Source organism: Arachis ipaensis, chromosome B2 (genome assembly GCF_059453495.1).
Source record: "Arachis ipaensis isolate K30076 ecotype BB chromosome B2, ASM5945349v1, whole genome shotgun sequence".
Lineage (NCBI taxonomy): Eukaryota > Viridiplantae > Streptophyta > Magnoliopsida > Fabales > Fabaceae > Arachis > Arachis ipaensis.
The window spans coordinates 75,463,980-75,536,068 of NC_142437.1; the positions used below are offsets into that span (position 1 = coordinate 75,463,980).

General features: G+C 35.9%; 1 protein-coding gene across 1 annotated transcript; it reads right to left on the reverse strand.

Moving 5' to 3' along the window:
• Positions 1–31,950: 31,950 nt before the first annotated feature.
• LOC148574428 (uncharacterized) lies at positions 31,951–32,508 on the reverse strand. Its single transcript, XM_088505897.1, has one exon. It carries the CDS (start codon positions 32,506–32,508, stop codon positions 31,951–31,953), a length of 558 nt encoding a protein of 185 aa, XP_088362023.1.
• Positions 32,509–72,089: the final 39,581 nt, after the last annotated feature.

The window sequence follows — 72,089 nt, forward strand, 5'->3', positions numbered from 1 at the left end:
AATGTTGACAAGAGATTAAGTTGAAACTAGTGAAAATTTAAAGTTTTATATGTTTATAATACTCAGTTTAAATTTCAGACTTATGCCATGTTTATAAAAATAGTTATACATGTGAGAAGGTGATTAGCTCACTGCCCTTTTCAACTAGCTTCCACTAAAACAGGGCCATATTTCAAGCTATATAACTTTTTGATGTGATATGGTATTGAATAGGGGTGTGCAAAAAAACTGGTTTCACTGAACTGAATTGAAACTGAACTGAAACTGTTTTAAATAAACCAGTTTTTTTAAATAAAAAACTAAATTGAAACCATAGTTTTTATGAAAAACCAGTTTATTAAAAACCAGTTTTTATGGTTCAGTTTAGTTTTAAACCAAATTAAAATTGGTTTTATTTAAACTCCAAAATTAATTTTACATACTCTTTCTTTCTCTTTCTCCCTTCTCTCTCTCTCTCCCCCTTCTCTCTCTCTCTCTCTATCTCTCTCTCTCTCTCTCTCCATCTCCCTTCCCATCTCTCACTCTCTCCTCTCCCTCTCTCTCTCTCTCACCCCCTTCCTTTTTCTCCCTCTCCCTCTTTTTCCTCTCTCTCTCCCCCCTCCACCTCTCCTTCCCCCTTCCTTCTTCTCTCTCCTCCCCTCTCTCTCTCTCCCCTTTTTTTCTCTCTCTCCTCTCCCTCCTCTCTCTCTGTCCCTCCCCTCTTTCTTCCTCTCTCTCTTCTTCTCCTCTTTCTCCCCCTCCTCTCTCCCTTCTCTTTCTCTCTCTCTGTCCCTTTCTTCCCTCTCTCCCTTCTCTATCTCTCTCTCTCTTTCTCTCTCTCCCCCTCCTCTTTGTCTCCCTCTTTTTCTCTCTCCTCCTCTCCTTCTCTCTCTCTCCCCCCTCTCTCTTTTTTCTCTCTCTCCCTTCTCTCTCTCTCTCTTTCTCTCTCTCTCCTTTTTCCCCTCTCCCTCTCCCTTCCTTCCCCTCTCTCTTCCTCTCTCTCTTCTCTCCCTCCTCTCTCTCCCCTCCCCTCTTTCTTCTCTCTCTCTCTCTTTCCCCCTCCTCTTTCTCCCTCTCCCACCATTCCCCCTCTCCCTCCCCCTTCCTTCTTCTCTCTCTCTCTCTCTGCCTTTTTTTCTCTCTCTCCTTTCCCTCCTCTCTCTCTCTCTCTCCTCCTCCCCTCTTTCTTCCTCTCTCTCTCTCTCATTCTCCTCTTTCTCTCCCTCCTCTCTCTCTCTCTCTCTCTCTCTCTCTCTCTCCTTTTTCTCTCGCTCTCTCCCTCTCTTTCCTTTTCTCCCCTCTCCCCCTCCCATCCCCCTTCTCTCTCTCTCTCTCTCTCTCTCTCTCTCTCTCTCTCTCCCTTCCCCTTCTCTCTCTCTTTCTCTTTTCCCTCTTTCCCTTTTGTTTCTCTCCTCTCCGCCCTCTCTCCACCTCCCCTCTTTCTTCCTCTTTCTCTCTCTCTCTCTCTCTCTCATTTTTTCTCTTTTTTCTTTCTCTCTCTCCTTCCCTTATTTCTCTCTCCTTCCCTTCTTTCTCTCTCATTTTCTTTCTCTTTTTTCTCCTTCATCTCTCTCTTTATTCTCTTTCTCTCCTTCCTTTTTCTCTTTTCTATTTTTCTCTCATCCTTTTTTCACTCTATATCCCTCTTCTCTTTCTCTCCCTCTTTTCTCCAAAATAAGAGAGAGAAGGAGGAGAGAGAGAGAGAAGAGGAGAGAGAAGAGGAGGAGGAGGAGAGAGAGGAAGAGAGGGAAGAGAGGGAAAAAAAGAGTGCAAGAAAAGAGAGAAGGAGGAAGAGAGAGAGGGAGAAAAATTGAGAGAGACAGAGAGAAAGAGAGAGGGAGAAAGAGAGAGAGAGAAAAATGGGAGAGAGAGGGAGTGAGAGACAGAGAGGGATAGGGGAGAGAGAGAAATGAGAGAAAGGGATAGAGAGGGAGAAAAGGAGAGATAAAGAAAGGGAAGGGAAAGAAAGAGGGGTAGAAGAGAGAGAGAGAGAGAGAGAGAGGAGGGAGAGGGAGAGAGAGATGGAGATAGGGAGAGAGGGGAAGAGAGAGAAAAGAAAAGGTGGAGAGAGAGAAGGAGAGAGAGAGAGAGAAGGAGAGAGAGAGAGAGAGGATGGAGAGAAGGAGAGAGGGAGAAAAGAGAGAGAAAGAGAGAGAGAGAGAGGAGGGAGAGAAGGAGAGAGGGAGAAAAGGGAGAGAGAAAGAGAGAGGGAGAGAGAAGAGGGAGAGATGGAGAGAGAGAGAGAGGAAGACAAAGAGAGGGGAGGGGAGAAAGAGGGGAAGGAGGAGAGAGAGGGAAAAGGAAAATAGAGAGGAGGGAGAGAGAGAAAGGAGGGGAGAGAGGGAGAGAAGAAGAGAGAGAAAAAAAGAGAGAAAGGAGAGAGAGGGAGAGAAGAAGAGAGAAAAAAAAGAGAGAAAGGAGAGAGAGGGAGAGAAGGAGAGAGGGAGGGAAGAAGAGAGAGAGAGCGGAAGAGGGAAAGGAGAGAGAGAGAAAGAGAGAGGAAGAGAGAGAGAGAGAGAGGGAGAGAGAGGGGGGGAAGGAGGGAGAGAGAGGGAGAGAGAGAGAGAGAGAGGAAGGAGGGAGGGAGAGAGAGGGAGAGGAGAGAGAGTGAGAGGGGAGAGAGAGAGAGTGGGGAGAGAGAGGGGAGAGAGAGAGAAAGAAAGATGGAGAGTGTGAAAACTAGTTTTAGCCTATAAACCAGTTTAAACTGGTTTTTTTAATTAAAACCAGTTTTATTTTTATGAACTGGTTTAAACTGGTGCACTGTATTATAAACTGGTTTAGAACCAGTTTCATATGTGACAAAGCAGTTTGGTTCAGTTTCTAAACCATTTAAAATGGTTTAGTGCAGTTTCAGTTCAGTTTATAGAAAAACTGAACCATGCACACCCCTAGTATTGAACTGAAATTTGCTTTGTTTGAAAGCTAGGTGAATCTTATTTAAGGTTACCAAATTTTAAGGACATTTGGATAGAATTAGTTTTTTCATGAATTTACTAAAACTACGGCTCTGCTATTTATTTATTTATTTTTTTTGCTCTCAAAGTGATGGCAGAACTTCAAAATTTTTTATAAAATTCAATTTTAATTGAATTGCCTCAAAATTAGTTTTATATTAAAGCTTGCCTACAAAATTATCTTGTATAATTAAAGATTCCGTGCTTGAGCTTTTTACAATATATATGAATATTTTATAAGGTACAAAGAGTTGGGGGCGAAAATCTCCAAGAGAGTAATGCAGAGAATAAGAAAAGCCCCAAGATATTAACCAAAGATTGCTAAAGTGGGGACTTCTGCCTAACTGACAGCCCGTTTCTCATTGTGATGCACACTAGAGATGCTAGAAAAATTATTATGATTATGATTCGGCCTAACTAACATGGATAAACCCGTGATGCCGAGGTATCCTGACTGACATGGGTTCGTCCATGATGATACCAATGTGCCTGACTGAAACATTGGAGAAATCATATCTGAGCGTAGTCCTGGGTAACGTCGGATTGCGGGTAGATAACTGACGCATGAGCTTACGGCTTGCACTAGGGATAGGCATGCACCATAAATTGCTTGTGCATTTGATTGTGATGGTTTACGATTCATTCTTTCTGCTATGTGCTATCTGTTTCTCACTAAATTTTTATTCTCTGATTCTTGTTTGTATTTTTTAAATTATATGATTTAAATTTCTTCAAAGCTTAGAATAAGATAGTAAAGTTAGAAATAATAGTCGTAGAAAATAGTGTAGGAATGACATGAATCCCAAAGGAAGATACCAAAGAAGAGTTATGTCAAACCCCACAAGTATGGAAAGGAGAAAAGAAGTTTAGTATAGTATTTAGGACAAAGTAAACTGAAAATAAATATTATGATAAAACCAAAATTCTAGGTTTCACAAGAGAGATGTGTTTTTGTGATGTCGCCTTACTGGGAACCATATAGGTTCTTACCCCTTCTTTTCCCTTATACCACATATGGAAGATCCAAATTTGGTTGCCGCTACTGAAATTCTATTCGTAGAGGTACCAGAGGAGCATGTGTTTCAGGACCCTACAGGAGATGTTGTGAGAGGTGCTCGAGACTAGTCTTGAGATGATGTCAGCAGACTTGTGCCTCGACAGTGGAGAATTGTAAGATAGATGGACTTCATTCCTTAGACTATGTTTTTCCTTACTTTTGTAGCATTTTGAGGGATAGGACTTATATATATATCAAGTTTGTATGAACTAACTTGTGATATATATAGGTGTGAAAGTTTTTCTGTAATCTCGTTGCTATTTGATTTTGCTGTTAGTTGGTATTTATTTTATATTGTATATCTCTGATGATAGTTTTGGTTATTGCTAACGGGTTTATTAAGAAAAAAGATATGATACAAATAAGATAACATACGCAATTCCATTAATATGAAAGGCTCATATGTAGTAAATATTATTGAGTCTAGAGTTTATAAGGTTACTGAGAAGTGACACCTGATGACTAACAGTGACCCTGACCTGCTAAAAATTGGGTCGTTACATTTATCAACACCTTGCAGGAAGACTGCCCTGTACACCTCGCAGGGAGAGTGTCCTGTACACCTCGCAATTAGAAAGAGGACGTGGGGGAATAAAATCTCATATATATATGTCTCGTATGGAGAGTGTTCTGTCACCTTTCCGACATTCCATAACACAAATCACAATCATATTCACAATTAAACATATCCATAATCATACTCAAGCTTTGAGTGGGATAAAATCACTATCCTCACTGTGGGCGCAACAAAACCATCATTATTCTCATTAAATTCACCATTAATTATAATGACTGTGCTTTTAGTACGATCATGAGGTGCTAAAAGTTAGGTTGTTACATTATGGTATCAGAGCAGTTCGTTCCTGTTAGAGCCTTGGGAATGGACTGACTATACTTTACTGCATACTCTGAGAGTCTGTCATATGATAGGACTTATCTTAATGACAAGAGTTTGAGTTTTAGATGCATGACTATCTATTGATTAATGCTGTTAGTCAACCGTTGTATTTCTCAGGACATTAGGTCTGGTCAACTTAATACTAATGACTTTTGTATATGGAAACTGTAACAACTCTAATTTTTTCGAATTTTTATTAAAATAATATTTTAAAGCGATTATTTTTATTTTGACAAATCAATTTCGAACCCGAAATAAAATAAATGGTAATATAATTTAATTATTATATTATTTATTTATTTTACTTGCTCTAATTATAATAGAACTTAGATAATAATATTAATATTATTATCAAGTCCGACTGCCAATAAAATTAATTATTGGTATTTTTTGATGAGTTTAGAATTACTAAAACTCCATCAAACATCTTTATATTTCTAAGTTATTAATGTCATTTATATTAATAATTTATATTCATTTAATCTTATATATATTATTATTATAATTATATTAACATTGTTATCATTATCATCATCACTATTATTATTATTATTATTATTATTATTATTATTATTATTATTATCAAGTTCCTTAGTTACATTCATATATATATATATATATATATATATATACACACACGAGGCTATTATTATTAGTTGGCGAAAAGCCATTAAAGAAATGGTAAATAAAGAAAACAAAAAACAAATGAGGCTTATGTATGCATTGACACATAATCATTTTCATCTCATTAGTCATCATCATCTAGTTTTAGCTATGTTCATTTGCATGCACGGTGAGCAATAGAGAAGAAAAAGTGACCGAGAGAGAAAGAGAGAGAACCGTAACCACCAAAATTTTTGGTTTCGATTTCTTGAGTTCTGTAACTCCAATAAAAAATCTAATTCGATAAAAGTGTTCATATTTTCTTCTTTTATGTGTTGGCATCATTGATGCGTGAGCATCTTTTTTATATTTTCCTAGTAAATTTGCATCTAAATTGTTGAATTTAATTAAGAATTAATTATATTTTAGCCACTATAGATGCTATTTTGAGTTTTGTGCAATTTTATTTATTTTAGGTAGCATTCGGATGGATTTGATGAAGTTTCTGCAGAGAAAGAGAAGAAGCCAAGGAGATAACCAGCGAATACCGACGCGGACGCATGGCTCACGCGACCGCGCGGAATAGAGGAAATCGCAATGACGCGATCGTGTGCCTGACGCGAACGCGTGGACTAGAATCTGCACAAATGACGCGAACGCGTGGACGACGCGGACGCGTCACATGAGCGATCTGCAGAATTGACAGAAAACGCTGGCGGCGATTTCTGGGCTATTTTGACCCAGTTTCCAGCCCAGAAAACACAGATTAAAAGTTGCAGCATGGAAAATTCAAGTGGTCCCCATCCATCCATTGAAGATTTGATTATTTAAATTAATTCAAATTTAAATTCAAATTTTAATTCTAGGAAAAGATATTATTTTAATTTTTAGTTTTAGATATTAGATTTTAAATTAATTAGGATTAGTTATAAAAAGGGGAGACTTCTCTCCTAATAGAACATACCATTAGGGGGATTCCATTAGGGAATTCTATACAAGTTTACATTCTACATTCCATGAGCAACTAATCCTCCATTGTTAAGGTTAGGAGCTTTGTCTATTGTATGGATTGGTAATATTATTTTTCTATTTTAATTCATGTTTTGATTTATATTTCAATAATTGTTTTCGTTCTTTATTTTATGAATTTGGATGGAACGGAAGTATAACCCATGTTCTATTTGAGTTCTTGTAAAACTTGGAAAAGCTCTTTACTTGAACAATATCTTGAAAACATATTATCGTGAATTTTTAATTGTTTGTATTTAACGGAATACGTGACATATAATCCCTTTATTTTTGGACAATTAGGATTCTTGTGGCATTTAAACTGGAATTTGATCATCACACTCTAATTGAAATCAATTGACCAAGGAATTGGCAGTTGATGAATTTTAGAGGAGATTAGGAAGGTTTAAGTAATTAGGGTCTAGTCACAAATAGTTTTCCATGAATTAAATGTTGCATGATTAAATTAGTTAATAAGAAAAGTCAATCAGGAAAATAGATAACTCTGAACCCTTAACTGCTTTCTCAATATTTTATTCCCAAATTAATCATTTCCCTGTCTTCTATTTAATGCTCTTTGAATATTCAACACTCTTTTCTGTTTGTCTAACTAATCCTATCAAACACTATTGTTGCTTAATCCATCAATCCTCGTGGGATCGACCCTTACTCACGTAAGGTATTACTTGGTACGATCCGGTACACTTGCCGGTTAGTAAGTGTGGTTGTAAATTACCGCACCAAGTTTTTGACACCATTAACGAAAATTGACTGTGATTAACAACTATTAGTTGTTTAATTGTTTAGATTAGACGTTTTAATTTTAATTTTATTAAAAAAAACTGTTTTATTATTTTTCGAAAAAAAAAATTCCCTTTGTTTCGCGTTAGCAATCCCCCTGTTTCGTTCTCTTTAATTTTTTTCTTTTATTATTAAAAAAATAAATAAATAAAAAATAAATAAATTTAATTTTCCTTGTTTTTTTTTCCGTTTGTTCATTTACTGTTTCGTTCTATTTTTATTTTTTATTTTTTTTGTTTTGTTTTTTTTGTTCTGTTTTTAATTTTATTTTTATCTTATCCTTTTTTTATTTTATTTTCATTTTATTTTTATTTTCGTTTTTTTTTCTTCCATTAATTTTTTTATTAGTTTTGTTTTATTTTTATCTTTAATTTTCAATAAAAAAAATTTATTTAATAATAATTTAATACTAGTAATTTTTTTTAATTTCTGAAATTAAGTTTGGTGTCTCCTAGTTAATTTTATTTTGATTCTTCTTATTTTAATTTTTAGAATTTTGTTCTTTTTTTCTTTGCTTTCCTGTTTACCACATGGTGCGTTTAATTCTTTTTGGTGTGTTATGCTAAGGAAAAATAATGGAGAGAGATCATATGGGTTACTACTCACACCCGAGTAGTGATTCATATCCTTATAAATGGAGAAACTACCCAAATTTTGGTTGGCAAGGTCAAAACCAAAGAAATCTCAGTGCTCCATGTTCCAACTATCAAGAGTCACCACCTCCATATTCATATCAAGAACCACCACCTCTCTATCCGTATCATGAACCATCATCTTTCTACCCATATCAAGAGCCACTATCTCCCTATCCATACCAAGAACCATCATCTTTTTACACTTATCAAGAACCATCACCTCCTTCTTATTCATCTCAAATACCATCAGATCTTGAGCTTCTCATGAAAGAATGCTTACATGATATAAAGACAAGTATCAAAAATATAGAGAAGCATATGCAGTCGATTATCAAGTACTAGGAAGAGGAACAAGCAAATTCCTTCCCAAAAGATACAATGCAAGATCCTATGGAAGAAAGTGAGGAAACCAATCAAAGGATTTTATACTCTAGTGCATTAGAGAACTTTCCATCCTCACACATGGAAGAAGAGGAAGATGCAAAAACAAAGGAGGAAGATGCACCCACAAAGGAGGAAGATACACAACCTCCCATGCCCTTGGTAAGCAATGAAGAAGAGATTGAATTAAAAGAAAGCTACCAAAAAGAAGAGGTTGAAATTGAGGAAACTTGCAAGGAGGTGGTAGAATTCAAAGTAGAACACAAGGGAGTAGAGCTTGCAAGACCTCTTCCAAAGTCATCACCATCCAATACAACATTCAATTGGGTAAAATTCCTATCCTTAATCCTTACTTTCCCACTTGAATATGGGCTACTGGAGACGGATGGTCAACTTAGAGCTCTTTGTGGCATTAAGAGTAAGAGGAAGATGGTTAGTGGTAAGAGTTGTCAAGCAAGGTTCAATATGGTTGCATGCTCCGAATTGAAGTGCAAGAATTGGTGTAGAGCTAATCTGAATGGGTCTAGAAGGTTGTTTGGATGTCTCTATGAGAATTCAGATCGCTTGCCACCCGGTGGGAACAATGGTGATCCACAAGAAGACGGGTGTAAAAGCAAGGTTTGGGACCCTGAAATTCATTCCCACAATCAACACTCTTGGAGCCTTGTCACTTACTTCAACTTGCTCAAAGGCTTTATGCGCCTAGTTTGGGATCCCAGTAGCCATTGAAATTACAAACATTGGTAGAGATTCCTGGATCAGTACAAGCACAAGCCACCATGACAAGGAAGCTCACAACATGTCCAACTTAAGGACTTTAACTAAAAGTGCTTGGTGGGAGACAACCCACCATGGTATGATCGTTCTTTTTCATTCTTAGTTGTTTTTCCTAATAGTAGTTTTCTTACTTAGTTGATTTTTATTAAGTTCTTACTAATTTTCTGATCATGCAGCTATTTTATCACAGGAACCGAACACCTCAAGCTATATATATATATATATATATATATATATATATATATATATAAACACCCGACGCGAAAGCGTCGCTGATGCGTACGCATCATCTAGGGTTGCAAGAAAAATAAAAAGTTACAGAGAGTTGCGTGGGAGTGGCGCCAGAATGAAGTTTTTCGCACAAACAAGCCCACGCGTTCGCGTCGTTTGTGATTTTCGTCATTCACGTGGTCGCGTCACCGACGCAATCGCGTGACCTGCAAATTCGACGTAACAGAGCATTTTGGGCAAAGAGTTGTGCCAGCTTGGGGGCAAGAAGTGTGCTAAACGCATAAATTTGGTCACGCGGACGCGTGATTGACGCGTTCGTGTCAGTTACACATATGGCCATCCACGCGATCGCGTGCCTAACACTAACGCGTCATTATGAAGAATGCGCAACGCACACGATCGCGTCATTGACGTGAACGCGTCACTTGCGCCGTCCAGTTTTCTTCTTTCTCTCTCCCAATCCTAATTCTCTCTTATTCTCTTATCCTTTTATTTTTTCTTTCATTTTAACATTTGTCTCTTCTATTTTCAGTTCTTATTTGCTTGACGACAAGCAAACCTTTAAATTTGGTGTTGACGCTTCGCTTAAGGGTTTTTTGTTTATTCCTATGGCACCAAAAGGGAGGCGAATCATCTTCACTGAGGAGCACAACCTGAAGAATAAACGATTGCTAGGATAACTAAGGTGGTTGAGTTCCTTTCATTTTTTTTATTCCTTCCCTCTTTGTCTATGTTATGTTCCGGTTTCCTGCTACTTTGTCTTGTTTATTGCATGATCCTTTATTAGTTAGAATCCTAGGACTAGTTTAGTTTTTTCTTAATTGCTTAATTCTGAAAAGATGTCTCATGTATTTCCCACTAAGCTTGAAATCAAAAAGAAAGAAGAACAGATGTAGTGCATGAGAATTTGAGTTTAATTTTTAGAATAGTCTTATTTACTTAAATGTGGTGGTATTTTCTGTGATTCTGAATGCATGACATGAACAGTGCATATTTTTTATAGTGAAGTTTATGAATGTTAAAATTGCTGGCTCTTGAAAGGATGATGAAAAAGAGAAATGTTATTGATAATCTGAAAAATCATAAAATTGATTCTTGAAGCAAGAAAAAATAGTGAAAAACACAAAGTTTACAAATAAAATAAAATAAAATAAAATATAAAAAAAAGAAAGAAAAAGCAAGCAGAAAAAGCCAATAACCCTTTAAACTAAAAGGCAAGGGTAAAAAAAAAAGATCCAAGGCTTTGGGCATTAATGGATAGGAGGGCCCAAAGGAATAAAATCCTGGCCTAAGCGGCTAAATCAAGCTGTCCCTAACCGTGTGCTTGTGGCGTGAAGGTGTCAAGTGAAAAGCTTGAGACTGAGCTGTTAAAGTCGTGATCCAAAGCAAAAAGAGTGTGCTTAAGAACTCTGGGCACCTCTAACTGGGGACTCTAGCAAAGCTGAGTCACAATCTAAAAAGGTTCACCCAATTATGTGTCTGTGGCATTTATGTATCCGGTGGTAATATTGGAAAACAAAATGCTTAGGGTCACAGCCAAGACTCATAAAGTAGCTGTGTTCAAGAATCAACATACTGAACTAGGGGAATCAATAACACTATCTGAATTCTGAGTTCCTAAGGATGCCAATTATTCTGAACTTCAAAAGATAAAGTGAGATGCCAAAACTATTCAGGATTGCAGTTGTAAACCCCACCATAAAAAGAGACATGGGCTTAATCGAACTCTCATTCTCATGCAAATTCACATCCTAAGCTTATATTAGCTTTGGTTGTTTGAGGACAAGCAACAGTTTAAGTTTGGTGTTGTGATGCGTGAGCATCTTTTCTATATTTTCCTAGTGAATTTGTACCTAAATTGTTGAATTTAATTAAGAATTAATTATATTTTAGCCACTATGGATGCTATTTTGAGTTTTGTGCAATTTTATTTATTTTAGGTAGCATTCGGATGGATTTGATGAAGTTTCTGCAGAGAAAGAGAAGAAGCCAAGGAGATGACCAGCGAATACCGACGCGGACGCATGGCTCACGCGATCGCTCGAAATAGAGGAAATCGCAATGACGCGATCGCATGCCTGACGCGAACGCGTGGACTAGAATCTGCACAAATAACGCGAACGCGTGGACGACGCGGACGCGTTACATGAGCGATCTGCAGAATTGACAGAAAATGCTGGGGGCGATTTCTGGGCTATTTTAACCCAGTTTCCAACCCAGAAAACACATATTAGAAGCTGCAGCATGGACAATTCAAGTGGTCCCCATCCATCCATTGAAGATTTGATTATTTAAATTAATTCAAATTTAAATTCAAATTTTAATTCTAGGAAAAGATATTATTTTAATTTTTAGTTTTACATATTAGATTTCAAATTAATTAGGATTAGTTATAAAAAGGGGAGACTTCTCTCCTAGTAGAACATACCATTAGGGGGATTCCATTAGGAAATTCTATACAAGTTTACATTCTACATTCCATGAGCAACTAATCCTCCATTGTTAAGGTTAGGAGCTCTGTCTATTGTATGGATTGGTAATATTATTTTTCTATTTTAATTCATGTTTTGATTTATATTTCAATAATTATTTTCGTTCTTTATTTTATGAATTTGGGTGGAACGGAAGTATGACCCATGTTCTATTTGAGTTCTTGTAAAACTTGGAAAAGCTCTTTACTTGAACAATAGCTTGAAAACATATTATCCTGAATTTCTAATTGTTTGTATTTAACGGGATACGTGACATATAATCCCTTTATTTTTGGACAATTAGGATTCTTGTGGCATATAAACTGGAATTTGATCATCACCCTCTAATTGGAATCCATTGACCAAGGAATTGGCAGTTGATGAATTTTAGAGGAGACTAGGAAGGTCTAAGGAATTAGGGTCTAGTCACAAATAGTTTGCCATGAATTAAATCTTGCATGATTAAATTAGTTAATAAGAAAAGTCAATCAGGAAAATAGATAACTCTGAATCCTTAACTGCTTTCTCAATATTTTATTCTCAAATTAATCATTTTCCTGTCTTTTATTTAATGCTCTTTGAATATTCAACACTCTTTTCTGTTTGTCTAACTAATCCTATCAAACGCTATTATTGCTTAATCCATCAATCCTCGTGGGATCGACCCTTACTCACATAAGGTATTACTTGGTACGACCCGGTGCACTTGCCGGTTAGTAAGTGTGGTTGTAAATTACTGCACCAGTCACTTTGATTGGTGAAAGTTGTCGGTGACGTAATTCTCCTACTCCTTGAGTTCAGTCAACTGGAGTTCTAGGAGGCACAGTCAATTCTGGACGTTTTCTTCTTTGGCAGCTCAGTCAGAAAGCTTCCCCGGAACTTCGAATATTTTAATTTCGCACGGAGTTAAGGTTTCGATAAATTCTCACTGATTAAATTTGAGTTGGATAAGTTAATGATTGTTGTGATTAATTATTGATGGAGTTTGGTTGACTTTATATTAAATTTTGTGGATATATTGTTATATGTGATTAAGCTTTTGATTTGGTTATGTCTGTGCTGCCCAAACCGTGATAATGAGATTGATTTGGGGCTGTCATTGTGTTAGTTTTGAATAAAATGAGTGAGGTTTAATGGGCGAGGAATTAAATTAAAAGCTATGAACAATTCGTAACCGAAAAAGAATTTAAAATCAAGAATATATTTTGAAAGATCACAAGAGGAGGTTGTATTTTTGAAAAGAATAGTTGTCACCAACACAAATATTATTTTTGAATATGAAAATGTAATTTGATAAAAGATCGGGATTAAATTTATAATTATATAAGTTTTCAGGTATTTTGGGTAATAAGTAAAAGTTTTAAAAAATAAGGTTTTATAGATTGAGTTTTAAAAAGAAGATTATAAATATTGTTTCAAATACTTCTTTAAAATTACTCATTTATACTAAAATAAGTTGTTCTTGTGTACGTAACCTGGACGTATCTCAGTTTCTGAAGGTCGACATCAAGTTGTTCCCTTCAACGCCAAGCTATAGACTTGAAAGATCTGAGCTTTTTTCCAGAGAGATATCACATCTTCGGAGAGTATGAACAAAGGGAGAGTGTACCTGCAAAGGCACTTCGATGCTTAAGTTAGTATTGTGAATTCAGTGTGTCTTTTGAGGATAAGATATCATACCTTTATAGGTGTGGTAGAATAGTTCAGTTATGCTTCTGTTAATCATCTGAATTAAATAGCAGTTATTAGATTTTAGTAGGTGATAATGTCTGGTCGGACGTGTTTATTCCAGGATGTAGTCCGTTGAGTTTGGTTGTAACGCATGATGTCGAGTTATGATGCATAATGCCGAGTTATGGCTTCGGATTTGTAACAGCCATATCATAGCTCCCATGCTTGGCCTGAGAATGTATTTTAATGAAGCAGGTTAAGCTTTCGATGAGGCATAACTCGACCATTGAGTTAGCCTTGGAACCCCAGTTCAAGATGCTTTATTAAAACAAGGAATTAAATCTTGTGAATTTCAGACGGTATTTGAAGTTAATGTGTATTGGAAAGTGTAGTAGTATTTGTCTTTGATTGTGCCTTTGATTTTTTAATGTAATTTTGAACTGTTGATTTAATAGATGCAACGGTTAGGATTTTTTATGGAACTGAATAGTTAATTTGAATAGTTGTTAAGATGATTTTGATAAAAGTGAATTGCTTGGGCAAGAATATTGCGTTAGTTCACCTTTGTTTGGTGATTTGATTGAAGATTGAGTTTGATTGCGCATGTGTAAATGATGCGACTTTGAATTAAAGAATTATCGCGAATGGATAAGTGTTTGTGCTTGTATGATATGTGATTGAATTTGTTGACTGTTGATAGTCATAGTTCGGAAGATAGTTGATACAGATCTGATGATAGTTGATATAGATTTGACAATGACTGATAATGATTGATATAGCTCAGATAATGATTGATATAAATTATGAAAACAAAGATAATAATATAGATTTGAAAATAGAAAAACAGATATAGATCAGCAAATAGAGATAACAGATATAGATCGAAAAATAGAGATAACAGATATAAATCAGATAATAGAGATAAAAAATATAGATCGACAAATAGAAATAACAAATATAGATTGACAAATAGAGATAACAGATATAGATCCAAAGAGAGATAAGAGATATAGATCGAAAAATAGATATAATAGATATAGATTGAAAAATAGAGATAACAGATACAAAGCGGAAAAAAGAGATAACAGATATAGATCGACAAATAGAGATAACAGATATAAATTAGCAAATAGAGATAATAGATATAGATCGGCAAATAGAGATGATAGATATGGATCGAAAAATAGAGATAACAGATATAGATAGAAAAATAGAGATAACAGATATAAATAAAAAAAATAGATATAACAGATATAGATTGAAAAATAGAGATAATAGATATAAATCGAAAAATAGAGCTAACAGATATAGATCGACAAATAGGGATAACAGATATAAATCAGAAAATAGACATGACAAATATAGATCCGAAAATAGAGATATTAGATATAGATCGAAGAATAGAGATAACAGATATAAATTGGCAAATAAAGATGATAGATATGGATCGCGAAATAGATATAACAGATATAGATCAGAGAATAGAGATAACAGATATAAATCAAAAAATAGAGATGACAAATATAGATCAGAAAAATAGAGATAACAAATATAGATCGACAAATAGATATAACATATATAAATTGACAAATAGAGATAACAGATATAGATCAGCAAATAGAGGTAACAGATATAAATTAGAAAATGAGGTGACAGATATAGATAAAAAAATAGAGATATCAGATATAGATCGGAGAATAGAGATAACAGATATAAATAGAAAAATAGAGATAACAGATATAGATCAGCAAATAGGGATAACAGATATAGATCGACAAATAGAGATGACAGATATAGATCAGAAAAATAGAGATAACAGATATAGATAGGCAAATAGAGATAACATGTATAAATCGAAAAATAGAGATAACAGATATAGATTGGAAAATAGATATAACAGATATAAATCGAAAAATAGAGATAATTGATATAGATTGGCAAATAGATATAACAGATATAAATTGGCAAATAGAGATAACAGATATAGATCGGCAAATAGAGGTAACAGATATAAATCGGAAAATAGAGATGACAAATATAGATCAGAAAATAGAGATATCAGATATAGATCGGAGAATAGAGATAACAAATATAAATAAAAAAATAGAGTTGACAGATATAGATCAGAAAAATAGAGATAACAGATATAGATCGGCAAATAGATATAACAGATATAAATTGGCAAATAGAGATATCAGATATAGATCGGAGAATAGAGATAACAGATATAAATTGGCAAATAGATATGATAGATATGGATCGCAAAATAGATATAATAGATATAGATCAGAGAATAGAGATAACAGATATAAATCGAAAAATAGAGATAACAGATATAGATCAGCAAATAGGGATAACAGATATAAATCGGAAAATAGAGATGAGAGATATAGATAAAAAAATAGAGATAACAGATATAGATCGCAAATAGAGATAACAGATATAAATTGGAAAATAGAGATAACAGATATAAATAAAAAAATAGATATAACAGATATAAATTGAAAAATAGAGATAACAGATATCAATCGGAAAATAGAGATAACAGATATAGATTAGAAAATAGAGATATCAGATATAGATTGGAGAATAGAAATAACAGATATAAATCGGCAAATAGGGATAACAGATATAGATCGGAAAATAGAGATGACGGATATAGATCAGAAAAATAGAGATAACAGATATAGATCGGCAAATAGAGATGACAGATATAGATCAGAAAAATAGAGACAACAGATATAGATCGGCAAATAGATATAATAGATATAAATTGGCAAATAGAGATTACAGATATAGATTGGCAAATATAGGTAACAGATGTAAATCGAAAAATAGAGATAACAGATATAGATCACAAAATAGATATAAAAGATATAGATCGGAGAATAGAGATAACAGATATAAATTGAAAAATAGAGATAATAGATATAGATAGACAAATAGGGATAACATATATAAATCGGAAAATAGAGATGACAGATATAGATCAGAAAAATAGAGATAACAGATATAGATCGGCAAATAGAGATAACAGATATAAATTGAAAAATAGAGATAACAGATATAAATAAAAAAATAGAGATGATAGATATGGATCGAAAAATAGATATAACAGATATAAATCGGAAAATAGAGATAATAGATATAGATCGGCCTTTTTCGGGCCTTAATGATTTATTATATGACCTTTGTTTATAAAGGTGCAGGTAAGTTTGAAGCCACTAGAAGAAAATGGGGTCTATAGAAAGAAGGGTGTTTATTTCGAGGCCCACGGTGGGTGCCAATTGTTCTTGTTTACGTAACCTGGACGTAACTCGGTTTCTGAAGGTCGACGCCGAGCTATAGACTTGAAAGATCCGAGCTTTTGTCCAGAGAGATATCACGTCTTGGGAGAGTATGAACAAAGGGGGAGTGTACCTGCAAAAGGCACTCCGATGCTTAAGTTAGTATTGTGAATTCAGTGTGTCTTTTGAGGATAAGGTATCATACCTTTATAGGCGAGGTAGAATAGGTCGGTTATGCTTCTGTTAATCATCTGAATTAAATAGCAGTTATTAGATTTTAGTAGGTGATAATGTATGGTTGGACGTTTTTATTCCAGGATGTAGTTCGTTGAGTCTGGTTATAACGCATGATGCCGAGTTATGATGCATAATGCCAAGTTATGGCTTCGGATTCGTAACAGCCATATCATAAATTATTATTATAATTAGTATTTATCAAAGATATTACCTCGTAAGAATATCATAAAAGCTTGAGTTAGGACTCCCAAATCCTCTTTTAGCAAAGTTAATCCTAGTATCTCTATTGGATGAGGAGTGATAAAGCACAATTTTATGGTTTATCTTGTGTTGAATTGAGTGAATTTTATCAACTTTTCTTACATTTATTCATTAAAATAGTATGGTTTTGTGAATTCTTTCTAAATTGTACTTAAGAGTAAAAATATACTAAATTTTATTTACTTTAATTCCATTCGATGTCTTGGTATGTTTATTGAGTGATTTCAGGCTTACAAGGCAAGTATGGATTGAAGAAGTGGGGAAAAAGGCATACAAAAATGGAGAATTTATGAAGAAATGGAGTTTGAAGTGTTTCAGGATCATGCGTACGCATAATCAGGTGTGCGTACGCACGACTGCAATCACGTGAGTTCATGTAATGCAACACGTGGGTCGTGATTTCAAGGCTTTCCAAGCCCAATCCAACTCATTTTTGAAGCTATTTCAAGCCAAATTCAAGAAGGATGAAGGAAGGAGCAATTAGGATAGTTTAGGAACATGTTTTAGGTTAGATTTTTAGAGAGAAAAGTTCTCTCTTCTCTCTATAATTTAGGATTTTAGATTTAATTTTATCCATAGATTTAGGTTTTGAACTTGCCTTGATTTAGTTTTAATTACAATTTCTTGGTTTAGCATCTTAATTCTCTTATTGTTACTATTTTATTTCTCTAGTTTCTTACTTTTATGTTCATGAACTCTTGTTAATTTTTTATTGGTTTAATTACTCTGCAAGTCCCTATAGTTTCACCGAATTTTCAATTAGGTCCCTATACTTTTTTTTCTTTTCAATTGGATCCCTAGACATTAAAATTTTTTTTAATTAAGTCTCAACCGTGACAAAATCATTTGAGATAATAGAATATTCTGTTAAAAAATCAAATATTCTCATAATTGGATTAAAATAGCAAACTGAACCCACCTTAAAATTTTCAAAATTATAAAACTACCCTTGACATTTTGTAGAACCCTAGCCAGCGCTTGTTCTCTGAAGTCATCGGCATTTCTCCTCTATTCGTTAGTGTCGTCGTCCATCTACGTCATCGTCGTCCTTGGCGGCGTAAGCGTCCGTCGCTGTCGTCTGTCGTCTTTGGTCTGTGCTCTGCACTGTTAGTTGCAACTCCATAACACAGACGTCACTATCAAAGTCTTGGTTACCTCCACAGCTTTGGAGGAAGCTCTTCAATTTCTCTTAAACTGAATTCTTTGAGCTGAAGAATTCAAGAAAGAAAGAAAAACGAAATCAAAAATGGGTAATCAGAAGCAGAAACGTAAGAACATTCTCAAAGATCCCCAATTCGTACCCTTTCTCACTTCACGTTCCAACATCGAGCTCAAGTTGAAAAATTTCCCTAATTAGCCTTTTTAATTTTGCGTCTTATCTCAATTTAGGGTTTTAAATTTCACTGCAATGTGCCTAATTTCCCTTTGTGTATTCCATTTTCTAGATAAATGGTGAAATTTAAGTGTGAGAAAATTGAATCAATAGTTTAGGGTTTTTAATTTTTGTTCTTTTGTGGTAATTCAGGATAAGTGGAAAAATTTGAGCATTAGCAGCGCCACTCAAGGATCCAAAGAAAAATCTAAGGTCCCTAAAATTAAGGCTGCAACCCTCTGCTGCTACCCTGTTGCTGCTGGTAATGCCATTGTTGTTTCTGGAGAAGATGCTACCCCTATCACCATTGTGATTTATCAACCTGATCCTTCTGTTGCTGTGGGTGGGTGATTCCTCTCAAATGACAAAGATGCTAAGAATTCTCTGTGGTATGCGAATTGATGTCACTAATTCTATATAGATTATTGCAGTTAAATGATGTGGATTAAGACTGTAGTTTTGGTTAAAACTGTTGTATGCCTCAACAAAATAAGAAAAGTATTTTGTTACTTTTGAATTGTTCTGAGAATTGGTTGCTTTTGTTTATCTTCTCCCAGATAAAATGCAATGATTTTAGAAGCGCTGTCAGATTACGAACTTATAGCAAGTGAAGGTAGCAGTGAAGGAAGTGATGCTAATTCTCAAAATGTAAGTTAGTTTACTTTTTAGCTTACCACTGTACTTCCAAGACTGTGAATTTTTTTCATCAATTATAAACTTGAAGGACTATAAGATATGTAAAAAAATTTTCTTTTATTAAAAGTTTGTTATAAAATAGCATAACATATCATGAGAAATTTTTTTTATATGTCTTGTCTTTTGTTGATACTTGAGAAAATATGTATTGCTTGTTCTAGCCTGAACATAGAAAAAATTCATACCTTCAATATACTTGCTTTTGAATTTTTGTCAGTCAAATTGGTTCTTTTGTTTGAAGAACTATATAAAAATCATTTTTTAAAACAATTCTAGTTATTACTATATCAATGGTTCATTAGTTCTTGTTACATATGCCATATGCAAGTTTTTTCATTATGTTGATATGATCATATATGGTTGCATATATTTGTTTTTATATACAATAAATTACCCTTGCAATTGTGTGATGATTAATCATTTTTTTTGTTTTTGGTAGTGATTGTTTTAACAATAGAGGTGTATATGGAGGCGACCGAGAACCCCAAAGAGATGAATAGACCTCACAAAGATGATCCTACTCCGACTTTTTTTGTTCCAAAAGTAGGCTATCATGCTTTGATTGAAGCTTTTGGTGGAAATGGCTATCTTATTGGGACATCTGATGAACTCAAGTCTAATCTTTCTCAGCTCGGAAACCAGCCGTTATCAATGTTATTATTGATCCCTATGCTGGTTCAGAGAGTGGGAGGCTACAATATAAGAACTGATTTCCAGATTATCTGTATTATACTGAAACTACGTTTTCTAAAGTTTTCATTTTTTGATTTTAAATTTCAATAACAGAAATTACATAGCCTCGTGATTTTCTATGGTGTACCATGATATGATAAAGACACAAACTATATTTCATGAATCCACACAAATGTAAAATATTACATGATCATAATGAATACTTGAATAATAAAAATTGAATTTTATATATACTTATTACTACTATTTCTGTTTCATTTTGTCAATGTTATAGGAATATCTTTTATTGAATATTTATAGTTTCACTGAATTTTCAATTAGGTCCTTATACTTTTTTTCTTTTCAATTGGGTCGCTATTTTATTTTTTCTTTTCAGGGGTATACAAGTAATTTCACAATTCATTAACATTTTTTGACATTTAACGTTAACAGGGACTAAATTGAAAAAAAATCATGTATAAAGGACCCAATTGAAAAGGAAAAAAGTATAGGGACTTAATTGAAAATTTGGTGAAACTATAGGGATCTACAGAGTAATTAAACCTTTTTTTATTTTATTTAATGCAATTTGAGGTTTTTATTTTCATTGTTGCTTAATTGAGTTGTTACTATTGTTTCCTTACAATTGGAAGTTGTAGATTTTATTAATTCTTGCTATTTTACCATACTTTCATTTTATGCCTTCCAAGTGTTTGATAAAATGTTTCTCTTGGTTTTAGAGTAGATTTTGCATTCTTGGCTTGGGATTGAGAACTTAACTGACCTTGAGTCATTGATGTCCAATATTGATTGGTGATTAGGATTATTAGTTAGTTTGATTTCTACTAACGCTAGTCTTTCACTAAGTTAATTATGGAGTTGGTTAGGACTTGTGGATTGAAATCAATTATGCCTATTTGACTTATCCTTGATATTAGGGTTGACTAAGTGGGATTAACTCTTCATAATTGCTATCTTTGTGGTCAATGACTTGGATAGGAATCCTTGACTCTCAACCTTTGCTAAGAGTGCCATTTTAGCATTTAAATTTCCTTTACTTGATTAGTTATTGTCATTTACTTTCTTGCCATTTAATTGTGCCAATTGCTATCTCACCGATGTTTCTCATAACCGATAATACGCATACCTCACTGCAAAAATTCTTTGAGAGACAACCCGAGATCTAATACTCTTAGTTTTTATTGGTTTGCATTCATGACAAACAAAATTAAACTTTGATTGCGGGTCAATTGTTGGTTTGGAACTATACTTGCAACGAAGTGATTCTTTTTATTGAGAGAAAATTCTGAATCGATGTTTGGCCCGTCGTCAAGGAGGTTCTTCATCTTCAGGTGGATGAATCTCTGATTGAATCCGCCTCGGTTGAGGATTTTCCGATGTTCCCACTCCATGGGAAACACGAGTTCTCTCTTGACGCGGAGGTAGTCCTAGCGTGAGGTCATTGTGATAAGGCTATGATTTTGACTCAAATTCCGTGAGACCGTCTTCATATTGATTTTCCGTCATTATCAAAGGTTGATTTCAGGTTCTCCGACAATGGCACCAATGTTCCGATGGTTACCTAAAACGGTGATTTCGGCCTGGACATGAGGTCCAGTCTCCTTCTGAGGCAGCGTCCAACTTGTTCTAGTGACGAGGTGACACCATCCAAGTTCCTCGTGAGGAGGTAGGGATGGTACCCACAAGAGAATCCGATGCTTAACTTAGTAAGGACTTTAGGCCGGTTTTTAGTAGATTGAGACTTGAATATACCTGAGGGGTGTCAGTGTATTTATAGTAGGACGAATAACCACATCCTGCAGTAGTTCCACCTTTGTTGGCGGATAATCGTTCCCTTTATCTTTGGAGTTTGTTAGAATCTCTCTTTTAGTAGAGATAGAGATAGTAGGAGATATTTTTGGAGGCAGTTACTTATTCAGGTAAGCAGGATTGAACCTGTTTGTCGTGTCTGACCCCTTAAAGAGGTCGGGTAATCAGGGAGAAGCATCCTTTTTGGATGGGTCTTTTATCCTTATTGGACTTGACTTTATTTTTGGGTTAGGATATGAACAAAAATCTTTACCAACAATTTTTATAATTACGGCTAGAAGTTTATAGAAATAAAATGAGAATATACCCATTTTGGTTCGCAAAGAATTTCAAACTGGACACTTTAGTCTCTAACTAAAATTAATTACTTGATTGGTCCCTAACAATTAATTCCGTCAGTCACTTAGGTCCTTTACTCCGTTAACTCTAACGGAGGACAAAATAGTCCATGACAACTCTAACAGGGGACAAAATGGTCCCTGACAACTCTAACAAGGAACAAAATGATTCCTGACCCCTTTATTCGAAAACGACACTGTTCTTCCCCAATTTTTATCATATCTCGCATAACCCTAACATTCATACTCTCCTTCTTCACCTTCACAATCTTCTTTTCCATCTTTTCCTTCCTCCTCTTTAGCTCCAAGATTAAGCTATGGTGTAATTGTCACACGTATCGCACCTACCTCAACATGTCATGGACCACACACTTCCTAAATCTTTGTGACTGGTACATCCACCTCCTCTGCACTTTACCCACCAAAAGCATCCACTTTCACGTCTTCGATAACATCACCTCCAACCCCGACACGTCCATGATATCCTCAAGACCAAATTCCACAACTACTCCAAGGGCACGCCTTTCTCCACTCTCCAGCAAGCAATATAGATTGTTGGACATTAGGACATCATGAGAAGATTCTCCTTTGACATCATATGCAAATTGAAATAGACACCGAGTGCTTCATTCCTTCTTTTCCAAAGTCCAAGTTGGCAGATTGCTTCGACCTCGCATCCAAGCTATCAGTACAACGAGCAATGTCGCCGTTGCCGCTCATATGGAAACTGAAGCGATTATTGAACATTGGTTCGGAGAAGAAGCTGAAGAAAGCGATCAGAGTGGTGGACAATGTGGTCATGGAGATGATAGGACAGAGGAAGAGTGAGATGGAAACGACGATGACAGGTCTTAACAAATCAGACTTGCTGTTTAGATTCATGGGATCCATCGAAGATGATAACTAGTTGAGAGATATAGGCATTAGTTTCCTGAGTATGAATTGGTTGAGAACAAGTTGAGGATTTTTTTTCTTGTGAACATTAAATTTATAGAGTATGCATTGTGTAGTTTGAAGTTACAGTGTTAGACTGCTAGTGTTATGCGAGATATGATGGAAATTGGGAGAGAATAGTGTCGTTTCCGAACAGAAGAGATCAGGGACCATTTTGTCCCCTGTTAGAGTTGTCAGGGACTATTTTGTTCTCCGTTAGAGTTAACGGAATAAAGGACTTAAGTGACTGACGGAATTAATTGTTAGGGACCAACTGAGTAATTAATTTTAGTTAGGAACTAAAGTGTCCAATTTGAAATTCTTTGAGGACCAAAATATAATTGCGACTAAATTTTTTTTTTTCTTATAGTGTAAAAAATTAATAAGAATATAATCGGTAAAATAAATTCAAATTATTTTTTAGGATGGAGATATTTATAATATTTTTTGAATTTATGTATCAGTTTAAAATTATATGATTGTTATAAAATGGTGGTGGTATTAAATTTCAAATGACGTCAATAAATCAATAAAATCTATGTATTTAGGTAAAATAGACCTCTCAAAGTCTCTTAAAGAAAAAGTCATCTAATTATATTAACTTTTAATTTTTATTCTAAATAATTAACGAGGTAAACTAAAATATATGTTTCACAAAAATATCAAATTAATAAAATAATTAATATTTAACATAATGAAATGAATTTCTATTGAGATTATTTATTCGCACATTTAGACACAATGGTATTCCGTGTTGGGAAGTATCTTATGTGTGGTGGAATCAAGCCAAACCCCCACGAAGCATACGAAAATATATTGGATTGCAGATTCATCCTATTCAACCCTCTATAGAAGTTATCTATCTATCTATTTTATTATATAAAAATTAGATGTCTGTATTTAATAATGAAATTAACGTAGCATATTTTGAAGAGTGTTTTTCAATTTAATTATTTTAACTTATTCAATATAATTTATTGCACTGACTTAATTATATTAACTAATTAATTTAGTTAAATATTTAAATATTTCTTTTTTTAATATAATTTATTATAATTATTTATATTACTTAATTAATTATACTACATTAATTATAATTCGTTATATTAGTGAATTAGTCTTTTCATTTATAAAGTCTAAAATAAAATAAATAAATTGTTATTTATTCTAATTAAATTTGTTTATATACTATATATGAATTAAAGTCTATTCTATTATATAAAAATCGGATTTCTACACTTAACGATAGAGCTGACGTGACATGCTTTTGAGAGTGTTTCTCGATTTATTTCTTTTAACTCATTAAATATAATTTATTATGAGATTAATTATATCAACTAATTGATTTGATTAGATATTTAAATATTATATAATTATTATAATTTATATCAATTTGTTTTAATAGTATTTCCTAATTTATTTCTTTTAATATTCTGGTAGTATTTTTTAATTAATTAAATCAAATTAAATTATATGTATTGAGTCAAATTCAAATCATGTGAATTAAATACTAAACTAAAATATGATCATTTCTTGCTTATTCAAATTAAATGCAATAAATACAAATTAATTTTGTTAGATAATCATGATTTTCTGGTCTTCTATATATAGACGGCCAAACAAGATGATAAGAATAATCATTTTTATCGCTCTTGCTATTTCAACTCTTTTTTTTCTTCTTTTTTTTTTCTTTATGTAAAATTTCTTTTATAGATAAATAAAAAGGTATGAATAAATAATGTTTCGTTGATTGTTTGTTTATAACTCGATAATGTCTCAATTTAAGTATTACTGTTGCTCAATGGAGCTGCCGACTACCGCTGAATTCATTGTATAGCTGGAGCAAATTATGATATAGCGAAAAAACGTCTATGAATACATGCTATTCTTATTTATATATGTATCCCTCTATTTTTACAATTCACATCTTTATATATTAGATTTTTTTTGACATTATTTAAATTTGATATTTTATTTTCTATCTTTACGCTTCTAATCATTTTTTGTCTTAATATTTTGTTCTCATCAATTTCTATATTTTATTTTAGGTTAACTTTGTAGTTTAAATATAATCATTTATGTCATTATTAAATGTTATGAAATTGACTAGATATTAACAATAAATAATTCAAAAAAGGTATTTTTTGGAACAATTCACCTAAATTTAAATTATTACGTTAAACAGGTGATAATAAATATTTTTGTATTGAATCTCTTATAAAAGAAACTTATAGAAATGTTATGTTATATGATATAATTTAATTATATATCTTTTTTATCTCCAATCTAAATTATTTGGATTGGCATACTATTTATTTTTAAATTTAATTAAATATCTAAATATCTTACAATTTAATATAATTTAATTTATATAAATACATGATTTTTAACATTTGTGTAATAAATGTAAAAATATTTTTGCGAGTTATAATTTTTTATCTGTATATTTAACTTTTAATAATATTTTTTATTTATTAATATATTATTTCTATTATTTGAGTATCAATAATGCGTTAGGAATTTTTCATTGTATAAGTTACTTCGAGAAAAAAATGATAAAATTTGATTTATAAAAATTTAAAATTGAGTGTTTATTATGATTAAGTTCAAATTTTAATTTATTTTTTATATTATATAAATATTAAATTCTTTGATTAAACACTTATTTGTTTATGATAGGATATTATATATAATTTTTATATTGGCAATTAAATCTCAATTGCTACACAAAAATAATATATTTTAGGTAATTGTATATTTTTTGTTATTTTAAAAATTATGATATATTTTTAAAATTATTTAATTATGTTTATTCTTTTAAAAGGATTGCTATTATTAGAAAATAACTAATATTTATAATATTCTAAAATTAAAAAAATAAAAAATAAAAAATATTAATATTCTAAATTTTTGAAGTATAAATCTTAAAATAAATATATATATGATTATGATTAATGGTTATAATTGGAGTTTTTATTTTATTCTAATTTTTTTCAGAACATATTTACCTTATTTAAGTTTTATTCTTTTATTGATTGCTTTTTTTTGGTATACTTAACTATCATTAGTTTATATCAATTAAAATTTATACCTTGAATAAAATAATTGTGTCTAAAAAAATGAACAAAAAGATATTTTTATTTTTAGTAAAAATTTATGTCACTTTAGTTTTTTTTCTACATCACATCTTATATTTTTACTATATTTATAAGAGAGTTTTTATTCAAATTCAGAAAATTTTTTAGTTATTTTTCTTTCTTTTAGTTTTAAATATTATTTACTAATATAATAAAAAAATAAAAATAACAATAATTACTCATATAATTAAAATAGATATCCTAATATATACATGATCATATGTATACCAAGAATTATTATATATAATAAATAATTATTTATTTTTTATAATTACTATTTATAAAATTTATTACATAATTTTCTCCTCTTAATATCAATATTTAATGAATATAAGATACAAAATATCATTTATATTATTTAACATACAAAACAAATATTTTAAATTATCATGTAGAACAAGAAGTATAATAGTGCAAATACTTACTTACTTATTTATTCTATTTATCTATTCTATTATATAAAAATTGGATTTCTACACTTAATGATGGAGTTGGCGCAGCATGCTCCAGAGAGTGTTTTTCGATTTAATTATTTTAACTCATTCAATACAATTTATTACAATGACTTAATTATATCAACTAATTAATTTGATTGGATATTTAAATATTAATATAATTTATTATAATTTATATTACTTAATTAATTAGACTACGTTCATTATAATTCATTGTATCAGTGAATTAATTTTTTCATTTATAAAGTCTGAAATAAAATAAATAATTTATTGTTTATTCTAATTAAATTCATTAAATTGGATGACGCATAGCAACGCACACCGCGGCGGAGCAGACACGACAACGATAATGACTGGGCAGGTGAAATAACGGCGACGAGATGGAAGTTACATGTTCTTCTCTATTGCATTCAAAAGCAAGTCAATCAATATTCTATTCTTCTGGATTTTTAGGAGTGAGGTCACATAATTGAGGGTAAGAAAAGTTAGGTGGGTTGTTCAAGGCTTTTTTTTTCTAGATTTCTAAATACCTAAAATAGATTAGGAATATAAAATAGATTAGGAATTGTCTATGAGAAAGTTAAATTAAGTTAGACAAATATATTATTATTATTATTATTATTATTATTATTATTATTATTATTATTATTATTATTATTATTATTGAATAAATTAAAAAAATTAATTAAAAAACATCGTTATCCTTGAATTTAACTCAATCTATTATACAAAATCTCTATTTATATGATTTATTTCTTCTTATTATATCTAGATTACATCTCATTAATAATTATAGATAAAAAATTTTTATTTATTGCATTTTAAGTTTTCAATTATATTTGAGAACTAATTTTTTTTTATCTAAAGTTAATGTAAAAAATAAAAAGAAATTCACATCAAGTTATTTAGACTCTAGAGTCATTAATAAATTTTTTGACCAATAAGATGTCATTAATAATCTTCTCTAAAAGTTTAAGTTGCATAAATATAATTAGATAATTTTAATAAGAATAATATTACGCATTTAAATTTATCTATTCTATTATATAAAAATCAGATTTTTGTACTTAATGATGAATCTGACATAGCATGCTTTTGAGAATGTTTTTTGATTTATTTCTTTTAACTCATTAACTATAAGTTATTATGATAAATTAACTATATCAACTAATTAATTTGATTAAATATTTAAATATTATATAATATATTGTAATTTATATTAATTTGATTTGGTAGTATTTTTTAATTTATTTATTTTAATATTCTGTTAGTATTTTTAATTTATTTTTTAATTTATTAATTCAAATTTATTGTGTGTACTAATTAATTAATTTGATTAATTTATTAGTCATTAAAATAATAAATCTATGAATAAAATAGGCAACTGAGATATTTTTAACTAATAATTAAATCAAATCAAATCAAATCATATATATTGAGCTAAATTCAAATCATGTGAATTATGGGGGCAAAAAACCATAATGAGCCAAAGCAAGAATCGTGTAACCAAAATGCGCCAAATCCAATTTCGTTTCAGCAATGAGCCAAAGTGTATTTTAATATAATTCGAACCAAGCTGGTTCGAATTTCTCTCCTTCATAATTCGAACCATCCTGGTTCGATTTAGTGTTGTAGGTATTTGAATAATTCGAACCAGTAAGGTTCGAACTCCTCCCATACATAATTCGAACCACCCTGGTTCGAACTTCTCTCATACATAATTCGAACCAGGTAGGTTCGAATTATGCTTTGAAATCGATTCCATGTAATTCGAACCGGGCCGGTTCGAATTACTCCTAATGCACTCCTTCATAATTCGAACCAGGCTGGTTCGAATTAGGTGTGATTCGAGTATATAAGGAGTTCGAATCACCCTCATTCGAACCATTATCCCTTCACCCCTACCCCACAAAATCTCAGAGAAAACGACCCAGATTCTCTCCGAGGAAGACCTGAACGGACTACTCTGCTGATGGGGGACGATCCGGCACAGTTATATCGGTTGGACGGAGTCGCTCATATAGCCGGGGTCATCAACGACGAGGTTAGTACGGAAATATTTTTGATTCAAGCGTTAGTTGTGCTTTAGTGGTTTTGTATCCTGGTTAGACGGTACTTTATGTTAGTGGTTTATGTAGGTGGTTTAGGTGAGGGGATTATATAGGTGGTTTATGATAGTGGTTTAAGCTAGTGGTATTAGTTAGTGGTTTATGTTAGTGGTTTAGGGTAGTGGTTTTTGTTAGTGGTTTAAGTCAGTGGTTTTTGGTAGTGGTTTATGTTGGTGGTTTATGTTAGCGGTTTTTGTTAGCGGTTTTTGCAAGCGGTTTTTATATGTGGTTTAGGGTAGTTGTTTAATGCTAGGTGGTTTAAGTAAGCCGGTTTATTGAATTTCTTTCTTGTTAATGGCTCTCGTTAATTGTGGTATATGCTAGCGGTTTAGTTGTGTGGTTTAGGGTTTGTTTTCCAGTTAGTTATCTTTCATGTGATGTTATGCTGTTTAATTTAGCGAAATGGTTAATGTAAACCGGATTATGGAAACCGTTTTATGTAAACCCGTTTATGTAAACCGGTTTACTTTAAACCGGTTTATGTGAACCGGTTAACTGTAAACCGGTTTATGTGAACCGGTTTACTGTAAAACCTGTGTAGTTATATATCTCAGTATGCGTTTCTTTTCATGCGCAGCCCGAGCGATGCATTAGGAGCATGAGGTGGCAGCAGGGCATGCGTCTTGATGATAGATACGTTCCATACTTGCAGATGGCAGGGCTATACCATCTTGCAAGGCTGAACGACCGGTGGTTCCGGCTAGACGAGGCGCTCGTCAGTGCATTCGTGGAGAGATGGCGTCCCGAGACGCACACATTTCATATGCCGTTCGGAGAGTGCACGATCACACTCCAGGACGTGGCATACCAGCTGGGTTTGCCTGTCGATGGCCGTTACGTGAGCGGGTGCCTGTCAGAGTTTCATATATACATCGATGGCGGCCGTCCACCCTGGGTCTGGTTCCAGGAGTTGCTAGGAGTTATACCTCCTCCCAGTCAGGTTCAGAAGTATGCAGTGAACTGCACCTGGTTTCAGGAGACCTTTGGTGAGTGCCCTGAGGATGCAGATGATGAGACTGTTCGCCGATATGTCCGGGCGTACATCATGATGTTGCTGGGCACGCAGCTGTTTGCGGACAAGTCTGGCAACCGGATTCACATTAGATGGCTTCCATATGTAGCGAGGCTGGAGGAGCTGGGTACGTACAGCTGGGGTTCGGCAGCACTGGCCTGGTTGTACCGGTGCATGTGCAGGGTGGCAAACAGACATGTTGTGAAGTTAGCGGGCCCGCTCCAGCTACTGCAGTCTTGGATCTTTTGGCGGTTTCCTCAGTTTAGGCCTACAGGATATGAGGCCTTCAGCTGGCCTTTGGCGTCGAGGTACTATACTGGGCCTATTCTTTTTCAATATGACTTACAGAATTGCGTGTATGTTAATACTCTGTTGCATAATGTAAACACATATATCAGTATATGTAACTCATATGTATGGTGCAGATGGGCAGGTTACAACCCTTCCGGTAGCGAGAAGGGTCCGAGAGTGCGGGCATGGAGGCTTAGGATAGACCGGTTACAGTCCAGGGAGGTTAGTATGCTAATTAATAACTGATGCTCTTTTAGTTAAATATTTTACACTTGGCTCGTACAGTTGCCCTGATAATTGTGGGTTTGTTCTGCAGTTTATATGGATGCCGTACAGTAGCCCCGACGTACTTCAGGTGTTGCACCCGGAGGTTTTGGAGCCTCGGCACATGGCGGTGTGGCGCTCTGTGACCGCGCTGATCTACTTTGCTGTCATAGAGTGGCATCAGATAGATCGTGTTCTTCCTCAGTTTGGAGGGGTACAGGCCCCTCCGCGTCCCGCCTTGAACATCGACTTTCTGATGTCCAAGGACGGGAGAGGCGGCGATCGATGGTTCCCCTCTTCCATGCCGAAGTGGCATGCATACTGGGACGCTCGTCAGGACAGTGTATTGAGGTTCGATGTTGTTGCCGACCCTGGACCGTCTCATCAGTTCCTTCAGTGGTGGAGTCAGCATGGGAAGAGGTTCCTGGCACCGAACACTCAGCTGGGGGATCCGAGATCAGTTCCTATACCAGTTGAGGCCTCACAGCGGGGTCCGGGGCGTGTGCCTGACATGGATCGGCCGGATGACGTGCCTGACAGGCGCAGGGTTGAGAGGAGGATGGGTGTAGGGACACGGAGGAGCCAGCGTCAGTGGAGGTGGCCGGATCAGACGGCGAGGAGTGGTTCTGACCATGGGGACGACGATGACGACCAGCCTGGCCACGTTGGAGGATGCACACACGATGGAGGTACTAGTACACACGATGGCGGTCATGGAGGTGAGTGGTATGGCACAGGGCTAGGTGACGGGGCTGACACTGGTGACGCTGGACCTGGACCTGGAGCGGGCCCGCTTGGAGATTACTTCGTTGGTGTGCCAGCGGATGATCAGGCTGAGCAGGGTGGTACACCTTGGCGCATATCAGGATCACAGTGGGCAGACTTTGTTGGGTCAGACTCGTTTGTTGGAGACTTCGGGAGTCCACGCTTCCTAGATGAGATCACCGCCATCATGCAGGGTGAGGTGACCCCCCGCAGAGCTGGCCAGACCTCAGGGATCCAGGCCCCCTTAGATGTTGATCTGAACGAGCCTCCATCCTCATCCGCTGGTCAGCAGTTTCGTCTTGGAGGTACCCCTACATCCGCCTTCACCGCTGCATCAGATTCTATCGCAGCATCGTCTGCAGCACCGTTGCGTGTTGCGCCACCAGTACAGCCTACTCCGCAGGAGGAGGATGACGAGATAGAGGATGAGGAGCCGCTTGTCCGTCGAGGTCAGAGGGTACGGATAGCACGTCGCTGTGGTACTGGTTCGCACCTGTTTAGATGAGTCACATTTCATGTATTTGTTTTCCTCTATTCCAGTCATGTATGATAGTTAGGTGTAGTTCTCTTGTTATGTAGTGCTCTGTTTATGTCTGTTTATGTATTAAATGAAACATGATAAGGTATAATGATTTCGTTTAGTTATTAAAATGAGGATCAACGAGTCCTGTAGCATAAGTTGTAATGGAATACAACATATTCATTACTACTCACAAATACCAAAGTTCAATGCATTAATCTCAAAAAGTTACATACGTGGTCAAGCAATGCATCTAACAAGACAACTTAAATGTAAATAACACTAACAATAACATCATGGAAACTAATTTCGCCCTGTCTGAGACGATCCTACTACCTGTGGGCATCTACGTCTAGTGTGTCCGGGTTGGCGACAAAGGCCACACCGTTTTGGCCTGTTTGGATCTGACTCATCCATATTCGTCCGTATCCTTGTGGATCTAGGCCTCCCCTCTCTCGCACGCCTTCTGTTTGGGTCCGGAATCACCGTGGGCCCATCGTAGGGTGGCCAGTAGCCCTCCGGGATTGGTGGTGTGAATCCCATCCGATAGACATTGAACACCGAGCTAATCTGATAGACGCTGTGAACATAGGAGCTCCAACTCACACGTGCGTAGGCACAACATGCAAGTGCGTGCTGACACGGGAAATGAAGCGCCTGAAAGTACCCACAGTCACATGTCCGGGAGGCAAGCGATACTCGGTAAGTACCCAAGGAGAAAGTACCAGTCGGAGTGGTCTCCGCTACGGTGAACTCGGAGTTATCACGGTCATACAACGTCACAGTGAAGCACCTGGCCGTCTTCAAGTTGGCCTCGATACACTTCACCAAATGCTGACTGAACTGCTGTCCGGTGCCCATCTGGGCCTCAGCCTCTCGCCCCTTGCGAACAAAGAGTTCGGCCAGCCTGCCATATGTTGCCTTCACCAGGGATGCTACAGGAAGATTTCTTACACCCTTGAGGATTGAGTTCACACACTCGGAGATATTCGTCGTCATGTGACCGAATCTCCTCCCTTCATCGCGATGCTGCGTCCACAAGGAGTAATCAATACGGTTCGCCCAATCACACATCGCCGGGTCTTCAGACCGCAGTATATCAAACCAGTAATCAAACTCAACCTCAGTCTTCGCGTACGCTGCATTCACGAGAAGCCTCCTAGCGTCTTTGCCCTTGAAGGTAAGGGCGAAATTAGCAGCTACGTGTCGTATGCAGAATGCACGGTACGCAGATGGTGGTAACCAACCTCCGTCCGGGGCCTCAAGCGCAGATTTGATGCCGTTGTGCCTATCCGATATAACCAGCAGACCGGGCTGCGGGGTCACGTGCTGCCGAAGGTGCGAGAGAAAGAAGGTCCACGACTCCGCATTCTCACCCTCTACTAGTGCGAATGCGACAGGTAGAATGTTGGAGTTCCCGTCCTGTGCAATCGCAATGAGCAACGTTCCCCCATACTTACCATATAGATGTGTGCCGTCAATGCTGACTAGCGGCTTGCAATGCCGGAATGCCTCGATGCACGGAGGGAAAGTCCAGAAAAGTCTGTGGAAATAAGCTTGAGAGTCGTCCACCTGTCCTCCAACTATAACCGGGCTCGTCCTGAGGACCGCAACAGTACCAGGCATCGTCAGCTGGACACCCAACACCCACCTAGGTATCTCGCTGTATGACTCATCCCAGTCACCGTAGATGAGGCCAACGGCCTTCTGCTTCGCCATCCAAACCCTCCTGTAAGTCGGCCTAAAACCAAAATGCGCTGCCGTGGCGTTCAGGAGCACCTTGATGCTAACCGATGCGTCAGCCCTAACCATTGGCATAATGAACGCCGAAATCACAGAATGATCCAAACTTCTGTGATCACTTGATATGGATGTGGCTAGGCAAGTGTGAGGGCCATTGTACCGTTTGACCTCCCAAAGGCCCTTGCGCTTCCGGAGACTTAGCCGAATCAACCATGTGCAACCATTCCCGAACTCGGAACACTTACCCACATACCGGCGGTGATCGGACTCCACCACCTTGTACTGTACCCCTCGCCGGATGCTGTAAGTCTTCACACTTAACAGGGCCTCATCTTTATCCTGGAATTGCTGACCAACTTGGAACTCTGTGAGACCAGCATTCCCTTCCGCATCTCTAGCTCCGAATCCAACAGGGTGCCCTAGCGCACCCTCATGCGTCATGGCGTCCAGGTCCAGCGAAGAAAAATATGGTGGATACTGCTGTGTGCCAGAGCTAGAACCACCGCCAGCCAATGCAGGCCCAGCCGCTACAAGCTCGTCCCCGCTATCTTCCTCAATCGTTTCGGGCTCAACGTCGTCCTCATCAGGATCACCCAATTCTCCGTCTCCGACGCCAACCGGTGGAACGCCGTGTAAAGCGTTTGGCAGAACATCAAAGGATCCTACCTCGTCGCGGACGCCGTCATTCAAATCAACAGCAAATGACGGAGAGGCGACAAGTTGGGCCGCTGGCTCGTAAACTGGGACGGAGGAAGAAGCCACAGCAGCCATCGAACTGGAGCCAGCTGCATTGGCTACATTGGCGGTATTCCGGTTCGAACCGCCTGAGCTGGATACCACATCAACCAGCTTTGCCAGCAACTCTGGTGTGCGGACCTCCGGAAACTGCCTCCGACAAAGAAACATGACTTGGAGGTCCTCATCACTACCAATCGTGAGACAATCATACTTCACCGTATCGTGCAGGATCGTGACTGGAATGCGATAGAAAAACTTCTTAATCCGCTTCGCACCTTCCAGGCCAAGTTTCATCAGCACAGCTCTAACCAGGTCATCATAGCTTGTCGTTCGATTCACCACAATATAGAGAGGATTCTTATCTGTGAACTTCACTCCGGACCGAGTTTTCCTCTTGATGGACCCTCTGTGGTGTACCAAAACAGCAAAACTCTCCTCTTCGCTAGCCATCTTAAGTCCTCTAATGAGAGCAAATCACGTTTACAGCGTTTATATAGAGCTCTGACTCCTACTAATTCGAACTAACCTGGTTCGAACCATGATACATGTAATTCGAACCAGGCTGGTTCGAATTATAACAATCAGCCACTCTTTGGTTCGAACCAGGTACATGTAATTCGAACCAGCTTGGTTCGAATTACTTCAGTCGACCTCTCTTCCCATAATTCGAACCAGCCTGGTTCGATTTATTACACTTGACTAATCTCCACATAATTCGAACTCAACCGGTTCGAATTACATGCTCTCCTGGTTCGAACCTGACCGGTTCGAATTATTCACATTTTTTTAGTGGTAGTTCGAACCAATGTGGTTCGAATTACTTGCTAATAGAGTTCGAACCTTGTTGGTTCGATTTATATAAAAATGCCTCCTGGCTTATTGCTGAAACAAATTTCTGTTTGGCGTATTTTGGTTAAACTTTTCTGCATGTGGCTTAATATGGTTTTTTGCCCGAATTATGGACCAAATTAAAATAAAATAATTTCTTACTTATTAAATACACTTTTTGTATTTATAAATAAATTATTGTCTACTTCAATATTAGAAATTTTTATGAATTTTTTATTGCGCAATTAACTTTAACACAAATAAATTAATTTATAAAAATTTAAACTTGAATGCTTGCTATGATTAAACTCAAACTTTAATTTATTTTCTCATATTACTATATAAATATTAAATTCTTTGATTGAACACTTATTTGATTACGAAATGATATTATACATTACTTTATATTGACAATTAAATTTCAATTACTACACAAATATTATATTTTAGGTAATTGTATATTTTTTTTTTGTTATGTTAAAAATTGTTATATAATTTTAAGATCATTTAGTTATGTTTATTTTTTTAAAAGTATTGTCATTATTGGAGAGTAACTAATGTTTGTAATAGTATAAAATTAAAAAAAAATAAAATATTAATATACTGTATTTTCGAAATATAAATCTTGAAGTAAATATATGTAATTATAATTAATGATCATAATTAAAAGTCTTTATTTTATTTCAATTTGTTTAGGACATGTTTATCTTAAATTTTATTTCTTTATTAATTAGTATTTTTTGTACATTTAATTATCATTAATTTATATAAATCAAAATGTATAACTTAAAAAGATAGATACATGTCTAAAAAATAAAAAATAAAATAATTTTTTTTGTTAATAAAAAATTTATGTCGCTTTAGTTTTTTTTTTTTTTTTTGGCATCATATCTTACATTTTTACCATAAGTTAGAGGTAAATTATTAAATATAAATTAGATTTACTACTTATTACCCTGATTCGGATTCATTAAATTCGATTTATATGAAAATATAAATGGAGACAATTAGGTAACATTATTGGGTTTAGGGGATTCAGGTAATTTTAGGGTGACTTTGGTTTATCAACGTAAATTAGCCTAATATGTGATATTAGTTATTGTTATATATAATAGAATAGATGACATATTTATGCATTGTTTAGGTTAGAAGAATTTGTAGAGAAATAACATGCTGGAGAAGAAAATGGATGGAAAAATCAAATTTTCATTATTTAGTTCAACAAAGAAATTGAATGAAAAACATAAAAATGTATATTGAACTCACGTAAATTTTTTCTCTTCAAAGTTGCGAAGAAAACTGATTCAAAAGTGCAAATATGGATAAAAGTATAGAGTTATCATTTGAATTATAATTTATATATAATATATAAAAACATTAATATAATTCTTCTCTATTATGATTTTTTTCTCTTTTTACTTTTCTTTCCATTCAAGCAAAAGAAATTTTTTCCTCTATTTTTTTCATTTATTTTTTTTTATTTAAACAGCACACAAAAAAAATATACTTTTCTTTCCATTTTCTTTCCTCTATTTTTAATCTTATATCCAAACAATAGTTTAGTGTTTATCCATTTATCTTTTATTAATATTGTTATAATAGGAATACATGTAACTTTATAAAAATGATATAACCTAAACTTTGATTATCTGAGAATTTATTGAGTGGCTAGAATAGCTCCACATCACGAACCAATGAATGCTAGCAATAAGGATGATTACAACAACAGCCGAAATGGGTATTTACAGGGATTATTCGCATTTTGGAGCTAGATGGGGACTCCTGAAATCCTCATGACCTGCCATGCGAAAATGGATGGAGACTAGGAGTGACAAACGGGTCGAAACCTGTCGAGCCGGTCGCATAACCCGCCAAAAAATGCGGGATGGGCTGAAAATTTATGACCACCAAACTTAAAAATCCCGCCTACCCTCGATTAGGCGGGCTTCGGCGGGGCGGGACAGGCTTTTCCGCTGGACCAAGCTTTTATTTTGGTAGAGCCATTTTTTTACAAATTTCTATGATGTTATTGATCTACAAGAGGATGAAGATGATAATTGAAGAAGTTTTAAGTTATATTTTGGATTATGTTTTATGTTTGATTGATTATAAACTTGAAGATGTTTAATTATATATTTTGGATAATATTTTCTTTGCTTTGGACAATGCTGGTTTTATTATTTTGTTTCAAAAAAATTGATTTATAATTATATTTATTACATATTTATAATTATAAAGACGTTAATGTGCGTGAATTTAAAAATTATAATTTTTTTATGTTTTTAGAAATTATCAATTTATTGAAATTGTTGTGAAATTATATATATTGTTTAATATTTAATGGTTTATAAAAAAAAGGAGATTCCGTCAGCCTACCATTAGGCGGGCGGGGAAAAAATTCAGGACCGTCTTACTAGGCGGGGTGGGCTTTTGGCAAGACAGGGCAGACTTTCCCGTTTGCCACTCCTAATAGGGGCACGGACATAAGTACCCGCCCTATGAAACTTATTAAATATACGTGAATATAAAATTATTATTTATCCTAATTTATATATACGTAAATCTATTTCTTGAATTTAGTAATCCTAATTTCGACCTCCAATTCGAATTTTTCCTTTTTCTTCCGGGCTCATTCTTAGCCTTGATCATCCTCTCTCTCTAACTTACTTTCTCTACCTCTCATCAAGTCCGTCACTACATCACTCAGTATCGTCCTAAAAAATTATGTTATGTTATTATGTTGGATTATTTTTTTTATGTTTTTTCCTTTTAAAATGTTATTTTTCATAACGAATATGTTATAAATTGTGTTGAATTATATTGAGTTGATTATTTTATGATTTATTATATTATGTCTTTTTGTGTTAATTTTTTAAAAAATTTTCAAAGAATATTCGTAGATACCCGAAGAGATCTACGTTCTCTGAAGGGTAATTAAATAGGAACTTGCAATGACGGAGAAAGAATGGGGACATTTTTTTTAAATAGGAATGAGGGATGGAAAGTAGGTTTTTCACGCTCTTCTGAGTCCTCATTATCATATCTAACTAGTAACGGAGATCCAATCTGAGCCGATTTAAGAGGGGACGCGTGGACTTCATCTACATTGGGCCTTTAAGGTAATGAACCTAAGTCAGATTTGGGACCCTAACAATAGATTTTAGTTGAGGGTCTTACTAGACCCAAATATATCTTAAATTAATATTTTGAGTCATTGTTATAGCAAATACTATACTATTTAATATTATAACACTTAGTATATGTAAAAGTTAGATATATTTGCAAGACATTTTTTAATTCAAATTAAAAAAATTAATTATCTCTTTTTTAGTTTTAAATATTATTTTCTAATGTAACGAAAAAGTGAAAATAATAATAATCACTCACATAATTAAAATAGAGAATCTTAATATATACATGACACTATATATATCAAGGATTATTATATATGATATATAATTTTTTTTCTTTTCTGTAATGACTATTTATATAATATATTGAACAATTTTAATTTTTCATCTTAACATACATTTAATAAATTTAACATACAAAATAAATAACTTAAGTTATCATCTAGAACAATAAGTATAATAGTGCAAATATTTATTTATTTATTAGTAATGAAAAAATATGTAAATAGTATACATCGACATTTTTAGTATAAAAACAATAATAAAGATTATTAATTAAGTTAATTACATAATTAAAAAATTATGAAGAATTTCTTAAATAATAATAAAAAATAAGATTACTATTTTTACATATTATAAAGTTTATAAAAAAAAATTTGGATAATAAATCAATTCTCAATAGATTTTACATTAATTCTGTCAAAAAAAAAAAAAATAATCAATACATTGGATATTATTATTTACGTACTATATATATATATATATATATTAAGTTTATAATTAATTTTTAGTCCAATTTTTGGTAATTAAAATTTAAATGATTGAAATTATTAAATGATGAATATTTTGTATTTAACCAATTTATGTTTTATTGAAATTAAAAAAATGATGAGTAGTTAATCAATTCTAAATTTAAATTTAAATTTGAGTAAGATAATAAGAAAAATATTTTAAATTTTATCTCACTAACCAAAATTAATTTTAAGATAAGAAATTACTTTGTACATCATATATATTGTAAGATAGTATGGTCATTTGCTATTTTTAATGGTAAATGTTGTCAAATAAAATGGTGTAAAAAATTAGAAGAAAATATATTTACAAGTTTAGAAAATATTAATTTATTTTTCAATAGAATAAATTATATATTGAATAACAAAAGTTGTTATCGGTTTCTTTTCACACTAACTAATACTCAACGATGGTGTTTCGATACACCATATTACCAAAATATATTAATCGATCTAATAACTTTTGTAATGACGTAAGTTTATGAATTTGAAAATTTAAAAATTATTTCATAAAAGGTGAAATTTTAACAAGTAACAATGTTGATCATATTGTTTTGATTTCAAGAATGTATACGATAGTAATAAATAAAATTGTTCCAAGTAAATTTCAATAAAGACAAAAATTCATAAGTATTTCTATTAATAAAAAATTAATCTATTTAAAGACAAATACAATTTTTTTATGGATTTTTTAACTTGGCAAGTCGAAAATTAATACACCACATATTAATACTCTATTTATTAAAGGTCTGTCGCTAACTAATGAATTGTGATACACACAAGACGTGATTCGAATTCCAAATACTTGTTTAAGTAGACAAATAAGATGACCATTCAATAAATTTAAATGGATTAAAATAAATATTAATTATTTTTAATATTTTTAAATTATAAAATATTTATAATAATAATTACTATGTATATTTTTTATTTAAATTTTAATAAAAAATTTTATATAATTTTATGTATTATACTTATTAGAAAGTGATGGCCTCGCATGTGTTCCAATTGCTTGAGGGAGTAACCTTAGGTCAATCTTTCCAAGATCGCATGATGGACAGTGAGAAGGACATTAAACCCACAAATGAGGGACCCGCTGATTGGATAGATAGAAAGCTTAATTTCTGCTAGGGTATGGTAGACTGGCAAATTGGATCCCGATAGAAATAAATTGAGTACAGAAACAGTTTAATTATGAGAACAGAAGCAACGAGCAAAAGAGAATAAAAGCGGCGAGCACACATTAACAGGGGCGACTAATAGAGTTTGAAGAAGTGAATCCACATGGAAACTAGAATAACGAAGTGGAAATCAGCATAGATCCAAGAAAAATAAAGGCAACGGTGGCAGGTCTTGGAGAGGACAAACTGGCGAAGCAGCGGCGAGCAGAGACAGAAGCAAATTAGAGGTGAACCACCAGCGATGGCAGCAGCAACGACTGAATTAGGAGTCATGGTCACGGCAAATCGCAACGGCCAATAACACAGTGTATTGTAGTTGATCGTAGATGGCCAATGGGGATGTGTTTGTGGAACTATAGTCCATGGAGGTGGAGGTGGAACAGCATGAAGGTGGAGGTGGAATAGCAGTGGCACAATGCTTCACTTCTTATTGGACTGTGGGAACTGAAAAGGGGCAAAGGGCATTTAGGGTTGGGGGCTAGGAGCAGGGTGAGTCAGTGACTGAGAATATTTTGAGCTGGTTGCCTGGGATTGATTCCACAGGATTTTTTTTTTTAAAAAGAGGTATTAGGTTTATGGCTAAAATATCTAAAGAGGTGGACATCTGTTTGTCCGTCTTGCTCTGCCCAACCAAAGTTTGCGAATTAAGCAATGCAGTTTGGTGTATATTTTTATCGGCGGGCTCAATTTTCAAATTCGGCTTGCCTTTCCTGATGGATTAAACGGGTCGCTCAAATGAGTTTTGGTACGTTTACCACTCCAAACCACAAATACATAAACTAATTTCATTATTTATCTTTTTAAAGATGTCTCTTTTGCAGTCATTTATTTAATCGAGGTTCTACAACAATTTTCTTCTTTTATGGTGACTTAAAAAACTAAACAAAGCAAAGGAAACAAAAAAACAAAAAAGAAACCAATTCTTAAGAACTAATTAAACAAAAGTGCTATCTCTCTTAAAATAACATTCAAACTCTCTCAAAGAAAACGGAAGTTCTACATGGTGATGGTTTAATGATGTCTGTCAAAAAATTTGTATCTCTCATGATCAAACGAAGCTCAATAGATTAATTCCAAACCATGACATCATTGACCTTTAGCACCAAAGAATTAACAAACTCGCAACCATCCGGACGATTATTAATAAGATTGAAAGCCTCCACACAATCCATCTTGCTAATAATATCTCTCTGACCTAAATTCTAAGTTACAAAAAATTCTCTCCAAATAGCAAACAACTCCTCTTTCTAGAATACTATTACTATCTAATATTTCTAAACATCTCCTTTGTCAACTTTCATTCCAATATCTAATAATGTATGAGAAACCAATGCTATTACCAAGATCAAAATAACTAGTATCAAAATTTAACCTAAATGTTCTAATAAAATGAGGACTCCAAGAACATCATATTGAAGTAGGAATAGATGTAAGACCCAAAAAAATATTAATTAGATAATTAATTAATTAATTAAGAGTGACTTAAGAGGGTTTTAAACTGTCAGGACTGAGTTAAAAATTTAAAATTTATAATTTAGAAATTTATCAGTGAAAATTTAACTTAGAAAATCAATTGGAGCACAAAAATATAATTATTTGTGGAAAAACGTGTACTTATGTTATAATTAATTGTACAGGCTTAAGTTTGTCTAGTACTACGTATGAGAAAAATAAAACTATAAAAATAACTAGAAAAATATTTAGAATAAAAAACAGAACACTTATCTTTAAAATTTTTGCCCTAGGTGAGCCAATGGACAAAAGGACGAAAATACCCCTCGCCCACTTAACCCAAAACATGACACACCCCTCCCAAATTTCATTGATTTTCACATAGAGAGGGGAGAGATCTCGAGAAAGAGAAGAGAAAGGGAGAAACCCTAACACTATTCACATACACACTCAAATCCACTTTTCTCTCAAATCAAAGCTCTAATCGACAACTCGTTTGCGGTCACGCGTTCATCTCATCATCCTCTACATTTCTATATAGCTTTTGTGGTGATTACTTGCGAAAACATTGCCCTATTTTCCGTTGTTCCACTGAAATTACGTTTTGGTTAGAGTGGTTGTTGAAGATTGTGATTATGATGCTTTAGGAAAGTTCAATCTCAATTTTTAGCGGGATTTGATCCAAGATCATGTAGAATAAGGTAAGAAAACTCTTTCGCCCTATTTCTCCCAAGTTTATATGAAAACCCTAGTGTAAAAATTTGAAAATTTGATGTAGTTAGATTGAATAGAGTACTTGGCTTAATTGGTGAGGAATTGGTGGAAGCTTGGATTGGCCAGAAGGAAAGAATCAAGAGGTTGGGAACCACTGTCAATTAAGGTACGGGTTTTGATTTTGCGTAAATACTATACAACGCTATGTGAAAACCTAAGGTAGATGACCCTATGATATTGTTGAATAATTGATGTTGTTGATTGATGATGGTTTAGTTGAATAATTGAGTGAATTTGTAGTTTGATTGATTATGGATGATTAAGTATGATTGTGTGGTTTGATTGACTATTGATGGTTGAATAAAAATTGGATCGGAGGCCGTAATTGGGTGAGGTACACCCTTCGGTAAGTTACAAGTATCTAATGAGGTATTAAAAAGGTTAATTGTGTTGTATTATATTGTTGCGATTGAATAATTGTCAATGAAGTATGAAATTGAATTGGAAATAGTTAATTGATGAGAATTGGTTGTTTTGAGTTTTGAATTGTTAGGTGTAATTTGGGAATTGAGATTTATAATTGAGTGTAAATGATAACATATGAAATTGAATTAAAATTGGTTAGTTGTTGAGTTCGGTGAAATTGTTGAATTTGTTTAATGAGAAGTTAAATGATGACTTGTGTGAGAATCTATTGTTGAATTGGTTGTAAAGTGAAATAAATAAGATATGGTTAGAGTTTGAGTTTTGAAATAAGCATTTCATATTGGTTTGGAAAGAAAAGGATTTGAAGAATAAAAATTTTGTATGATGCAGAATTTTAGGTAAAATAGATATTTTGGCCAACTTCGACGAGTCATAAATTGGCGTCCGGAGCTTGGAATTGAGTGAAATTTATCTTGAATTAAAATTGAGAATATATACTTTAAGATGGTCGAAGAACGGAGGGAGAACAATTTTTGTAGCAAACCTTAAGGATGATTGAAAATTGGTGTTTAAAACTGAATTATGCAGAGTTTGCAGTATTAGTGGCCGAACCAGGTTCTGCGCGTACGCACGATGCATGCGTACGCACGATGCTTAGTTCTTGCAAGACCCGTTTCAGGTTTCGCGTGTACCATGCATGCATACGCACAATCCGTTATTTTTGCTGAAATGTTATTTTTGAACTTTTTAGCCTTTCTGACGAGTTTGTAACCCTCTGTAACCTTCGTATGAACTCTAAAAACTATGATTTTTACCTTAATATCATTGGAAATGAAATTAACGAATTTAAATTAGGTTACTCCTTTATGAAACCTATAAACAAAATGTCTCAAATATTGTGGAAATGGTGGTTCATCATGCCCACGGTGAGGATGGTAGTATCGTCCCGCTCGCAAATTGAAGAGATTGATTAATTTAATAATTGAATGGAGTTATAATGAGTTATATCTTCCAAAATTGGTTGATATGAGATTATGATTGATGTTGTAGGGATGGTGGTGTTGTCTTGTCCATAATGAGGACAATGATTTAGTCCTACTCACGAGATAATGAATTCAAGCCACGTTTGGCTTTCTTTCCTTATGGCATTTGGCCAAGGGAAAAGAAATAATAATAATAATAATAATAATAATAATAATAATAATAATAATAATAATAATAATAATAATAATAATAATAATAATTCTTTTATCATTGTCAAAATATGTCATTATAATATAAATTATTTAAAATCCTAATAGATTTTAAACTCAAACTATCATAAAATTTAATTTAATTATTTTTAAAAAAATAATTTTTTTTTTCAAATAAGATAATAAATCATGAAGAACTCATTATTTAATTTTCAAAAACTCGAGTTGTTATACTAATATCTAGAAGTGATTTTCAGTTATATGCCTGTGGTATAAATGTGTTAAAGAGAGAGACTTGAGCAAGTAGATCCTAAGGGGTGTTTCAACACCTAATACCTTAAATCAACTAGTTTGGGAGTGTTGATTGAAAGTTTATCTTAAGAGCCGCCTTAAGACAGGGCACTTAGACTTGAATAAATTGAAAGATCCTTCTAAAAAGAAAGAAAATATGAGAATGTGGATCAAGAATTATGCAGTAATAATATCATCATGTCAGTCAAGCTTAGGTTTAAATGGACATTCTATCTTAGAAACTTCAAGGCTTAGAGTTCACCTAGAAAGAATAATGAATCAGAATCATTATGCTTGATAAGCCCCATTGATTAGGATGAATATGCACCTCCAAATAAAGTCTCAACTTTTGATCAATAATTTCAATTCTTCTATTTCTCCTACCTTCAAATTCTTCTTTTTCTTGAGGACAAGTAAAATTTTAAGTTTGGTGTTATGATGCATGTGCATCTTAGCTAGTTTAGTGAGTTTTTAGTTTAATTTCATGCGTTATATCAAATAAACAAGTGACTTCATGAATTATCCTTGCATGTAGAAGATCAATAAACATGAATTGAATTTGTGATTGTTTCATGAATATACAAGTTAAGTTTGATGCAATAGGGAATACTAAGTGAATTTGTAATCATGAAAACTATTGCTGCATTTAGTATATTAGTTCATCTTGTATTAATGTATGGAATGTTACATCAAACTTTGATGCACCTTGTTTAATGGTTAACAAGAAATCAATGAAGAAGGCATGCATAAGTAACACTTGGTGGCGCCAGCATGCAAAGCGCCATCTAGCAAGGGCACCAGCGAACATGAAGGAGGGGCTAAGGCTGGTAACGTCTTGGCATTGGCAACGCCAAGAAAGGAAGCACCCCCTTGGAGGGGGCTGGTGAAGAGAAGGTTGGACGTTGTTAATGCCCAAAACAAGGGGATCCCCCTCAAGACAATGCCTAAACAAGGAAGAAGTTGAATCCCAATATGGCATTGGCAATGCTCATAATAGAAGGCGCCAGCTCAAACAATGTTACAAGAAGAAGAGAGGAAGCTAAACATTGTATTGTTAACGCCTAAACCTTGAAGCGCCCTCCAACGAATTCAGAGAACCCTGGAGGGTGGCGTTAGCAACACCAGGTGACAAGGGAGCCACTTAAAAGGGGTTTGGCATTGGACATTTATGAAGCATTGGTGCGCAGAAATTGCGATCATCAACAATGGCGCCAAAGACTTGGGGCTCTCAAACGTGAATCACACTTTGTCACAACTTCGCACAACTAACCAGCAAGTGCACTGGGTCGTCCAAGTAATAAACCTTACGTGAGTAAGGGTCGATCCCACGGAGATTGTCGGCTTGAAGCAAGCTATGGTCACCTTGTAAATCTCAGTCAGGCGGATTCAAATGGTTATGGTGAATTGATAATTAAAATATAAATAAAATATAAACTAGGATAAAGATACTTATGTAATTCATTGGTGAGAATTTCAGATAAGCGTATAGAGATGCTTTCATTCCTCCTGAACCTCTGCTTTCCTGCTGTCTTCATCCAATCATTCCTACTCTTTTCCATGGCAAGCTGTATGTTGGGCATCACAACACCAAACTTAAATTGTTGCTTGTTCCCAAGTAACTGAAAATCAAATAGGATAAAAAAAAGAGAACATACTATAAATTCCAAAATATCAATGAAACTTAGCTCCAATCAGATGAGCGGGACTAGTAGCTTTTTGCCTCTTGAATAGTTTTGGTATCTCACTTTATCCATTGAAGTTCAGAATGATTGGCATCTATAGGAACTTAGAATTCAGATAGTGTTATTGATTCTCCTAGTTCAGTATGTTGATTCTTGAACACAACTACTTTATGAGTCTTGGCCGTGGCCCTAAGCACTTTGTTTTCTAGTATTACCACCGGATACATAAATGTCACAGATACATAACTGGGTGAACTTTTTCAGATTGTGACTCAGCTTTGCTAAAGTCCCCAATTAGAGGTGTCCAGGGTTCTTAAGCACACTCTTCTTTTGCTTTGGACCTCGACTTTAACCGCTCAGTCTCAAGTTTTCACTTGACACCTTCACGCCACAAGCACATGGTTAGGGACAGCTTGGTTTAGCCGCTTAGGCCAGGATTTTATTCCTTTAGGCCCTCTTATCCACTGATACTCAAAGCCTTGGATCCTTTTTATTACCCTTGCCTTTTGGTTTTAAGGTCTATTGGCTTTTTGCTCTTGCCTTTTGGTTTAAAGAGCTTTTGGCTTTTTCTACTTGCTTTTTCTTTTTCTTTCTCTTTTTTCGCCATTTTTCTTTTCTTTTGTTTCTTTTTTTCGCAAGCTTTTGTATTTACTGCTTTTTCTTGCTTCAAGAATCAGTTTTATGATTTTTCAGATTATCAAATAACATTTCTCCTTTTTCATCATTCTTTCAAGAGCCAACATATTTAACATTCATAAACCACAATTTCAAAAGACATATGCACTGTTCAAGCATTCATTCAGAGAATAAAAAGTATTATCATCACATCAAGATAATTAAACTAATTTCAAGGATGAATTCAAAACCATGTACTTCTTGTTCTTTTGTAATTAAAACATTTTTCATTTAAGAAAGGTGATGGATTCATAGGACATTCATAACTTTAAGGCATAGACACTTAAATACTAATGATCATGTAATAAGACACAAACATAAATATAAAGCATAGTAAACGAAAAACAGGAAAATAAGAACAAGGAGATTAAGGAACGGGTCCACCTTAGTGAGGGTGGCGTCTTCCTCTTCTTGAAGAACCAATGGTGCTTTTGAGCTCTTCTATGTCTCTTCCTTGTCTTTGTTGCTCCTCCCTCATAGCTCTTTGATCTTCTCTAATCTCATGGAGGATGATGGAGTGCTCTTGGTGCTCCATCCTTAGTTGTCCCATGTTGGAACTTAATTCTCCTAGGGAGGTGTTGATTTGCTCCCAATAATTCTGTGGAGGAAAGTGCATCCCCTGAGGCATCTCAGGGATTTCATGGTGAGGAATTTCCTCATGCTCTTGTTGAGATCCATGCTCTCTTGTTTGCTCCATCCTTTTCTTAGTGATGGGCTTGTCCTCTTCAATGAGGATGTCTCCCTCTATGTCAATTCCATCCGAATTGCAGAGGTGGCAAATAAGGTGAGGAAAGGCTAACCTTGCCAAAGTAGAGGACTTGTCAGCCACCTTGTAGAGTTCTTGAGGTATGATCTCATGAACTTCCACTTCCTCCCCAATCATGATACTATGGATCATGATGGCCCGATCTATAGTAACTTCAGATCGGTTTCTAGTAGGAATGATTGAGCGTTGAATAAACTCCAACCATCCTCTAGCTACAGGCTTAAGGTCCAGTCTTCTCAATTGAACCGGATTGCCTCTTGAGTCAATTTTCCATTGAGCTCCTTCCACACATATGTCCATGAGGACTTGGTCCAAACTTTGATAAAAGTTGACCCTTCTAGTGTAGGGGCGTGCATTTTCTTCCATCATTGGCAAGTTGAACGCCAGCCTTACATTTTTCGGACTGAAATCTAAGTATTTCCCCCGAACCATGGTGAGCCAATGCTTTGGATTCGGGTTCACACTTTGATCATGGTTCCTAGTGATCCATGCATTTGCATAGAACTCTTGAACCATTAAGATCCCGACTTGTTGAATGGGATTGATGAGAACTTCCTAACCTCTTCTTTGGATCTCAAGTCGGATCTCCGGATACTCATTCTTTTTGAGCTTGAAAGGAACCTCAGGGATCACTTTCTTCTTGGCCACAACTTCATAGAAGTGGTCTTGATAGACCTTTGAGATGAATCTCTCCATCTCCTATGACTCAGAGGTGGAAGCAATTGCCTTCCCTTTTCTCTTTCTTGAGGATTCTCTGGCCTTAGGTGCCATTGATGGTTATGGAAGAACAAAAAATAATGCTTTTTACCACACCAAACTTAAAATATTTGCTCGTCCCCGAGAAAAAGAAGAAAGAAAGAAGGAGAAAAAGAAAAAGAATGGAGGAGAGGGAGAGGGGTGTGTATTTGGCCAAGGGAAGAAGAAAGGGATGTGTTGTGTGAAAATGAAGAAGGAATGAGGGGTTTATATAGGAGTGTGGGGAGGGTTAGGGTTCGGCCATTAGGGTTGGGTTTGGGAGGGAAAAGAGTTTGAATTTTGGAGGTAGGTGGGGTTTTTGGGGAAGAGGGGATGGATATGAGTGGTGAAGAGATGATGGGGAAGAGTGAGTGAGGTAATTGGTGAAGGGTATTTGGGGAAGAGAGTTATGAAATGGTGTGAGGATGAGAGAAGAAGTGGTGGGGATCCTGTGGGGTCTACAGATCCTGTGGGGATCCTGTGGGGTCCACAGATCCAGTGGGGCCAAGGACTTAACATCCTTGCTCCAATTAGGCGTGTAAACCACCCTTGCTGTGCAATCCTGGTGTTTAACGCCAAACTGCTGCTTGTTTCTGGCGTTAAACGCCCAAATGTAGCCTGTTTCTAGCGTTTAAACGCCAGAATGCTACTCCTCCAGGGTGTGCTATTTTTAATGCTATTTTTCATTCTGTTTTTGATTTTTCAGTAGTTTTTGTAACTCCACATGATCATCAACCTAATAAAACACGAAATAACAAAAAAAAAAAATAGATATGATTAAATAACATTGGGTTGCCTCCCAACAAGTGCTTCTTTAATGTCAATAGCTTGACAGTGAGCTCTCATGGAGCCTCACAGATAATCAGAGCAAGGTTGGAACCTCCCAACACCAAACTTAGAGTTTGAATGTGGGGGTTCAACACCAAACTTAGAGTTTGGTTGTGGCCTCCCAACACCAAACTTAGAGTTTGACTGTGGGGGCTTTGGTTGACTCTGCAGTGAAAAAGCTTTTCATGCTTCCTCTCCATGGTTACAGAAGGAGAACCTTGAGTCTTAAACACAAGGTAGTCCCCATTCAGTTGAAGGATCAACTCTCCTCTGTCCACGTCAATCACAGCTCTTGCTGTGGCTAGGAAGGGTCTTCCAAGGATGATGGATTCATCCTCATCCTTCCCAGTGTCTAGGATTATGAAATCAGCATGGATGTAAAGGCCTTCAACCTTTACTAACACGTCCTCTACTTGTCCATAAGCCTGTTTTCTTGAGTTGTCTGCCATCTCTAATGAGATTCTGGCAGCTTGCACCTCAAAGATCCCAAGTTTCTCCATTACAGAGAGTGGCATTAAGTTTATTCCTGACCCCAGGTCACACAGAGCCTTCTCAAAGGTCATGGTGCCTATGGTACAGGGTATTAAGAATTTGCCAGGATCCTGTTTCTTTTGAGGTAATTTCTGTCTATCCAATGCATTTAGTTCATTGGTGAGCAAGGGAGGTTCATCTTCCCAAGTCTCATTACCAAATAGTCTGGCATTCAGCTTCATAATTGCACCAAGGTACTTAGAAACTTGCTCTTCAGTAACGTCTTCATTCTCTTCAAAAGAAGAATACTCATCAGAGCTCATGAAGGGCAGAAGGAGGTTCAATGGAATCTCTATGGTCTCTAGATGAGCCTCAGATTCCTTTGGTTCCTCAAAGAGGAACTCCTTATTGGTCACTGAATGTCCCAGGAGGTCTTCCTCACTAGGATTCACGTCCTCCTCCTCCCTTGTAGGTTCGGCCATGATGGTCAAGTCAATGGCCTTGCACTCTCTCTTTGGATTTTCTTCTGTATTGCTTGGGAGAGTACTAGGAGGAGTTTCAGTGACCCTTTTACTCAGCTGGCCCACTTGTGCCTCCAAATTTCTAATGGAGGACTTTGTTTCATTCATAAAAATCACAGTGGCCTTAGATAGATCAGAGACTATATTTGCTAAGCTAGATGGGTTCTGCTCAGAATTCTCTGTCTGTTGCTGAGTGGATGATGGAAAAGGTTTGCTATTGCTAAACCTGTTTCTTCCACCATTATTAAAGCCTTGTTGAGGCTTTTGTTGATCCTTCTATGAGAAATTTGGATGATTTCTCCATGAGGGATTATAGATGTTTGCATAGGGTTCACCCATGTAATTCACCTCTGCTATTGCAGGGTTCTCAGGATCATAAGCTTCTTCTTCAGAAGATGCCTCTTTAGTACTGTTGGATGATTCCTTCAATCCATTCAGACTCTGAGAGATCATATTGACTTGCTGAGTCAATATTTTATTTTGAGCCAATATGGCATTCAGAGTATCAATTTCAAGAACTCCCTTCCTCATAGGCGTCCCATTACACACAGGATTCCTTTCAGAAGTGTTCATGAACTGGTTATTCCTTTCATAGAGGGACTCACCTTCTTTCTGTTTGAAGGTTTAAACATCCACTCTAAGCTTACTAAGCTTTTGAGGAGGAAAGAACTTGGCTAAGAAAGCCGTGACCAGCTTATCCCAAGAGTTCAGGCTGTCTTTAGGTTGAGAGTCCAACCATATTCTAGCTCTGTCTCTTACAGCAAACGGGAAAAGCATAAGCCTGTAGACCTCGGGATCAACCCCATTGGTCTTAACAGTATCACAGATTTGCAAGAATTCAGTTAAGAACTGAAAAAGGATCTTCTTATGGAAGTCCATGAAACTTGCAGTTCTGTTGCATCAGAGAAACTAATTGAGGTTTCAGCTCAAAATTGTTTGCTCCAATGGTAGGGATTGAGATGCTTCTTCCATGTAAATTGGAATTTGGTGCAGTAAAGTCACCAAGCATCTTCCTTACATTGTTATTATTTTCGGCCATGTCTCCTTCTTTTTCGAAAATTTCTGTCAGATTTTTTCCAGAGAGTTGTGCTTTAGCTTCCTTAGCTTCCTCTTCAGAGTCCTTTCAGGTTCAGGATAAGCTTCAACAAGAATGTTCTTATCCTTGTTCCTTCTCATATGAAAAAGAAGAAAACAGAAAAGAAGAGGAATCCTCTATGTCACAGTATATAGATTCCTTTATGTGAGTAGAAGAAGAAAAGAAATTCGAACACAGAAAGAGGAGAGGGTTCGAATTTTTAAATGAAGAGAAGTGTTAGTAAATAAATAAAATAATTAGAAAGAGATGAGGGGGAGAGAATTTTGAAAATTAAATAAAAGTATTTTTGTTTTTAATTTAAAATTAAAGTGAAAATTCGAAAATTTTAAAATAAAATTAATTTAAATTAAAATTTAAAACAATTAGTTAATTAAAAAGGAATTTTGAAAAAGAGGGAAGGGATTTTCGAAAATTAGAGAGAGAGAGAGTTAGTTAGGTAATTTTGAAAAAGATATGATTGAAATAGTAAACTTTTAAAATCAAACAAAAAGTCAAGTAGTTAATTGAAAAAGATTTGAAAATCAAATTTGAAAAGATAAGAAGTTAGAAAAGAAGTTAGAAAAGATTTTGAAATTGATTTTGAAAAAGATGTGATTGAAATTTATTTTGAAAAAGATTTGAAAAAAAAATTTAAAAAGATTTGATTTTGAAAATTAAAGTTGATTACTTGACTAACAAGAAACTAAAAAGATATGATTTAAAATTTAAAGATTGAACCTTTCTTACTAGGCAAGTAACAAACTTAAAATTTTTTTTGAATCAATCACATTAATTGTTAGTAAAGATTTTGAAATTATGAAACAAAATAAGAAAAAGATTTTGAAAATAAATTTTGAAAATTTCGAAAGTCATAAAAGAAAAATGAAAAAGATTTGATTTTTGAAAAAGATTTAAAAAAGATAGAATTTTTAAATTGAAAATTTGACTTGACTCATAAGAAACAACTAAATTTTAAAAAGTTTTGAAAAAGTCAACTCAAATTTTCGAAAATTTATGAGAGAAAAAGGGAAAGATATTTTTTTTTTTGGATTTTTGAATTTTTAATGATGAAAGAGAAAAACAATAAAAAGACTTAATGCATGAAAGTTGTGGATCAAAACAAATGATGCATGCAAGAACACTATGAATGTCAAGATGAACACCAAGAACACTTTGAATGTCAAGATGAACACCAAGAACTTATTTTTGAAAATTTGAAGAAAAGAAAAACATGCAAGACACCAAACTTAAAAAATTTTTCATGTATAGACACTAACAAATTGAAAATGCATATGAAAAATAAGAAAAGACACAAAACAAGAAAATATGAAGATCAAACAAGAAGATTTACCAAGAACAACTTGAAGATCATGAAGAATGCAATGCATGGATTTTTGAAAAATGCAAGAAAGAGATAAACATGCAATTGACACCAAACTTATGACTTGACATTAGATTCAAGCAAGAAACATCAAATTATTTTTGGTTTTATGATTTTATTAATTTTTTTTGTATATTTTTCGAAAATCTAATTGGAAAAAGAAAAATAAGAATTTCAAAATTTTTAATAGGAATTCCAGGAATCTTGCATTGTTAGTTTAAAGCTCCAGTCCAGGAATTAGACATGGCTCACTAGCCAGCCAAGCTTTCAGTGAAAGCTCCGGTCCAAAACACTAGACATGGCCAATGGCCAGCCAAGCTTCAGCAGAACATTACATACAACAGCTAATTTGATGGAAAAGACAAAGAAGCTCTTCTCTTGAGATAGTTGAAACGTCGGTCCAAAAGATTAGACATGGCTTAATAGCCAGCCAGGATTCAACCTATCTCATGAGATTCTAGAATTCCTTCTTAAAAATCCTGAAGAACATAGAATAATTTATTTTTGAAATTTTTTTTTGAATATTTTTTTTCGAAAATAAAAATAAAAATAATAAAAACAAAAAGATTAAAATTAAAATAAAATTTACCTAATCTGAGCAACAAGATGAAAATCGTCAGTTGTCCAAACTCGAACAATCCCCGGCAACGGCACCAAAAACTTGGTGCGCAGAAATTGCGATCATCAACAATGGCGCCAAAGACTTGGTGCTCTCAAACGTGAATCACACTTTGTCACAACTTCACACAACTAACCAGCAAGTGCACTGGGTCGTCCAAGTAATAAACCTTACGTGAGTAAGGGTCGAACCCACAGAGATTGTCGGCTTGAAGCAAGCTATGGTCACCTTGTAAATCTCAGTCAGGCGGATACAAATGGTTATGGTGAATTGATAATTAAAATATAAATAAAATATAAACTAGGATAGAGATACTTATGTAATTCATTGGTGAGAATTTTAGATAAGCGTATAGAGATGCTTTCGTTCCTCCTGAACCTCTGCTTTCCTGCTGTCTTCATCCAATCATTCCTACTCTTTTCCATGGCAAGCTGTATGTTGGGCATCACCGTTGTCAATGGCTACATCAAATGGTCCAATGCGCTGTCACTGCATGGCTAATCATCTGTCGGTTCTCGATCATACTGGAATAGGATTTACTATCCTTTTGCGTCTGTCACTACGCCCAGCACTCGCGAGTTTGAAGCTCGTCACAGCCATCCCTTCCCAGATCCTACTCGGAATATCACAGACAAGGTTTAGACTTTCCGGATCTCAGGAATGGCCGTCTATGGGTTCTAACTTATACCACGAAGATTTTAATATCTCGGACTTGGTCCTCTGTATTAGATATCTAAGACATATTTATTCTAGCTTGTTTGCATGTAGAACGGAAGTGTTTGTCAGGCACGCGTTCGTAAGTGAGAATGATGATGAGCGTCACATAATCATCACATTCATCATGTTCTTGGGTGCGAATGAACATCTTAGAATAGGAATAAGCTTGAACTGAATAGAAAAACAATAGTACTTTGCATTAATTTGTGAGGAACAACAGAGCTCCACACCTTAATCTATGGTGTGTAGAAACTCTACCGTTGAAAATACATAAGTGATAATGGTCCAGGCATGGACGAATGGCCAGCCCCCAAAAAGGTCTAAAATAGCATAAAACTAATCAAAGATGATCCGAAGATGTAAATACAATAGTAAAAAGTCCTATTTATACTAAACTAGTTACTATGGTTTACAGAAATGAGTAAATGATGCAGAAATCCACTTCTGGGGCCCACTTGGTGTGTGCTTGGGCTGAGCATTGAGCTTTACATGTGTAGAGGCTTCTCTTGGAGTTGAACGCCAGTTTGTAACCTGTTTCTGGCGTTTAACTCCACTTTGCAACCTGTTTCTGGCGTTTAACTCCAGAATGCAACATGGAACTGGCGTTGAACGCCAGTTTGCGTTATCTAAATCCGGGCAAAGTATGAACTATTATATATTGCTGGAAAGCCCTGGATGTCTACTTTGCAACGCAATTTAGAGCACGCCATTTGGAGTTCTGTAGCTCCAGAAGATCTACTTTGAGTGTAGGGAGGTCAGAATCCAACAGCATCTGCAGTCCTTTTTCAACCTCTGAATCTGATTTTTGCTCAAGTCCCTCAATTCAGCCAGAAATTACCTGAAATCACAGAAAAATACAAAACTCATAGTAAAGTCCAGAAATGTGATTTTTATTTAAAAACTAATAAAAATATACTAAAAATTAACTAAATCATACTGAAAACTATGTAAAAACAATGCCAAAAAGCGTATAAATTATCCGCTCATCAAGCATGCATGAAGAAAATCAAGCCAAGTGTGGCATTAGTAACGCCACATAGTGAAACGCCCCCTCAAGTAATGGCTGAGTGAAACAACACTTGAAACATGGAAAAGCATTGATAATGCCGATTGTTGAAGCGCCCACTCAAGGCAACGCTAGGCCACCACAAGGTGATCCTGGGAGTGCATTTCTTGGCTTTGCCAATGCCAAGAACTACTGGCGCCCCCTCAAGATAACACCTGTGACGGAGGTCACGCGTACGCGTGGGCTGCGCGTACACGTGAATTGAAAAGCTGCCCTTGAAGTGTATCGCTGGGCATTGTTAACGCCAAGAACTACTGGCGCCCGTTGCAAATAAAGCCTACAAGCAAGGGAGAGCTTGAAGCTAAACAGGGCGTTGGCAATGCCTAAAACTAGGGGCGTACAAGTGCAATAATGCCTGTATCACAAGAAGCAACCCTTGGAAGTATGTTGCTGGCATTGGCAATGCCACATATAAGGGGTGCCTCCTCAAAGTAACGCCTACGATGGCTGGGGGTTGGAAATTTTGGTGCTCACGCTTACGCATGGTCTGCGCGTACGCGTGAAGTAGTATTTTCGTGTAAGCGTGGTCTGCACGTACGCATAAAGAGGAATTTTGTGCGTACGCATAGGCTGCACGTACGCGTGGCCAGTGCCAACAACGCCCATGATAAAGAGCGCCCGGTTCAAATAACACCGGAGAGACTTCAATAACGCCCAGGCGTGAGAAATGCTTTTGATTCAAGCCAAGTTATAACCCGAAAGCCCAACAAGATCCAACTTGGAAGAAAACTTCAAAAGGAATTGAGAAGAAGAAATAGTATAAATAGGGGAGGTTTGGAACTTGAAAGGGATTTTGGAATTCTTACTTTTACTTTTACTTTTGGCTTTTTACTTCTTCTTAGCTTCTAGTTTTGATTTCCATTTTTTTTAGCATTCTGGATTGTTCATCATGAGTCACTAAATCTCCCATTCATTAGGTAGAAAAGCTCGGTTGCATTTTAATGAATTGATGTTATTACTTTTCTTCTTAATTCAAGCATTGTTCATCTATGAGAAAGCCTTTGTTCTTCAAAGATCTAATTCCATCGAGAGAGGGATTAGATCTATTCGAATTCTATGATGATCTTGAGAAAGGATTCATAATAATTCAGTATAAGACTCTACTCTCACAATTCTCTTGATTGACAATTCAAAACTTGATATGTGCACATCTAATCTGTTTGAATTAAGATCTTGAGGATTGTGTGGCTTGGGATCGGTAATTATACTTCACCTCTTCTCAAGAGCAATAGATCAAGAGATTGGCAATTGATTATTTTAAGAGAAATTGAATTATCAAGATAGTGGAATTCAATTACTTATCATTTTCCATAGATCTACTCTTCATGATTGAGAGGAAGTTAAGAACCATTGATTCAGGAGGAATCAATATCTCCAATCTCTAATGTCTTTAATTCATACTGCATCATCTCTTTCTCTGTTTTCTTATACTCTAAATCATTTTCCATTTCTTCCATTCACTTTTAGTTCTTTTGAATTCTTAAATTGCTATAAGTTTACAGCCTTTACTTTTCAGCTTTTAATTTATTACAATTTACGATTCTGCTCTTTATATTCCAGCAAGTTATTTTTCTTGCCATTTACTCTTCTGCATTTACATTATTGCACTTTAAATTCTCAGTCATTTAATTCCTCGCTCTTTACCTTTCATTCACTTCCTTTATTATCAAGTTATTTAGTCAATTGCCTAAACCTCATTGAAATTAATTTGTTTAACTAGATTAGATAATTGATTGAAGTTGCTTATTCTATCAATCCTCGTGGGATCGACCTCACTTACCGTGAGTTATTACTTGATACGACTCGATGCATTTGCTAGTGGATTAAGTTTACAAAAAGCCATATCATTTATCCCGAACAAAAGCGACGTCAACGTGTAGAGGAGGAAGATATGAGCACTTTAATCGGATTAGATTTTTTATTGGAGTTACGGATCACAAGAAAATGAAGTCAGAAATTTCATGGTTATGGAGGTTCTCTCTTTCACACTCTCGGTCCCTTTCTTTCTTTTTTCCCAAATGGCTTCATGAATTGATGATGATTAATGGTAATGAGAATGATTTAATTAGTTTGGTGACACATGGGAGGCTGGGTGTCACGATTTGGAGCTGCTGAGTCAACGATTTAAGTGATAAATATCTTAAATAGATAATTATGAAAACTAGATATATTAAAACACAAGTAATAATACATATGAGGGTACATATATATGAGTTACTAATATAAATGATATTAGTAATAGTGACTTTTTTCCTTGGAGCTCCTTTGCATGTTTTGTAATAGTGACTTTTTTCCCTACACTTGCTATATGTAACTTGGAATGACCTTTCACCTTTGTGCCATTGTTCTCAGCCAACTGACTCTCAGATACTTTGTCCATTTTTCTTCTTAGTATTGGACGTCCAAGAGTTCTCTTGATCAAAGGTGCTTGTGGCTTATAGTTAGCTGACGATGTCTCTTGCTAGTATTTCTTACTATTCATAGGCTTGATGGGATCTCATAAGTCTTGCAAATGGAATCCATGGTAAGCCACTCATGAAAAAATGATTTTTGTTTAAGATTTAGCTTGCGAATTCTAGAAATAGCAGTTACAACTAGGGGTGTGCATGGGCCGGGTTAAACCGGGTTTGACGTGACCCAGACCCAGTCCGAAATATGTACCGGGCCCATTTATGAGACCCGAACTCAACCCTAGACCCGATGAAACCTATACCCTTTCGGGCCACAACTATACCGGGTAAAAACCGGGCCATTAACACTACCTTACCTTCTCTAAAATTAAAACATAACCACAATCAATACTAATATTGTCTAATAGCACTAAATATTTAAGTCAATACAAACAACACAATATTATGCATTAGTCTTAAAGTCTTATGCATTCTAAATATAAAACATTAACTTAGTCTTACAATAACTAAGACAACAAAATATTAAAGTTTACAAAACAATAATTCCATATGAATAACCATCATCCATCAATAGCCATTAATGTTGTTAACTTGTACCTGCGATGTGGATGCATTAGTGAAACCTACAAAACATATAATGTTACTCATTTTTCATATAAAAGATTATTACTTGAAATAAATAAGTCATTGACAAAATATATTTCTGCCAGTAAAGAAATTCATAAAAATAATCACGTTGTAGGTATAGTTTCTAAACCAACAGAGAATCCTTTCGTACAAAAGTTTTGGTTGTCACTAAAGTAAACCCAATAAAATTGATAACCGAAGTATTTAAACCTCGGGTCGTCTCTCAAGGAATTGCAGGGAAGTATGATTTATTATTGGTTATGAAAAGGTATCGTTTGGGTTTTTGAAATAAGGAACAAGTAATTTAAATGGCAAGAAAAATAAATTAATAATTAGAAAAACTCTTGGCAAGGTATGAGAACTGGAAATTCCATCCTAGTTATCCTTATCAGGTGTGATGAGAATTGTTTATGCTCCCACTTAGTTAACCCTTACTAAATAAAGGAAAGTCAAGTGCACTAATCAACTTGATTCCTCAAGTCCTAGTCAACTCCTATGGAAAGACTAGCTTTAGAGGGATCCAAATCAATCAGCAAATTCTAATTTTCAATCAACAGCTGAGTTTGACAACTCAAGTGTCACCAATTACTCAACCAAAACCAAAAGGGGAAAAATCCAAATTATTTATATCATAAATAGAAGAAAGCAATCATAAATCTGAAATACCTCAAATTGCATTAATAAAGAAATTCAATTCTAACATGGAGTTCATAAATCAAATTGGGAAAGTAAACAAACTAAAGTCATAGCATAAATAGAAGTAGAAGAGAACATAAATTAAAGGAACATTGAACCTGGAATGAAGAAATAACCATAAACTAAGAGAAATCCTAAATCCTAAAACCTAGAGAGAGGAGAAAGCCTCTCTCTCTAGAAAAACTACATCTAAAACCTAAAATTGTCTATAATGAATGTTGTTTGATAAATGTTGAATGAATGATTTGATTCTCTCATTCTCCAGCCTCTATTCTGTGTTTCTGGGCTTGAATTTGGGCCGAAAAGGGCCCAGAAATCGCTGAGGGCATTTTCTGCAATATTTTGCACGTGGCGTCTGTCACGCGTGCGCGTGGGTCACACGTGCGTTTGGGTCATGCGTGCGCGTCATTTGGCGATTTTTCTTGCCATGCGTACGCGTCAGTCACGCGTACGCGTCGCTTGTGTTCTGCGCGAGGCACGCGTCCGCGTCGTCCATGCGTGCGCGTCACTGCCAGTTCCTCAAATACTTCATTTTTTTTGTTCCTTCCACTTTTGCATGTTTCCTTTTCATCCTCTAAGCCATTCCTGCCCTATAAAGCCTGAAAATACTCAACACACAGATCACGGTATCGAATGGTAATAAAGGATAATTAAAATTAAAAGTTTCAAGGCCTAGGAAACATACTTTCACATATATCACAGAATTAGGAAGGATTTGTAAAACCATGCAAATAATGTGAATAAGTGAGCAAAGACTTGATAAAAACCACTCAATTGAGCACAAGATAAATCATAAAATAGTGGTTTATCAACCTCCCCACACTTAAACATCAGCATGTCCTCATGCTTAGCTCAAGAGAAACTGGAAAAGAGTGAAGGTAGAATGGTGGAATCTATGCAATGCAATCTATCTAAATGCAAGCTACCTAAATGAATCATGCAATTCTAATTACTATCCACTTATATACACATAAAGCTTACATGTGGTAAAATTAAGTCAAATTTTTCAAGGAATCATATATGCACAACCAAGGGCTAAGCCAAATTAAAACACATTCACAATTGAGTTGAGCTAATCAAAAGAATTCACAAACTTGCAAGACAAGCAATGATCAAACATGGATATATGTAATTGAGCTATTGAACCCTCACTGGATTTGTGTATACACTCTAATCACTCATTGTTTGGGGTTAATCACTCTACTCTTCTCTAGTCATGCTTTCTAAAACTTTGTTCTTCATCTAACCAATCAACAAATATTTAATGTACACATGCAAACATCATGAGGTCTTTTCAAGGTTGTAATGGGGCTAAGGTAAAGGTGAGGGCATATATATAAGGCTAAGTGAGCTATAAATTGAATCCTTGATTAGTCTAAAATCTCGCCTAACATATACATACTCTCTACAAATCTAACATTATGCCTAGCTACCCATAATTCCTACTTTTGTATCACATACTCATGTACCAAGTTATCTTTAATTTCATCACATGTGCATTAATCTTTTTTTTTCTAAATTTAATATTGGGATAATTTTGTGTCCCCTTATTTAATTATTTAATTATAGGGATATATTTTATTTTTTATTTATTTATTTATTTTTAACATATCAATTCACATGTCATTTTAATTATTTTGGTTTCACATGAGCATGCACCCAAATTCTAAATAATTTATCAATTGAATGCCTTTCCTATCATCCCATGTTTCCACAGTTTCTCCACACTTAGTGGATGCACAATCTCTATCTTAAGATAACCAATGATCCAATTTAGGATATTTAATTTATTTTTCTGCTTAAGGCTAGTGATGTGGTTATAGAACAGAATAAATAGGGATTAAAAGGCTCAAAGTGGCTAACAAGGGTGACTTAAAAAGGTAGGCTTATTTGGGATAAGTGAGCAAAAATAAGTAATGGCCTCAATTATATGCAAGTATGTAAATACATTCTATATTGGACATATAAAGTGGAACAAAGTAAAGGTTGCAAGCATAGAGAAGGAAACACACAAGAAAGAAAATATTCATGGTTAAACAATGTAACCATGTAATTAAGCTCAAAAACTCACGGGTTGTGTGTTCTTTGGCTCGCAAACCATATATCAGTTATGTACATCATGCAAGTAGAAATAAAGAGTTTCCATTCAACTCAATGTGAATCTTTAAATGGCTCATATAAAAATAAGTATATTCTTTGAAAAATATTGTCAATTTACCAACATTTAAGTGGATTGTTGTGATTCTGAAAAACTAAAATTTCTAGTTTACTCTTTTATTTTCAATTAAACCAAATTCTCATATGTTAAAAGGGGTAAACTAAAGTTAATAATCCATATGTTTCTATATCATAACTAAATAAGCTAAGAGTGCAAATCAAGCTAAATATAAGATATATACAGCCCAAAGTGCAAAATGTAATAAAGTAAACAGAAATACAGCAAAAGAAAATGTGCAAGTACGGAAAGGCAAAATAAAATAAAATAAAATAAAATAAAACAAAAGTACAAAATAAAGCAAAAATAGGATAAAAGGGTCTGAAAGTGGTTCACCAAAATAAAGTTCGCTAGAGATGACGACCTCCCCACACTTAGATAATAGCATCGTCTTCGATGCTCAATCAGGCTGGGTGTGAAGAGTCGTCACCTCTGGAGGGGTGTGCTGGTGCTGTCTCGATGGGCTCTGGCAGTGAAAGTGTCTGAGGCTCTACCTGTATAGGTACCTGTGAGTCTGTCGGCTGTGTCTGCTGAGGCTCCTCATGCTGGGGCTCTGCCTGCTGGTGCTCTGCTTGCTGGGATCCTGCCTGCTCATCCTCTGCTTGTGCATCCTCCTCATGCTCATCCGCCTCCTCCTCAGATGGCTCCGATGGTGTGTCAGGCTCGGAGGGGATGTCAGTATGGCCCGACCAGATCATCAACTTCAAATGCTCACAGCGTCGCTTGCTGCGACGCTCAGACCGCTCATATCGCCGCTGGTTGCGGCACTCCATCTGGTCTAGGCGCTCAAATAGGTGGTGCACAAGGTGGTAGATGGGCTGGGAAGCAGGCGAGGGTACTGCGGATGTGGGTGGTGCAGCAGGTGCTGAAGGGGCAGCAGAAGATGTGGCTGCATCAGCAGAGGCAATAAGAGAAGGTGGTCGGTAGCCCAGAGCCATGAACTTCTTGCCATGTGGGATGATCTTCTTGCAATCGGCGGCTAGTGGCTTCTCATCCGTAAGCTCCCAGGGTAGCTCAGCTCGGCGGCCCATCTGAGTATTCAGATAGGGAAAGGGTAGAGTGCCTCGGACATGAACCCTGGCCATGTAGTACCGGATAAATCGGGGAAGGTACAGGTCCTTGCCCTCCATCACGCACCATATAAGAGTAATAATGGCAGCTGGCACCTCAGTCTCGTGAGTGCTTGGCATCACATAGTTGCTCAGGATTTGTTGCCATAGCCGAGTCTCATCATTCAGATAAATAATTTATATGCCTTTTGGAGTTACTGTTAACTTGCCCATCACCCATGGGACAACAGGATCAATAGCTATTGTGCGCTTCACTGCTTCCCAATCAAAACGCATAAACCTCATATCCTCCTCAGCCTGCTGGTAACCATATGGTTTATCTGATTTAGGCTGGAAGTTGAGGATATCCTCAATGGCCTCCTTAGTAACTAAAATCTGTTTGCCTCTGAGTTGCACCGCATCCAGGGTCGTCTTATAATAGTTGCAATAGAATTCCCGGACCCATGATACATTAACTTCAGTCAAGTTCCTCTCCATAAAGAACCAGCCTCTTTGTTTAATTTATTCTGTGGTGTACTGTTGTAATTCAGCTGGAATTCTAAGGGCCTTTTCCAAGTATAGGTTCCTTGTAGTTGCGAAAACCGGATACTTCAGTTCACAGTATCGATTTGAAAACTTGACTGGATCAGTTGCAGGCACTAATTGATCAGCTTTTTCCTGCGGAGTAAAGTTTTTCTCACGTCAGGAATCATCATGCAGTATATCTAGCAGAGCCATAGAGGACTCTCCTCTTTTCCTTTTGCCTGTGCCTGCTTTAGCTTTTCCTTTCTCTTTTGGATCAGACATCCTGAAAAACAGAAAATTCAGGGTATAATTTATCAACTTAAAGCAGGAAAACAGGAAGGCAAATAGGAGTCAAGCAATATAGCATAGATGGGCAAAAGAGGAATAAAAGCCAAGGCATGAAGTGATTCAGAAAGATATAGAATGTTTTGGACTGTATGCAAGATAAAATTCAAAGAATTCAATTAAAAATCACAATCCAAAAACTATGATATGTAGAATGCTTGTTTGTTAGGAAACAACAATTAACATGCCTTGGAAGGGGTTAAAAGTCAGTTAGGTTAATAGTCAGTTAAGTTAAAAGCTAAAGAATTAAGTTAGAATTATTGGCATGGTAATGTAGTTCCTAGAAGTGCAAAAGGTTTAGGAACAAGCAGGCACACATTCAAGCATACAATGCAGATTATTGATGATAAAGCATGTAAAGCAAGAAGCATAAAAAGGAATACAATCATCAACAATGCACGTCAAATGAAAAGGGAACCAAAAGGAAAGGGAATACTAGCCCAGTAACTCATGAAGTAGCTGTGGTGTAAACCATATAAATCACAATTTCAAAAAGCACCAAAGCAATTGGTATGAATAGGAGAAGTCTCAAGTCCAAAACTGTCAAGTTCAATAAAACTAAATTTTTAAAAAATTTTGGCAGCATGCCGGCTATAAATTGGACGTTCCCGGATAATAAACGGCATCAGAAATTCAGTTCATATGACGTTAAAGTAGTACATAAAAGAGTAGCAAATAGCAAGTCACATAAATTCAGAAAAAAAAGCCAAATTCAATCTGCAGCAAGAAATGTAATTTAGGTGGAATAATGTCAAAACAGCATTAAACAGTAATGAATAGCATATTAGCAGTATCAATAGCACAGCAATTTCAAAATTACGAAATAGATAAAGCAAGCAGCAAGAACGGCGCAATTATCAGACCTAAATCCAATAACCACATCCTAGCTACCTAACCACCTAAAATTCACTACGAACATGCATATCTAACTAACCTAAATTGAACAGAATTGAACAATATGCAAACTAACTAACTTGAACGGGAAAGGAATCGGAGTGCAGTGGAACTTGGTGTGCGCAGTGAAAGAAATTGAACGAAGAGAGAGGGTGGTGGTACGGTGGCGCTGGTGGGTGGCACGGCGGTGCTGGGATGCTCGCGGTGGTCCGGGTTGGTGGCAGTGGGGTTCGAAGTTGGGAAGGGGGAGAAGGGGGAGATGAAAGGAAGGAGGGGTGAAGGGCTGATGGTGGCGGCAGGGGTCTTCGACGGTGGCTGCGGCGGGTTGTCGACGGTGGCGGCGGGGGGTCTGGGTCGGCGATGGGGCAGGGGGCAGTGGGGTCGAGAGAGGGAAGGAGAAGGAGAAGAAGAGAAGATGGAGGTGTGAGGGTGGAGACATTCGCGGTGGTAGTGGGTGGCGCTCTGGTGGCGGTGGTAGTGGCTGGTGGTGGTTGGAAGGTTGGAGGAAGGAGAAGAAGCGCTGAGGGAAGGGGGGGAGGAAGTGACGCTGGGGCTAGGGTTTTCACGTCGGGGGGGGGGGGGAGGGGTTAGGGAATTTAAATCCACGCGTACGCGTGGATGAGGTAAAACTGAAATGACACGGAAGCGTCATTGACGCAAACGCGTGAGTAGGGATGGTTGAAGATGAGACGCACGCGTGAAGCACGCGAGCGCGTCGACTAGAATTGTGCTAAACGCATGAGTTCAGCGTCGTTTTGGTGCAACTCTCTGTTTCAATTAAGGGGGCAAAAATTTTCACGCGACGCGTACGCGTCGCCCACGCCCACGCGTGGTGTGTGTAAATGAAAATGACGCGTACGCGTCATTGACGCGCATGCATGGCCTAAATTGTGCCTAATGCATACCAGCCGCACGATTCCAGCCCAACTTTCTGGGCGTTGGATGGGGACACCGATTTGGAATCGACGCCCACGCGTGGCCCATGCGCACGCGTGGTGTAATTTTTTTTTTTTGAATATGCAGAATGCAAAATGCAGATGCTGATGCGGATGTTATGAATGATACTAGGGAAAATAAAATAAAACTAAAAACAAACAAAACAAAATAAAATTAAAATTGAAAAGGAACGATCATACCATGGTGGGTTGTCTCCCACCTAGCACTTTTAGTTAAAGTCCTTAAGTTGGACATTTGTTGAGCTCCTTGTTATGGTGGCTTGTGCTTGAACTCATCCAGAAATATCCACCAACGTTTGCAATTCCAATAGCCTCCGGGGTCCCAAACTAGGCACATAACGCCTTCGAGCAAATTAAAGCAGGTTTTCAAGCCCCAGGAGTGTTGATTATCAAAATAAATTCCAGGATCCCAAACCTTGCTTTTGTGCTCGTCTTCTTGTTGACCATCTTTGTTCCAATCGGGTGGTAAGCAATCTGTATTCTCACTGAAGCATCCAAACAGCTTCCTAGACCCATTCAATCGAGCTCTATACCAATCCTTACACTTCAAATTTGAGCGTGGAACCATATTGAATCTTGCATACCAACTCCTAGTACAAACCATCTCCCTCTTACTCTTAAAGTCGCAAAGAGCTCTAAGCTGGCCATCTGTTTCAAGCAAACCATATTCAAGTGGAAAAGTAAAGACAAAGGCTAAGGATTTTACTCACTTGAAGTTTATATTGGGTGGTAATGGCCTTGGGAGAGGCGTTTCCAGTGGTCCTTCAAGCTCCACTCCCTTGTACTCTTCTGCGAATTCTTCCACTTCCTTACAAACCTCTTCAACTACAACCACGTCTTGATCAAAGTCTTCAATTTCTTCCTCATCACTCAAGTCATAAGTTGGAGGTTGAGAAAATTCTACCTCCACATCCTCTTCATATTCACTTGGGGAAGGTTCTTCAATCTCAAAGAATTCAATTGCGGATGCAAATGTTTCACTAGGAGAGCTTGATTCATGATCATAATTACCAAGGAAACTTGCTTCTTGATCTGTTCCGTCCGGTTCTTCATAAGATACATGCCTTGTGGGTTGTGCACTATCCTCCTTAGCATCAATTGCAAATTTCTTGGCGGAATTCTTCACAATTCTTGATTCCCATGAAGGTTCAGCGTCTCCTAAGTCTTCAACCAATTCTTCTTCTTCAATAATCCGGCTTCCTCCACTTGTTCCAGTACAAAGTCACGCTCCTTACTGTCCACCGAAGTTTCTAGTATCTCCTTCATGCTATGTTCTTCATTAGATTTTTCACATAAAGCCATGGGGATTTCTTGAGTGTCCGAACGTCGGAAAGCTAATTAATTTATCGCTTGTTCCAGTTGGTGAAGAGTTACATGAAATTTATTCACTGTTTCCTTGAGACGCTCCTGTGATTCTTGGGTCGATGGATATGGACATGGTGTATATGGAAGTGGTGGTTCTTGGGAGTAATTGGATTGGAATTGGGGTGGATAAAGGTTAGGGTCATATGGAGGTGAATGGTTGTAAGTGGCTTGTGAGTATGGTAGTTCAAAGCTCTGTTGAGGAGGTGGTTCATAGGCATATGATGGGGCTTGTTGGTAACAACAAGGGGGTCCACCATATCTATCATCTTGATACGCACCTCGGAATGGCTCTTGACTATAGTAATTTGGTGGAGGTTGGTTGTAACGAAAATGTCCACTACTATTGTCTTGGCATGCATTGTGGGGTGGTCGTTGTCCATGGTACCTTGGAAGGTGTTGTTGCCGAAAGGGGTTATCAGATCCTCGTGGCTCCTTCCATCTTTGATTGTTTCGACCTTGATGCATGTTCCTGTTATAGCTTCCATTCCTTACAACAACATTGGAACCAAACTTAAAGCCAGAGGGGTGAGAACTCATAGTAGCTAATAAAATTTAAAAACAAAAACAAGAACAAATAAACAAGCAAAAGAAAATATTTACAATAACCAATAATAAGGCACACAATTGCAATTTCCCCGGCAACGGCGCCATTTTGACGAAACGGATTTCTGCCAGTAAAGAATTTCATAAAAATAATCACGTTGTAGGTATAGTTTCTAAACCAACAGAGAATCCTTTCGTACAAAAGTTTTGGTTGTCACTAAAGCAAACCCAATAAAATTGATAACCGAAGTATTTAAACCTCGGGTCGTCTCTCAAGGAATTGCAGGGAAGTATGATTTATTATTGGTTATGGAAAGGTATCATTTGGGTTTTTGAAATAAGGAACAAGTAATTTAAATGGCAAGAAAAATAAATTAATAATTAGAAAAACTCTTGGCAAGGTATGAGAACTGGAAATCCCATCCTAGTTATCCTTATCAGGTGTGATGAGAATTGTTTATTGCTCCCACTTAGTTAACCCTTACTAAATAAAGGAAAGTCATGTTGACTAATCAACTTGATTCCTCAAGTCCTAGTCAACTCCTATGGAAAGACTAGATTTAGAGGGATCCAAATCAATCAGCAAATTCCAATTTTCAATCAACAGCTAAGTTTGACAACTCAAGTGTCACCAATTACTCAACCAAAACTAAAAGGGAAAAAATCCAAATTATTTATATCATAAATAGAAGAAAGCAATCATAAATCTGAAATACCTCAAATTGCATTAATAAAGAAATTCAATTCTAACATGGAGTTCATAAATCAAATTGGGAAAGTAAACAAACTAAAGTCATAGCATAAATAGAAGTAGAAGAGAACATAAATTAAAGGAACATTGAACCTGGAATGAAGAAATAACCATAAACTAAGAGAAATCCTAACTCTCTATAGAAAAACTACATCTAAAACCTAAAATTGTCTATAATGAATGTTGTTTGATGAATGTTGAATGAATGATTTGATTCCCTTATTCTCCATGCTCTATTCTGTATTTTTGGGCTTAGATTTGGGCCGAAAAGGGCCCAGAAATCGCTGAGGGCATTTTCTACAATTTTTGTGTGTGCGCGTCATTTGGCAATTTTTCTTTCCACGCGTACGCGTCAGTCACGCGTACACGTCGCTTGTGTTCTGCGCGAGGCACGCGTCCACGTCGTCCATGCGTGCGCGTCGCTGCCAGTTCCTCAAATACTTTATTTTTATTGTTCCTTCCACTTTTGCATGTTTCCTTTCCATCCTCTAAGCCATTCTTGCCCTATAAAGCCTGAAAATACTCAACACACAGATCACGACATCGAATGGTAATAAAGGATAATTAAAATTAACAGTTTCAAGGCCTAAGAAACATACTTTCACATATATCACAGAATTTGGAAGGATTTGTAAAACCATGCAAATAATGTGAATAAGTGAGCAAAGACTTGATAAAAACCACTCAATTGAGCATAAGATAAATCATAAAATAGTGGTTTATCAGTCATAAATAATAAAAATATCATAAATGTACCTTCAACAATCTTCTGACTGCTATCAAATAAATCAAACTCTTGATCTCCATCTCCTTGTTTAGAAGGGCACAACCAACTTTGAGTGCATATCAAAGCTTCAGCCATTAATGGTGACAAAGAGCTACGGAAGACATCAACCATGATGACAAGTCATCTTAGCCTAGTTTCACTAGCCTTTTTCTTAGTTTTTATTAGGTTTTATGCACTTTCTTGCATTCTAAGTAAGTGATTTGGAATGAAAATGCATGACTTCTTTAAATCAAACAACCACCATGTAATTAGTGCAAAGTCATGAGGTTTAAGCTAAATTTAATTGATTTTTAATGATTTATAAACCTTGTGAATTTTGTGATACTTTTATTGGTTGTTTTGATTACTTGTAGGTGAAGAAAGAAGAAAAGAAGAAAAGCGTGGCACAAGAAACGTGCCCAAGGAAGCAAGAAGCGTGTCCAAAGGAAAGAGAAAGCGTGCCAAAAGGAAAGAAAAAGCATGATCACATTGAGGAACAAGGAAAGCTAAGTTGGAAATTCCAACTGAGCATTGCCTCTCCCCCAAGCCTCCACACTTTGGCGCACAATCCTAGCACACCAAGGCATCATGACACGGCCCAGCAACAATTGAAGCGCACCAAGCTTGCCATGCACACCACACTTGACACGGATGGAGCATGCTTGAAAGCTAAGTTGGATTTTCCAACTGAGCTTTCCCCTGGAGGTGCACTTTGGGCTACAAATTGGATTAAAAATCCAATTTAATTCATTTCTTCACCAAATCAAAAGCCCACCCAAATTCCAAAATCCAAGAATAGAAAGTGTATAAATAGGAGTTAGTTTGATGTAATTAGTACGAACCTTTTGACACTTTGAGATTTTACTTTGAATTTTCCTTTTAATTGTCATTTTCATTTTTGAGCTCTTTACTTTGAATTGGAATTTCTGAGAACTTGGAAGGAGAATTGATCTCTCTTCTTCTTGGTTCTTGCTTGAGCACTCTTTTATTTTCTTGCTTTGGATCTTGGGTGAAGAATTGAAGAACTTCTGTTTCAATCTCACCTTGAGATCTCTTGTTTACTTTCTCTGCATAATTGAATTTCACTTTCTATTTACTGCTTCATCTTCTCTTCAATTCTGCAATTTACTCTTCTTCACTTCTTTTGCAATTGTTCTTGTTGGATCAAGGAAGGATTTGAGATCTAGACTTGTTATCTAGTCTCTTCCACCCTGAGATCTTTAACCCCTTTTAAATTGCTGCAAATTAAGCACTGCTTTCTCTGTCTTTACAATTCTCAAAGCATTTTTACTCTTCTGTTTGAGATCCATTCCAATTTAATTCATCTTTTACTTTGCTGTTTGATGCAATTTAATTCTGCTTGTTTAATTTCTGCAATTCCAACTCCCAATCCCTTTTACAATTCAAGCAATTTACATTACTTGCACTTTAAGATTCAGTCATTTACATTTCTTGCAATCTAAGTTTCTACAATTTACATTACTTGCATTTTAAGATTCAGCACACTTACTTTCCTGCTCTTTAGTTTACTGCAAATTTCCCCTTCCCCTTTACTTTTCAAGCAATTTAGTTTCTGCAAATCACAAATCACTCAACCAAACCTTGATCCGCTTGACTAAATCAACCACTAAACTAAAATTGCTCAATCCTTCAATCCCTGTGGGATCGACCTCACTCATGTGAGTTATTATTACTTGATGCGACCCGGTACACTTGTCGGTGAGTTTTGTGTTGGATCGTTTTCCACACATCAAGTTTTTGGCGTCGTTGCCGGGGATTGATTAGATTGACAATTATTAAGTAAGGTGGTGGTCTAGATCAAGCACTTTTTATTTTTCTGTTTTTGACTAACACACTAACTGTTTGAATTTTTGCTTAAGCCAATTAACATTTCACTTCAGCCATGGATTGAAGTGTTGTTGCTTTCTGGTGTTGTGATTTTTATGCTTTGGTTGTATGTCAGGTACAAGGAGAATTACACCCACTTTTTGCGAACAAGACGAAAGAACCCTCAGAAGACTAAGAAGAGCCGAAAGAGGGAGAAACATTCTTGGAGAAGAGGAGTCAGAAGAAGAATTCCAAGATATGGAGGAACACTTAACAAACCCACCAAATGGGGCTGAAGGAGCAGCCAATAACAACAATAATCCACCACAGAGAAGAGTTTTAGCTTCCTACACAAGTGCAGATCCTAGACATTGTGGGAGTAGCATTCTTACCCCAAATGTTAATGCAAATAATTTTGAATTAAAGCCACAACTCATCACCTTGGTTCAAAACAATTGTTCTTATGGAGGAGGACCACTTGAAGACCCTAACCAACACTTGTCCACCTTCTTGAGGATTTGTGACACTGTCAAAACCAATGGTGTGCACCCTGACAGTTACAAGCTACTGCTATTTCCATTTTCTCTCAGAGACAAAGCCACTCAATGGTTGGAATCCTTCCCAAGAGGCAGCATCAACAATTGGGATGATCTAGTAACCAAGTTCCTTGCCAAGTTTTACCCACCTCAAAGAGTTATTAGATTGAAGACTGAAGTGCAAACATTCACACAAATGGATGCTGAACCCTTGTATGAGGCATGGGAACGATACAAAGCTCTAATCAGGAAGTGTCCACCAGGAATGTTCAGTGAGTTGGATAGATTGCAGAATTTTTATGAAGGCTTGACATTGAAATCTCAAGAGGCTTTGGATTATTCAGCAGGAGGTTCTTTACAATTGATGAAAACAGCAGAGGAAGCCCAAAATCTCATTGATATGGTGGCCAACAACCAATATTTCTTTGCTCACCAAAGGTAACGCCGACCATCACAAAGGAAAGGAGTAATGGAGTTGGAAGGAGTGGACTCAATCTTGGCTCAAAACAAAATGATGCAGCAGCAAATTCAACAACAATTTGAGCGAATGGCCAAGAGGATTGATAGCCTCCAAGTTGCAGCAGTTAATACAAGCCAACCATCATCCACATGGGGGCAAAATGAAGAGACTCAAGAAGAGCAGCAGCAAGAACAAGTCCAGTACATGCACAACCAAAATTCTGGGCCAAATGAAGTCTATGGTGATACTTATAACCCTTCTTGGAAGAACCACCCAAATCTTAGGTGGGGAGACAATCACAACCAGAATCAACAACCATGGCAGAGAAACTCAAATCAAAACACTTCAAGAAACAACCAAAACCACAACCAGCAGCAAACTAACCAAAACTCTTACAGAAAACCCCAAAACAACTACCCCAACTCCAACCATTACCCATCCAATAACCAAACCTCAAATCAAAACACTTACCCTCAACCCTCAACACCCCACAATCAACCAATCTCACAAGAATCTCAAAGGATTAACAACTTAGAGCTTCTGATGGAAAAAATGATGAAAATTCAAGAGATGACATTGAGGAACCAAGAATCCTCCATGAAAAACATGGAAAGGCAAATTGGACAAATTTCCAAGCAAATCACCATTGAAAGGTCATCAAACTCACTGCCAAGTGACACCATTCCTAATCCTAAAGAGGAGTGCAAGGCAATTCAACTGAGGAATGGAAAAGTCTTGGTGAAAAATGAAGATGTAACAGCAAGCAAGCCAACTCAGAATCAAGTTCAAGAAAAAGAAGACCAGCCACAGAAATCAAGAAAGGGAAAGGAAGTAATTGAAGAGCCAACTAAGGACGAAAGGCAGGGAATGAACTTCACTCCACCCTTGCCATATCCTCAAAGGCTCAACAAGGAGACCAAGGATCAACACTTCCCAAAATTTCTTGAAATTTTCAAGAAGTTAGAGATCAATATTCCCTTAGCTGAAGCACTTGAGCAAATGCCCCTGTACGCAAAGTTCTTGAAGGAACTTATCAACAAGAAGAGGAGTTGGCAAGTTAATGAAACCGTACTGCTCACTGAGGAATGCAGAGCACTAATCCAGAAGGGACTTCCTCCCAAACTCGAGGACCCTGGGAGTTTATTTCTACCCTGCGCCATTGGTAGTATGACCATCAAGAAGGCGATGTGTGACTTGGGAGCTAGTATCAATCTAATGCCTGCCTCCCTAGTGAAAAAGCTAGGCATAAAAGAGGTGAAACCAGTGCAGATGTCTCTAGAACTGGTGGACAAATAAGTGATATGCCCCACCGGTATAATTGAGAACCTTCTAGTCAAGGTAGACAGATTCATCTTTCCTGCAGATTTTGTGATCCTGAATTCGAATCAGGATGAGGGCGACTCCATTATACTGGGAAGACCGTTCTTGGCCACTGCTAGGGCCATCATAGAC

Excerpts from the sequence above, each read along its gene's own strand:
- LOC148574428 (XM_088505897.1), bottom strand. The coding sequence starts at position 32,508 with ATGGGCACCGGACAGCAGTTCAGTCAGCATTTGGTGAAGTGTATCGAG.